We start from the raw sequence: 69,494 nt of genomic DNA on the forward strand, positions 1-69,494 counted from the left end.
CCTGCCCTGGTCCCCTAGAGGTGGGCCAGAGCTCTGAATTTGACAGGTCACTCAGAGGTAGGCTACCCCTACCCCTAATGGTCATGATCAGACCCTACCCGAAGAAAGTAGAACCCTCTTCAGCATTTACAAGGTAAGTCGTCCTTATTAGCACCCCGTCTCCACAGATGGCCGGGGCTCAAACCCATTCTCTGGGCCTGGGCTGCCCAGGTGCTGTCTCCTTCCTCAGCTCTTGCTGGGTGGCCGAGGTGCCAGCTCCGCTCTCAGAGTCTGTATCGCCTGCAGAGTCTGGCGACACTCGTTTACAATCTCACACATCATTTTTCTTGGAAGCAATCTCATGCCTTTAAATATGTCATCGCTCGGGGTCTCCAGTCTCCTGCCTCTTCCCACGAGCAGGAGCCAGGCCTCCAGGTGGAAGTCTCCCCGATGCGAGGCCTCCAAAGCTGGGGTGGCTGGGGCTGCCTGCAGGGTTCACTTGGCTGCAGCAGCACCACGGGATGGCTAAGTGGGGTGGAGAAGGGTTCCCGGGAATAGGAGCGACGTGAGTCCGCCACACCCAATAGGAAGGCGGATCCTAGGCTACAACACGATATCTCACACGTTAAAGACACTGCTCGCTGGAGTTAAGTGGGCCTTCGATGGGGAAACCAAGGCTCAGAGAGGAAGTGATGGGCTGGCCCCACCCCTCACCCAGCCACACACCCACCACATCTGGAAGCTCTTCTGTCAGGACACGGCATATTCACTTGGGTGGTCCACGCCCACAGGAGTAACCTGCTTGGCTCTGACCACTCTGAAGGATGATGTGATTTTTTTTTTCCCCTCTCTCTCTCTCATTTCCTCGTTTGCTTTCCTTTGGAGCAACCTTCTCGTGACAGGTGGCCCAGCAGTTGCTGTGCCCAGCTAGACAGCCCAGCCTCCCAGAGGAGCTCCAATCCTTAGACTTGGAAGTCTCTGATCTGGAATCAGCCCCCTTTAAGTTCAGAAGGTCCTAGCCTGTAAGGAGGTTTGCCTTCCTCCAGAGTGGAGCTTGCCCCTGCAAGAGCCCAGGCCAGGCAGGCTCCTAGTGTTAGTGGCCCCTGAGTTTTGTCAGCCTGACTCTGGTGTGTGTGGGGTCACTGTCTTGCACAGAAGTGCATCTCTAGCATGGGAGGCAGACACATGGTAGGCACCTGCAGGACCCAACCCTTCAGTCCTGTGCTCCAGCATTTTGTATGTCCCCGCATAAGCCCCACCATGCCCTTCCAGGGAACTTGTAAGCAGTCTCCTGGGTGCCCTGGGCACTTGTGTTTCCCTGCATCTTAGTTCAGGTCTCATTTATCAGACAATGCAGTCCATGAAGATGACTCACAGCTCTGGGCTTTCACACACACCAGTCACCATCCTGGCCAGCAGTCCCTCATCTTCCACCCTGTTTGGGGGATGAAGTCCCTAGGTGTCAGTGATATCTGCAGCTGGCATTCAGAGGGGCCCTAAGGACCCTATCGCCCCATTCTCTGGTCCAAGTTATTCACAGCGCCCGCTCTGCAGAAATGCCTTTTTGGTCTCCCTGCGAGGGATCGCTTTTCCATCCCTCCAGCCACAGCACCCCAGCTTTTAACAGTGGCTCCCTCTTGGCAACATCTCCAGCAAGCGGATTCACGCCCCAACGCTGTAATCCGGTGGCTAACGTCGCCCCCAAGACATCCAGTCACCACCCCTCAAGTACAGTCGTCCAAGTTTCCCCGGCTCTCGGATGCCTTTCCCGGCGGCCAACAGCCAGCTCCAACTGTCGGGAGACTCCCGGGAGCTCGCACTTGGGTCCCGGCTGCAGACGCTTAGCCCCGGGGGTCTACCCTTGCTCGGTCTCCCGGTCCCCTCCCCGCCGCTCCTTCTGGCCCCGTTACTCGGCCCGGGTTCCCACCGCGCCACGTGCCCAGTCCTCCCCACGGCGCGCCCCAGACCCGCCCCGCGAGCCGAGCCGCTCGGCGGCGGCGGCGGCGGCGGCGGCGGGCGCGCGGCTCGGGTTTCGGCCCGCCCCCGGCGCCGGCGTGACCCCTCCTCCGGGGCGCGGGCGGGCCGGGCCCAGCTGGCCGGCGCCCCGCCCCGCGGCCGCGGCTGCGGACGGTATAAGAGGGCGGCGGTCGCGGCGCGCCCTGCGCGGAGCTCGGAGCGCGATGGTCAGCCGCCGCGGCGCGGCAAGATGCTGGATGGGTCCCTTCTGGCGCGCTGGCTGGCCGCGGCCTTCGGGCTGACGCTGCTGCTCGCCGCGCTGCGCCCTTCGGCCGCCTACTTCGGGTAGGTGCCCGCGGCGGGCGGCCGCGCGAGGGCGGGCGAGGGCGGCGGGGCCGGACGGGGGCATCGAGCCCGGGGCAGCACCCGCCAGGTGCTCGGCGGGGTACACGGGTGGCTTGGAGTTGTTGGTTGGCAGCGAGCGCGCCTCTCGGTCCGCAGGTCGTTGCCCGCCGTGCGCCCTAGAGGTAGAGGGGCCGGTGTCCCCGACGGGCTTGTGCGGGGCCGCGGTCCACGGTGACTCCCGAGTCGCCGCCGCCGCCTTAGGCCGCTGTGTTCCTGCCAAAAGGCTGGAGCCTCCCTGGCCCCTGCCCACTACCCCCCTTCTCTCCTGGAAAAGTTAATTTAACAACAACAAAAAAACACGTACAAAATCCAGATGTTCCTTGCACTGAGCCCCAAAGGGGAGAAAAAAAAACCCTCCAAGCTGGAGAAATTTATTTTTCTTGCACTTTCTTCTGGCGCCCGCCCGAGCCCGGCCCCGACCTCGGCCCTCGGGAACACGTCTGGGAGACCTGGCCCGGGGGGTGAACGCCGCCGCTGTCCCGCGGGGTCGCCGCCCGCACTCGCTTGTCTCTGCGCTAGCAGTTTTGCCGCGTTGTTGGGCGCGTTTCTTCGCCTTTAGTTCCCTTCGTCCTCCCTTTCTACTCCTTTTCCCAGGTCTGGGATGCCTGAACCCAGCGATCTTGAGAGGGACACCCTCTGCACTTTGAGTTCGCCGAGGTCCTGGGTGGCACCATGAGAGGCAGCGTCCCAGCTTTCCCCGCTCTCCCTACTTCTCACCCCCGCATTGACCCCCTGGGAGCCCTGGTTGGCCCCTCGGGTCGCAGTCCTGGTCTTGGGTGCCCTGGACTGCTCTTGGGCCGCCGCCCTTCGCCGGTCACCTGTTCCCTCGCCCCTGGCTGCGGTGTCCGCTCGGAGCGGTGTGGCCGGCAGAGGGCCCCGTTGGTCCAGGAATCTGGCACCCGCCAGGGCAGGGAGAGGCGGCTGGGCCGAGGAGCCCTGCAGGTGTATCCTGTTCTCAAAGAAAATAAAATATTTTCATGGGAAAATTTTCCCTTTGTGTTTTTCTTTCTCCTCCTTTCTCCTCATCTGTCCATTTCTTCTGGGTTGTCTTCCAGGGTCAGTTCCATGTCTCGGTTCCCAGGGTCTCCCCCGCCCTGGCTCCCCTGGCTTCCACTGTGGGTCCAGCCCCTGGGCCTTGGCCTGGCACGCCCCTGCACGCCATCTGTGCAGCCCTAAGCCTCACCCGCGGGCAAGAGGGAGGGCTGAGGATGGCCGTCTGGCCACAGGTCCGCGGTGAGTCACAGCAGCCCATCAGCCAGCTGTGCCTTCCTCTCTTCTGGCTCAGTCGGGCTTCTGACACGCCCTGGGCTAGCATGGGCGGCCACTTTGCTCCTTCTGGGATCTCTGCTGCTGTCCTTGTGGCCCCAGGATTCAGAACTTACAGATGATGGGGTTAGGATACTAGCTGCACTGTCCTTCATCCGTCTCTCATTCTCACCCTCTCTTTGCTGTCTCTGTACCTTGCGTCTTGGGAAAGTCCTCTAGCTTGGCTACTGTAGGGGTGTTGACACCCTTTGATTCCAAGGCAGGGTTTAAGCACAGGACAGCGGGCTCCCAAGCAGGTACGGAAGACGTCAGGATTGCTATGACTTGGGTCAACTTCTTCTAGCTCTCTGCCCTTAAGAGCCCTTCGAGGAAAGCTGAGCTTGCCTGTGAGTGCTCCCTTCCTGCAGCTGCCCTGGAGACCCACTTTCTTGGTGTGGAGGAAGAACTCTAATAGCCCAAAGATAGGCAGAGTGGATACCTGTTGAACCCAGAGCCAGGGAGAAACTGGGAGGACGGGCTAGCTGACTTGGGTCTCTCTCGAGTTGATTTCTGAGGAGTAGGCATGTTGTTGCTGGATGTATGTGTATTGGGGGCACAAGATGTGTCCTAGGCTGTTCTGTGTCCAGAGGTCCCACCCCTGCCTCAACCAAGGGAGGAGATGAGTCTGGAAACCCTGAAAGGCCTAGCAGGCCTGGAGCTGGAGGGGGAGCCTGAGGGTGCGCCCGTGAGAATGTGGTGTGCTTCCCAACTGGAGAGGGAGTGGAGAGTCGGGAGAAGGAGTTGGAATCTGGGGCTCTCCTCTCCCTTCCCCCTCTCCAAAGCTCTGCCTGGCACGGAGGCTCCCAGGCAGGAACACGGCTCCAGTTACAGCCCAGGAACCCAGAGCGGAGAGGCTGGCCCGGGGGAGGGTCACGTGGCTACAGGAGCCCTCCCCACCCCCTCCCTGAGCTGCAACCCAACCCTACAGCTCTGGCTGCCCTTCCCTTCTAGAGGCCTCTGGCCACCCTGCTGCTGGACCCCTCCAGGCTGGCCACCAGCCATGGGCAAGGGGCTCCCTTCTCTTCTTCCCTTGGCTCGGCTTCGGCTTCGCATCCCAGTCCTGGTCAGCAGATCAGCAGGTGGCAATTCCATTAGTTTCTTCTGGAGCTGCTGCCTGCTGCTCCCGAGGCCAGTCGGAGGTCACACGTGGGTTGGGGACACAGACACAGACCCTCTGGAGGGAGGCTTTGCTTCCCTCACCCACTCCCCCTCTCTGGGCATTGGCAGGTGAGAGGATTGGGTGTGAGCCGCGGAAGTCTGGCACAGACCTGTGACTCTGTTTCCCTGCTGGGTTGCAGGGGCATCTGGAAAGGAGGCCCCAGACTAAGTGGAGATGGGGATTAAGAACTGCAGCAGTGAGCTAGCTCTCCAGCAGAGGCCTGTGGGAGCTCGGAGACTTTCACCCTCTTGTCTTTTAAAGAACTAGGAAGGTGCATTATAAACCTTACGACCGGCTTTCAGTTCTCTATTCTGGCCATAGGCATCAGATGTCTCCCAGGGAATGCCTCTGTGTCCCCATCTGAAAGGCACCCTCACTTGAGACCACTGTGGACTGTTTGGGGCTGAGTGGTATCAGGACCTACCAAGGCCCTCTTTTTGTTATTGAATCTAACTCACATCCAGAGAAACTTCCCCCAGCTCCGCGGTTTGGGGTATATTCACAAAACTGTCAGCCATCACCACCGTCTAATTCCAGAACATTTTCCTCACCCCAGAAACCTCATAGCCACTCAGCAGTCGCCCCCCTCCCTCCAGCCCCTGGCAACCACTAATCTTTCTGTCTCTATGGATTTTCCTATTCTGGACTCCTTGTCCAAGTGGGACCATCCGCTCTGTGGCCTTTTGTGTCTGGCTTCTCTCATTCGGTGTGTCATGTGTTTGGAGTCTTCTCTGTGTTGTAGCATGAATCAGTGTTTCACTCCTTTTTATGACCGAATTGATTATACAACAGTTTTAACAAAAAAAACCCCGCTTGTCGGTTGATGGCTGGTTATTTCTAGCAATGCCGTTGTGAATGTCGGTCCCCGCCCCCATATCTGTGTTTTCGGTTCTTGGGGAGTGCCTATCGGGAAGTGGCCCTCAGGCAATTCTACTTTACACTTCTTGAGGAACTGCCAAAATGTTTTCCCAAGTAGTTACAATATTTTATATCCCTCCCATAAAAGTACAGGGGTCCAATTTCTCCATGTCATCACCAAACGCATTCTGTTTTTTTCATTGTTGTTTTTAATTCTAGCCATCCTAGTGGGTGTGAAGCATGTCTCCTCGTGGGTTTGGAGGCTGATGGCATTGGTCGCCTTTCGCAGGTTCTTGTTAGGTTGGTTGGGTTTTGTTGTGATTTTTTTTTTTCCTTTGAGACAGGGTCTCTTCGTTATGTAGCCCTGGCTGTCTTGGAACTCACTAATGTAAACCAGGCTGGCTTTCAACGCAGAGAGATCTGCCTGACCACATCTCTGGAGTGCTGAGATGAAAGGGATTACAGGCCATGGCTTTTGCAGGCTTCTTGACCATTTTGCACACTTCTTTGGAGAACCGTCTGTTCAGTTCTTTTGGCCTTTTACAAGTTGGGTTATTTGGTTTGTTGTTGTTGTATGAGAGCTCTTTACATATTCTGGATCTCTCCTAGAGAGAGAAGTTTTATTTCTTGACTGGAGAACATACCCAGAGGTGGTGGCAATCCTTAGCTGCCTTTCTTGTGCTGCCCCAGCCTGACTGTAAGAGTGGAGGGGACATCCTTTATTTATGAGAATTCTGGGTATTCAGGAAACTAGAGGAGGAACCCCTCAGGTCAAAAGGGAGGAGACTGTTCCATCCTTCATTCTTACTCTGGAGCCTGGATGGGAATACCCTGTGGCCAGTTGCCCAAGTCCGATGGCTGTTTGAACAAGGGGCACCCAGGTAGCTCCTAGAGTCAGAGAAGGCTGGGAAGGGTTACAGGCAGGATGCTGGGTCTGAGAGCACAGACTCTTCAAGCTATATGGAGCCTTCACTGTGTGTGTTGGGACGCAAAGAGAGACTACAAAGAAGTCAGGGGGCCGGGCCGTGGTGGCGCACACCTTTAATCCCAGCACTCGGGAGGCAGGGGCAGGCGTATCTCTGTGTGTTCGAGACCAGCCTGGGGTACCAAGTGAGTTCCAGGAAAGGCGCAAAGCTACACAGAGAAACCCTGTCTCGGAAAAAAAAAAAAAAAAAAAGTCAGGGATCTGAGTCCAGCCAGGAGCTGAGCTGGGGAATCCGTGGAGGCTTAGGGACAGATTGGAAGGTCAGGCCTAGGTCAGGAGTGGCGGTTGCAGTTGGGGTCAGGTGTATCCACAGAGCTGCTGGGCTCAGAACACCCCAGGATGTTCGCAGGCCTTTGGAAGGTCAGCAAAGTATGGCACCCAGGCAGTGGGGCTTTGCAGAGCCGCAATGGGAGCAGACAGGCTGGCCTTGGAGGCCTCCGCCCAGGGGCTCTGTGAGACCTTTTGGCAGAGGATTAGGAGAAACCAAGAGGTGGGTGAGGGGAGGAGAGCTCCCTGGGGCCTGCTGAGATGGAGGTGGAGCCAGCATTCCATTGCAGCGCCCCGAACAACCCCCACCCCACCCCCAAGTGACCAGCTGAAGTTGGAGTTGCCTGGCTTCCCAGCTAGGCTGTGTGGCAGGTGTGGCATTAGCCCAGGTAGGAGCTGCTTGCCTTCACTCTGCATTAGCAACCCCTGGCCCCTCAGACCCTCCACTCCAGCTGCCCTTCAGTCTCCATCTCCTGGAATTGGGGGGGGGCTTTTCCCTGGACCCCCACACGCACCCTGGTCAAGCCCAGACCCCCAGACTAGGGTGCACAGTGTCCCTCATGTGCCTTGAGGGAATGGGAAGTGGTGTTTAGCAGCAGTGTGGTGGGATTTAAGGTGAGGCCAGCCCGGGGCCACCTGGCCCCTCAGCTGTGTGAGCAGATGTCCTCCTCACAGCCGACAGCCGTCTGGATGGGGAGACAGCTGGCCTAATCTTGCTCCTGTCCTCACCATCCGCTCTGCCTCCTGCCCTTGTGGCTCAGGGTGCCTGTCCTGGGCAGGACCTGGTAAGTGCCAGGCAGCATCTAGGTGGCCTAAGGCCCCAGGCACCTTGTGCCTCTGCCTCTCTGCCAACTCCCAAGCTTGGCCATCGTCGGTAAGGTGTGCAGGTAATTTGTACCCTAGGAAGGAATGTACAAGGATAGATTCCTCCTAGGGAGGCCCTGAACCCTGGAGGGTGATGAGCTGATAAGGGGTAGGTGGAGGGGGGCAGCCAGGCCTGCCTGGCTCCTTGCTGGAAAGACGACACCTGTTGACAAGCTTCCTGCACTTGCCCTCCAGTCCAGCCTGCCGGGCACCCGCTGCCTGCCTTTGTGTATTGTGCCGTGTGGCGGGTGCCCTGCTGGTGCCCGGCTGGCTGCAGCAGGCTCTGGACAAGGCACAGTTGTCTGTGTAGTCTGGGAACCTTCTGGTACGAGCCTTAGGTGCCTGTGGATGGAGCCAGGCCCCCTGGCTGCATAACTGGGCTGTCTTGGGGGCATTCTTGCTGGGAAGTGGGGGTGAAATCAGCATCTGCCTGGCTGACTGCCTCCATAACAGCCCAGCTGTGCCCATCTTTCCCTAATTCAATTCTGAGGCATACAGGAGGGTCTTCTGTGAGTCTCTTCTTAGCTGTGCACCGTGTCCCCTAGTTCAAGGTTGCTACCAGCCATTGGAGGACCCTCTGTTCCCTTGGGGGGTGGTGTCTGCATTTCTTATTGATCTCATTGTCTAGCCTGGTCTACTACCCTGCTTGGAGTCCTGACTTCACCTACTAGACACATCTTAGAAGAGGTGTGGGTGCCTGCTCCAAGCTCATGGCTCCCTAGCTGGCATGCCCTCCTACCTTCTGGCATGTCTGAGATCATTATGAGGAAGGGGCCTGTGCATGAGGATGGGCACTCATGGGCAGCCATGCAGTGTGAGCCCAGCTGGGTCAATCAGAAAGTCCACTTATGGCTGACTGCCCCCATGGCAGGTGCCTGGGGACGGGCTCGCCATACTTGCCGATCTGGGTGGCTCCAGACTGCCCTGCCCCTGTGACCCACAGGCCTGGCCCCTCTGGCAAGGTCCCTGCTGGCCCCATGCCCCTACCCACAGGAGGAAACCCAGCTGCCCAGCTGGCAGCCTAAGTACCTTGGGTCAGGCAGCCGGACGAGGCGATGGAAAAGGCAAGCCGCAAGCTGCGTTTGTTTTTCATCTCAATACCTGAGGTCGGAGCAGCTAGGGGAAGTGGGCTGGAGGTCTGGCCCAGGACAAGATGCTTGCAAGGAGCTCCGGGAGCCTGAGGACATTGGGGCCATCTGCATCTTGGCAGATGGGGATATGGAAATGGGAGCCCCCTTGTCAGAATAGGGGTAGAGTCCTCTAGGGAGGACTGCTGTGCAAGGTCATGCTGGAGGCTGCTGAGAGTCCCCCAGATCTGCCTGCTTCTAGTGTCAAAGACCTATGGCTGGCCTTTTGTAAAGACTGTTGCTGGACACAGAGGTGGCGGTTCTGGGAAGTTCTGCTCCCATCTTCTTCCCAGGGGTCCAGTACAGCACTGTGGCACCACAGCATGCTTGCCTGTGATGGATGGGGTCTGCTGGACAGCACCTTGGATCCTGGGGTGGTGGCTGGATGGTGCTTGTCTATCCCACAGTCCCCAGGAGCTTGGCTCCTCTGGGGCAGTGGGCAGTGAGAGAGGGAGACTGGATGGCTGCCCATTTGCAGCCTTTGACCAGTGTCTCTGTGGAAAACATCCCTGGCCTTGTCCTGGGCGCATTGCCACCCCCAGGGACACGGAGGTACTCAGGCTGGAAGCTGGACTGCGGGAAGGTGGAGGGTTAATCTCAGTTCCGTCTCTCAGTGCTGGAATTTGTTTTGATTTTGTTTCACACAGAAATTAAATGCTGTCTGGTGGAGCTGAGGTTTCCTCGGCTGGGCTCTGTGGCTTCTGGAACTGCACCCTTGGCTCCCTCCACCCTGGCCCAGGGGAGAGCTGGTTCCCTGGCAGGGTGGCCGGGGTGGGGTGTGGGGTGTGGGGGGGTGGCCTAACTTACTGGTGGGATGGAGGATTGTGGGAGCAATTCTGGGGGCTTGCTGTCATAAGGGCTGTCCATCTGCCTGCCCTTTGTGGGACAACGTGGGCTGCAGGATTGGGGTACACTTCAGTCTTGAGCTATCCTCAGCTCTTGATCACCTAGCTAGTACACCAGGGAGGTGCCTGGGTCCTTTAGCAGTCACAGTCTGAGGCCTGTCCAGGATTCAGGCGCAGTCACCAGCTCTAATCTCTCTAAAGGGCTAAAAGGGTCTCTGCTAAGTTTCTGCAGATCAGTGAGGGGCTGGGGTTCTCGGTGGACCCTCTCTCAGCATCCTAGGGGGTCAGCAGTCTCAAGTCAGTTCTACTCCGTGGGACTTTGAGGGTTGGAACAGCATTTCTGTCACATGTGGTTCCGTGTGCCACAGATTTCTTCCTTCTTTCCAGCTGGTCTTACATCTTCTGGAGTGGTTGCTGCTTGAATGATGGAGAAGGTGTGAGAGCCAGCTTGGGATGGCTTGGGTTACTGGGGGTGTGTGGGCATCCCCTGGAGACTATGTTGGGCTTCTTGTCAAGGAAGCAATCTTAAGTCAGGCTTGCTTGTGGGCTGGGTTGGGGCTGCTATTGGTTTCTGGTCTTATCTGGCTTCTCCTTCTAGACAGTGCAGTCTTGGCCACGTTACGTTAGCCTCTGCCCTTTAGAGTCCTGCTTATGTGGGTGGCAAAAACACCCACCAATCCATCAAAATGAGAACATCTGTGGTGTAAGGACCTTAGTTACAGTAACGATGACCTATGTCATCATCGTCGAGCCGGAAACAGTTGAAGCTGTGTGTGTGTGTGTGTGTGTGTGTGTGTGTGTGCTCATGCACATACATGCACATCTGTGGGCATGTGTGAAAGTTTGCGAGTGTGTGTGTCTGTGTCTGTGTAAATGTGTTTGTGTTGTATGTGTCTTGGCATGTGTGTGAATGCACCTGTGTGCATGTTTCTGTAGGGGTTACCCGTGTATATGAGGTGTATGAGGATAGTTAACGTTGAAACTGTCCAAGGCCAATCAAGTGAAGCCCATAGCTCTAGACCCGTAGAGATGACAGCGTTGGCTTGGAGCCTCTCCCAGGAGAAAGGACAGCAGAGGCCGGCGCCTGCTATAGCAAGGAACTCTCGGTGGAGACTTTCCAACAGCCATCAGGGCCCCAAAGCTTGTAGGACACCTGATGGTGGCCTGAGTCTCCTGCACAGTCCCAGGTCCAGCCTTGCTTGGACTTAACTTCTTCTGAGTTTGGGACTACCATGGCTACAGCAGCCTGGCTACTTGACATGGGAACATTTTCTGTGGGCTAGGTAGGGGGCTGTTGTGGGATCCTGGTCTGTACAAGTGACTACACACCTGTGTGGTATGTTAATGAAGCAAGAACTTGTTCTCTGTCAGTTCTGGAGACTGGAAGTCTGAATTCAAGTATTAGCTCTTTCTGAAGGCTCCTGTGCAAATCCTTCCTGTCTCCTCCAACTCCTGGGACCCTCACTGCTTTCTTTCTCATGGTGTGTCTTTGCACGTGTGCACACATAAGTGCATGTATATGTGTGAATGTGCATGTAGAGGCCAGATGTCCACAGCAGACGTCTTCCTTCACATTGTTTTGAGACAGCCTCTTGTTGAGCCTAAAACTCACCAGTTAAGCTAAATTGGCCATCAGGACTAGGGATCCACCTATCTCGGCCTCACCTGCTCAGCACTGGCATTGAAGATGCACACCACCATGCCAGGCCTTTACATGGGTGCTGGAGTTCTGAACTTAGGTCCTCATGCTTGTTCAGTCAGCTTTTGACCCACTGAGTCTCCAACGCTTCCTCGTTTTTTTTTTTTTTTGTTGTTGTTGTTGTTGTGTTTTTGTTTTTTGTTTTTTTCTTACAAGGACACCCTCTGCTGGTTTCAGGGGCCTGGACTTCAAGACTTTGATCTTCATGTTACCTGCAAAGATTCCAGATGACTCCTTGAGGCTCTGGGTCGATGTCTATCTAGTGGGGTCACCATGTACCCCCATCTCCATGTTTTATACTTTATTTCAACTTGTTCATGTCAAAGACAGCAACCAGCACACAGTCCGGGGTGAGCAGGCGTGCATAGCACACAGGCGTGCATGGAAAAGAGCCCCAGCCCCAGCAGGCTCTAGAGCAGCACACTCACGCTCACTGCGCTTTAAGTAGAGGGTGGGGGAGTTCCGATGAAAGCAGATAGGCTAGGAATCTCTGTACAGAGAGAACCCACAAAAAAACTGACCCAGCAGTTTGGAAACACCAAACAACCAGGGGGGAAAAGTGCCAGTGACAGATGGGTTGAGAAGCAGATTCAAAACAGCTGAAGGGAATTAGCACATTGGGAGCCGGTCAGAAGAAATTACCCAGAGCTGGTGGAGAGGCAGACAGATGTGGGACAGGGGCGCTGCCTCCCTACTGGGAAGGTCCAGAGCAGGGGAGGAACGGACAGGGCTGATGTTCTGAAAGGGCAAGGACTTTCCAAAACAGCTCTACAGAAGAGTCAAGAACCAGTGGATGGGTAAAGCCCAGACGGAGGATGAGTGGATTTCACAGGAATTTATTCAATTATGGTACATCTGTGAATACTGAAGACAGTTGCGAGAGGAGCCAGAGAGAACAAGACACAGATGACATGATGTTCATGGGAGCCAAGGGGCTGACACTCACTCTGGCAGCTTGCCTGCCCATCCCTAGAAGTACAGAGAGAATGGCCTCTGTGGAGTGACAGGTGAGACAATGCTGACTGTGACATGATGCTTCCTTGGCCCTGAGCTGGACCTAAAGTACATGAGAGCATGTCATTGGTGGCAAGAATGTGAACAGGTGACCTACACTTGCATTGGACTTCAGTGAGTGACAGCCTCCTGTCAAGGAGAGCTGAGAAAATGGGAGGGGGTGTTATTAACTACTAAACTGTAAATGAGTAGAGGGGAATTTGGGGGAGGATCTCTAAAATGAAATAAAGAGAAGGTTTAAAATGGGCAGGTATGGTCCACAGACTGGATGAAAAAAAAAACAAAACAAGAAAACAAAACAAAACAACAACAACAAAAAACCCCAGCAAGCCAAGGCCTTTGCCCTTATAGGGTCAACACTTGATGGCAAGGCTGAGCAAAGAGCCAGCAATCCAGTGCAGTGTGATGAAGGCGCCTGGTGAGACACCCATCAAAACATGTGCATGTGAGAGATGAGAGCATGAGAGAAAACATACCAAGTCAGGCACAGACAGTGGAGGAATGCGGAGAGACAGTGAGGACGGGGTTCTGACGTAAGCTCAGCCTGTTGATGAAGTTGGAGATCAGATTCTATATGAAAACCCGAGACGGAGACTCGGGCTCTGTATGGTTTTCTGAAGTCATGACTTGGGCTCTGTAGGATGGACTCAGGTTGTGAGTTGGATTCTGTGTTGATCTATGTATGCTTCTGACTCAGACCCTTTGTGATACTCTAAGCCTGTGTGTGACTCAGGCTCTGTGCGGCCGCCTGGGGCTGGGGATGAAGCTGCAGGTTAGTGGTGACTGGGATGATGGTGGTTGATGCCTTCTGTGCCTAAGTTTGAGGTGGAGCGAGGCTTGGAAGCACTGAGCAGAATCCCCTCAGAAGGAATGAAAGCCTTTTAAGCCCAAAACAAAGGCGGTCACGGGGAGACAGGCCACCGTAGCAATGTCGTATACCTAGCCGGTACACTGCACCTTGATGGGCGGCCAGGAAAACTCAGAAACCCTGTCTGATGATGTAAGGTGGGGCAGCTGCTTTGGAGAACACGCTGACAGTTCCTGGAAGGTCCTTGACCCGGCAGTTCCCATCCCAGGGGCACACCCACAAGAAACAAAACAGGTCCACATGATCTCTGGAAGGCAGAAACAATCCAAGTACCCATCCATCAATGAGTAAACAAGCAAAATGTCCTTCCGCACCGGGGAATGTTTCCAGCTAAAGGAAAGGGCTCTTCATATTCTTTATGTGGATGAGCCAGGAGCGTGTGACCTAGGGAAATAAACAGTCACAATGGACAGCTGTCGCCCGGCTCCATTCATAGGAAGCACGCAGAGTGGTTCAAAGTGCTTACTGTGCAGTCACAGGAGCCTGGACCCCCTGGGACCCATGGAAAAATACAGGTGTGAAGGTGTGATGGTGTGATGTATGCCTGTAACCCCAGGGTTGGGGACACAGGGACTGGGAGGTCCCTAGGGCTTGCTGGCTAGGCAGTGTCCTCATTGGCAAGCTCTAGATTCAGTGAGAGGCCCTGTCTCAAAACGTAAGGCGGAGGAGGGCTGTTAAGATGGCTCTCGTCAGGTAAGGGCGCTTGCTGCCAAGGCTGAGTTTGAAGCCCAAGATCCCCCGCGTAGTGGAAAGGGAAAAATCGACTTCTGCATGTTGTCCTCTGACTTCTACATATGCACCATGGCACACAGACATCACCACTGCCTCCACACACACCCAAAGAAATTAAAATTTTTTTTTTTTTTGTATTTTTTTAAGACAGGGTTTCTCTGTGTAGCTTTGAGTCTTTCTTGGAACTCACTCTGTAGCCCAAGCTGGCCTCAAACTCACAGAGATCTGCCTGGCTCTGCCTCCCGAGTGCTGGGATTAAAGGCGTGCGCCACCATCGCCCGGCAAAATTAAAAATTAATTTATTTTCATTTTATGTGTATTACTGTTTTGCCTGCATGCATATATGTGTACCACATACATAAAAGTGCCCATGGAGGCCAGAAGAGGGTGTCCCAAAACTGGAGTTACAGACAGTTGTGAGCTGCCATACAGGTGCTGGGAACTGAACCCGGGTTATGTGTAAGAACAATAAATGCTTTTAACAACTGAGCCATCTCTCCAGCCCCTAGATAAGTGTTTCTGTCTGTCTATCAGTTTGTCTGTTTTGAGACGGGGTTTCACTGTGTAACCCTGTCTGTCCCGGCTCTAGCTCTATATAGATCAGGTTGGTCTTGAACTCAGAAATCTGCCTACCCCTGGCTCCCAAACCCTGGTGTGCACCCCACACCCAGTTATGGAGGAAGTCCTGAATTTGATGCTGATGATTGTTACATATGTCTCCGAATAATACATCGACAGTCTTTAAATGTGTGAGCTTAACGGTAGTTGATTGATACCCCAGTCAGTGTTACAGTGATGAGAGGCGGCAGAGTTGGGTGAGAACTGTCCCGAAGACTTGGTTCAGGACGATCTTAAATTCTGATGTTAGCTCTTCCAGGGAAGACCAGCAGAAGATTCACTCCACACTGAGACTCCATAGGAGGAGCAAGGGGCACACAGTTGAGACCCCCAGTCAGAGCCCAGCCACGCAGAAGGCAGAGCCACCCTGACCAAGGCCAAAGCTGTGGGCTGCTGTGTCTCCCCTCTGCAGGCGGATGCTCACTCCCCCAGAGAGGCAAGCAACATTTGATTATGGGTGGCTTCCACTGAGAGTCTGAAAGGAGACCCAGAGAGCTGTTCTACCCTGTCCGTGCGTCTGGCTCTCATCATGAATGGTGTGATATCAAGAGTTGGCCTTTGATGTGCCAGAGAGGCACAGAATGCCTGGCTCACCCCATATACACTGAGATGATGCCAGCTGCCCCTGGTTTCCCTCATGTAGTCGTCCAAAGTCTGGAACATGTGTGGGTACCTGTCTCAGCTCTTGCCTCTCTGTCCTCTATTGTCTTTGGGGGGCATCCTTGTGCCAGGCTGGCTGCAGCTGGATGAGAAAGTTGTGACGTTGATTTGACTGTATTTCTGACAGCTATTAGGAGGCTTGGCTTTGTGTTTTCATACCTGCTGCAGGGCTCCAGGTCAGCTCTTTGCTAGCCAAAGGCCACAGTAATGTGGGCCAGGGACGCTGAGTGTGGGATACAGTCAGCGGATGCCACGACACTGTGCTGAGCGTTCTCACTGCTATTTGGAGGCAAAGAAAAGAAATGGCATTGGGGTGGAAAAGGGATTCTTGCACCATTAGTGGGAGCATAAAATAGGCCATTCCTGAGGAAGTTAAAAGTAGAGCCAGCCATCCCCTTCTGGATGTTTCAAAGGAAGTGAACTCAATGTGTTCAAGAGCCTGTATTCCCACACACTCTCTGAGGGTGGGCGCTGTCCAGCTCTCTGTCCTGTGCTGACCTCACTGGCTATGCGCAGGCTGCTCAAATGGTCACCATGCAGTAGATAGACCTCTGGAGCTTCCTCCTCCTGTTTCATGGAGATTTTGTATCTTTTTACCAACTTTTTCCCTAGCACACCTGGTGACAGCCATCCACTGCTTCTGAGTTGAGCTTTCTCACCTTGCTCTTATGAGTGAACTTGTCTTTCTGTGCTTGACTAACTCACCTGACATAATAATCTCTAGTTCCTCATGAATAACCCATAAACGATGTGAACTCCTTCATAATGTGGGTGTGCTGTGATGTCGTTGTCTATATATAAGTTGATGGACACCAAGGATGCTTCCCTTTGTCTGTTCTTGTGACAGTGCAGTAGACACAGATGCAGGCGTCTCTGACAAAGTGACTTCATTTCCTTTAGATATATGCCCAGGAATACGGTCGCCAGAGCGGTGCTTTGAATGAGAATGGCCCCTTAGGCTCATTTGTCTGAATAGCCAGTCCCCAACTGGACCTGTTTGGGAAGGATTAGGAGGTGTGGTCTTGTTGGAAGTGTAGGTGTGTTACTGGGGGTGGGCTTTGCGGTTCAAAACCCCACACCATTTCCAGTTAGCTCTCTATCTCATGGTTGTGTCTCAGGATGTAAGTCCTCAGCTACTGCTCCAACACCATGCCTGCCTGCCTGCCTGCTGCCATGCTCCCTGCCATTAATGATCATGGAGTCACCCTCTGGAACTGAGAGCCTTCAATACACTCGTCTATAAATTGCCTTGGTCATGGTTTTTTTTTTTTTTTTTTTTTTTTTTTTTTTTTTACCACAGCAATAGAAAAGTATTAAGATGGTGGATCTCTGATAGTTCTAGTTTTATTTTTGTCTTTGGGATCCCCCCAACTTTCTTCCACAATAACTGTACTAATTTCCATCCCTTCCAGTGGTGATCAGAGCTCCACATGCTGTGGTGAGGTGATACCTTATTGAGTTTTTGATTGGCATTTCCCTAGTGATTCAGAGTCATCTTCTTGGTTAGTTGCTGTTGTGTTTTGTTTATTCATTTTGGTTTTTTTTTTTTTTGGTGGGGGGGTTTAACAAATGTTGTTTTGCCTGCAAGTATGTTAGGGGACCATGTGCATGCAGTGCCCACAGAGGCCAGAAGAGATCATTGGATCCCCTGAGATGAGTTACAGACTGCTGTGAGCTGCCATGTGGGTGCTGAGAATTGAACCTGGGTCCTCTGGACGAGCAGAATGCTCTTAATCACGGAGCCATCTCTCCAGCCCGCCTTGGCTGGTTTTCAAGGGGTTATTTCTTGCCACTGAATTGGACACTAACCCCTTCTCAGAGTGCTTTCTCCTCCTCTGCAAGGGTCTCTCTCTGCTGATTGCTTCCCTGCCCTGGAGAAGCATCTTACCTCGGTACAGCCCTGTTCTCTGTTTTTCACTTCCATTCGGTGTGCTTTTAGGGCCATGTGAAAAACGACAAACAAAACTACCAAGATCAGTCATTTCCCCTGTGTTTTTAGTAGTTAGTTTAGGCTAAGGTTTAGGTCATTGTAATCCACTTTTGGTCATCTTCATTTATTTATTTTATCTTATATGGATGAGTGTTTTGTCTGATGAGGGTATGTGTACCACACACACGTCTAATGCCCATGGAGGTCAGAAGAGGGTGTCAGATTCCCACGATTTATGGATGGTTGTAAGTCACCATGTACATTCTGGGATTGAATCCCAGTCCCCTGCAAGAGCAACAAGTGCTCTAAACCCTTGAACCATCTTTTGAGACGGGGTCTCGTGTCATTCAGACTGGCCTCAGTCTCACTCTGTAGCCAAGGGTGACCTTGAGTTCTGATCCTCCTGCCTCTACTGCCCATGTGCTGGAATTACAGGTGTGTGCAATCATGCCCGGTTTATAGAACCCAGGGTTTTGAGCATGCCCGACAGGTACTCTGTCAATGGAACTGCATCCTTGGCCCCTTGTTTAATCCATTGTAGTGTGTGTGTGTGTGTGTGTGTGTGTGTGTGTGTGTGTGTGTGTGTGAAGATGAGGGGCCTATGTGTAGATAGATACAGAATCAGAGAAATAGATATGGTATGTGATTGAGTTACGGACTTTGGTTGCCCAGAAGATCATGTAGAGTGCATGAGGCCCCTGGCCTCAAGAGAAACCCACACCCCTGCCTGGAAAGATGTGTGTGCCCAGCTGGGTGGCTGTACTGAACTGTGCAGCTGGCTCTGTCTGCCATGTTAGGCCAGACACCACCAGGGCCGGGCGGCAGCTGCGTTGAGCCTGGCAGCAGGTGCTCTGTGTGTGGCAGGCAGCTGGTCCAGTGGGCAGGGCCTGTGCCATGCCAGGACAGGATACAGGGGATGCTGTCTGGGCTGCAGGGCCACAACCTCTGGGTAGAGAGTCATATAGGCAGGCACTTGCCACGTGTTTGTGAAGAAGCCATCTGTGCCCAGGGATGCACACAGCTGTGAAGAAAAGAATGTGCTCCCCCTCCCCAGGTGGCCTGTCCTGAGTGTTTTCCTCTGTCTCCAAGTCTGTCTGCAAGCTTCTGGGCATGCCATCTGTGGGATGTTGGGTGGGCTCCGTGTTGGCACAGGGCTGCTGCTCACTCCAGGGCACAGGAGATAGGGCAGATCCAGCCCTTCTCTACTTCTTTCTTGAACACTCACCAGCACTGCATTCTCCCACAAGGGAGGGCCGTGTGGCACAATGCACCTTGACTTAAGATAGGTTATGTCCTGAGAAACCTATGGCATATTAAAAGCCCAAAATGCATGGACTATTCCCCCCCTTCCAACGTCCCAGCTCAGGCCAGGCCAGTGCACACACTCAGAACACGGAGCCTGGCGTAGAGTGGGGTAGAATCAACGCCAAGCCTGTTTCATTGTAAGCTGACGGCCTGTGTCACTTCTGGGCATCGGTGTTCCTCTTAGGACCCTGTGGCCGGCTGCAAGGAGCTTTGTGCTGCATAATGCCAGCACAGGAAAGAGCAGACAGCAAGTCCACGGTGCCATCTCTCCTGGATCCCTGTCACTTTTGTGCCATTGACAAGTCACTTGTAAATGGGGACATTGTCATGGTCACGGCTACTGTTGCTGTGATGGCACACCATGACCAAAGCAACTTGGGGAGAAGAGGGCTTATTGGGGTCTCACTTCCTCACCACTGTTCATCAGGAAGTCAGGGCAGGAACCTGGAGGCAGGAGCTGATGCGGAGGTCATGGAGGGGTGCTGCTTACTGGCTTGCTCCTCATGACCTGCTCTGTTATAGATCCCAGGACCAGCAGCCCAGGGGTGGCACCGCCATAGGTTGGGCCCTTCCACATCAATAACTAATTAAGAAAACGCCCTACAGTTTTGCCTATAGGGATCTTACGGAGGCATTTTCTCAACTGAGGTCCGTCCTCTCCAGTGACCCTCGCTTGTGTCAGGCTCACCTAAAACTAGCCAGCTCAGACCTTCTGTAGCTCAAAACTCTCCTCACCTCTTCTCTCATTTTCTCCTTCCCCTCTTTCTGTTTTTCTGACTGGGTCTCGCTTTTTGGCCCAGGATGGCATATGGCATTAAACTCATAACCCTCCTTCCTGAGTGACTGGGATGACATGCCTGTGCCATCGTGTGTGTGTGTGTGTGTGTGTGTGTGTGTGTGTGTGTGTGTGTGTTCAGTGAAGATGAGCACCTGAGTTCTAAGAACAGTTGTATTTTCTTTTGTAAAAAGTGTCTGTGTGTCGGGGGGTTAGGGATGGGGAGTATGCATGTGTGTCACAGAATGCATGTGGATGTTGTCACATGACAGCTTTCAGGAATTGGTTCTCTCCTTCCTTGTGGGTTCTGGCTATCAGACTTAGATTGGCAGTCTTGGCTGCAACCCCCTAACCTGCTGAGCCATCTCGTTGACCCCTGCACTAGTCCTCTCCTGGGAATTGGTTTGTTTGTTTGTTTGTTTTTTTGACAGTGTTTCTCTATGTAGTCCTGGCTGCCCTGGAACTCACTCTGTAGACCAGGCTGGCCTTGAACTTACAGAGATCTGCCTGCCTCTGCCTCCTGTGTGCTGGGATTAAAGGCGTGCGCCACCACTCCCTGGTTATTTTCTTCATTTTTTTAACTGATACATAAAAAAATGTGCATACTAAGGGGGAGTCAGCGATGTTTTCATACGTGCAGGTTTTTTTGGTTTTGAAGTTAGAGTAAACACGGTCTTCTAAAATACTTCAGTTCTTCAATTTTCAAAGTCTTTCTAGCTATTTGGGACGCATAGCACATTGCTGTCATCTATTATGTTAGTGACTTTTACATCCCAATAACTAAAATACCCAACACAAACAACTTAATGGAGGCTGTGTTCCGGCTCAGGATTTCAGAGGGTTTCAGTCCGGCATGGTGGGGAGGCATGGTGGGGTGTGTGGCAGAGGCTGTTTGCCTCACTCTGGGCCAGGAAGCCAAGGATGTGACGAGAACCAAGGGCTGAGCAGAGCCATCTAAGGCGCCCCCCCCCCCAATGACCTACCTCTCCCAGCCATGCCACACTTCCTGGGGAAGGCTCCCAAAATAATGCCGCCGCTGGAGAGCAAAGCATGAGCCCAGGGAAGACCTTTGAGGTAGGAAGCACAGCATTAGGCGTCACTCTCAGACAACACCACACCAGGACCTCTTACTCCCATCTACTTCCTGTGGCCATTCGTTTATAGAAAGGTATATATGTCCACAGTCACACATGCACACGCGTGTGCACGCACACACGCGCACACACACATGCACACACACATGCACATTCTCTCTCTCACACACACACATGCACATGCGCATACACATGTGCACATTCTCTCTTCCTCTCTCTCTCATACACACACACACACACACACACACACACACACACACACACTCATACTGTTGGGTTTATTGTGGGAAATAAGTTGCAAACAGCTTCCAAGATGGTCTACTGCCTTACTTCTGTGCCCTCTGCAACGCCCCAAAGGCTTGTAGTCTTTTAGCTATTCAGATGCATTCACCCCTAACACCCGCACTCAGTCACGAGGAAGGACACACTTCTTCCTAGAGTGATCTTAGGACCCTTCACCCTTTCTTCCACACTTCCGTGGACTATTTTTACACTTGATGCTGGTCTCCTGGGAACTTTGACTAGGTGATCCCCAGCCCCTTCCAAGTCCGCTCAATCAGGCACTCAAACCCCCAAATCCTAGTCCTGTTTCTGTGACCCTGAATGTTGTCATTCTGATGACATGCCTTCCAGATATCTGCACTGCATCCATCCAGAGTCAAAAAAGGGCTCTGAGACAAAGTCAGCCCCAGAGGACAGTAGAGGGGCAGGCTGGCCCAGACAGGGACCCTGATCTCTTCAAGTCCCTGTTTACATGGTGATACGTGTTTGCCCAAGAATTCAGGGGCACCCTGCCTTCCGTCCCCTCGGGCAGGGTGTGAACTGATGTTGTCTGGACATGTCCAAGCATCAGGGGATGCCGCACAGTCTCTTTCAACATTCCCGTTTCTACCCTTTTCCTCCTTCCTTTTTTCCTGCTCATTCCTTGATCCCCTCTACCTGTCCAGATCTCCAGTTGCATGTCACACGTAGTCCCCAGTCCCCTCCTTGGGGCCTTGACGTTGTTATCTTGGATGGAGTACCCTGGTGATGTAAAGACTGGCAGCTGAGGCCTTTCTGTGTTCCGTTCTGAGCAATAGTGATGGCATTCCTGTCCGAGGTCAGAGGTCACCACTCGGAGCTTTCTTGGTTTTTGCAGCGTTGGGCATCACTGGCTCTTCCCCTGACCCTGTGTTTTTGGTGGAAGCACCTGAGGCATCTGGTGTCTGAGATGTTGGAGCTGTCTGTGTAAGCAGAGTTGGTGGGAAGGCTTGCATTTTATCATAAAGCTCCCTGAGAGATGCTCTGCCCAGCTCCTTTGGAGGACCCCAAAGGTTTTGTGTTCAACATCTAGCCCTTGATGATTCAAGGCTTCTGTGACTGGGCCTTCTTGCCTCTTAGCTTCCTCCTAACCCAGGAGGTCTCTCTCCAACCTCTGGAGACGACAACTTCTTTTTCTCTAAGGCCCTGCCCCTCCCTTATGTACCCCCCAGGGTCTGCCCCCCTTACGTACCCCCAGGCCTTGTCCCTCCTCTCTACTCCTAGAGTAGACCCTATGCAGTAGGGTAGACACTATCCTGGCCTGTGAATGGGAATGTGGTGAACAGAGCTTGCTTCTCCAGGGGCCAGTGTGCCCACAGTTCTGAGGCTGAGAGACTATCACAGCCAGACCACATGGCATCCAGACAGGCTTCAGGGGGTCGGGGAGAAGAAGCGAGCCCAGGACACTCCTGGCTGGTCATAGCACAGGGATGGGTCTCCAGGCTGGGGAGGAGGACCGTGTGGACATCGCCTGGGTCCTGGTCCTGGCCCTTTGCCCACTGTAGGCCTACATTTCCTGCTGTATTCCTACAGCGCTGTGCTCTTGAGAGTGTGACTGGGGACTGGTGTTTATCCATCAGTGCTGGTAAGTGTGAGAGATCTTTATTATGTACTGCCTGATTCTTTCTGGGGTCTTCCCACTCCTGTCCTCTAACATGGCTTAGTGCGCTGGTTCCTCTGTCCCCAGGGAGACCCTCAGACACTTCGGTGCAGACGGTTCTCCCCACCCTGTGGCAGGGGCTCACTCTCTCCTCTCTGTCCTCAGGCTAACTGGCAGTGAACCCCTGACGATCCTCCCCCTGACCCTGGAGACGGAGGCTGCAGCCCAAGCCCACTACAAGGCCTGTGACAGGCTGAAGCTGGAGCGCAAGCAGCGACGCATGTGCCGCAGGGACCCGGGTGTGGCCGAGACACTGGTGGAGGCTGTGAGCATGAGTGCCCTGGAGTGCCAGTACCAGTTCCGCTTTGAGCGCTGGAACTGCACCCTGGAGGGCCGCTACCGAGCCAGCCTGCTCAAGCGAGGTGAGCTCTCGCTTGCTTCCCTGCAGCCAGCCGTACCCTCCGGTCTCCTCTCCCTGTCATGTGAGCATGTGTGCGCAGGTGGCGGCATACCATCAACTTTCACTGAAAGCCTCAGGCCCAGGCCCAATCCTCCTTGCCCCTCCTTCCGCTGGGCACAGGAGCTCATGGGAGTCTCTTCATAACCTTAAAAACTGAAGACCTGAGGGAATAGTGGTTAATTCAGTGGTAGAGTACTTGCCAATATAGGTGCATAGATAGATGATAGATGATTGATAATAAATAGATGATATATAGACGTGGATCGATAATAGGAAATATACAAGTAAATGATTGATAGGTAGATGATGATGGAGACAGATAGATGATTGATAGATAGATAGATAGATAGATAGATAGATAGATAGATAGATAATACACAAGTTAGTAGAGGACCTGAGGTCTAAGGCTGGATTTGTCAAGGACCCCAGGGACAGGCCAAGACATTGGGGACCTGGATGAGATCTGTGACTACCAGGCTAGAGGTACCACAGTAGGCTCTGAAGCCTTAGCCACTCCCCAGCCTGTCCTACACAACTGAAACCTTGGCATCTCTCTCCAGGTGCCTGCCAAAGGCCCTCAAAGGCCCGGTACCCCACCCCCTACCCAGCTAGCACACATGTGAAATTGGTAGGTGGCTTGTGAGGTTACAGTGCCTGGCTGTCCACTGGGCCGCGCTAACTCTGCTGCCGTCCCCAGGTTTCAAGGAGACTGCCTTCCTCTACGCCATCTCTTCCGCGGGTCTGACACACGCACTGGCCAAGGCGTGCAGCGCAGGACGCATGGAGCGCTGTACCTGTGATGAGGCGCCTGACCTGGAGAACCGTGAGGCCTGGCAGTGGGGTGGCTGTGGAGACAACCTCAAGTACAGCAGCAAGTTTGTCAAGGAGTTCCTGGGCCGGCGGTCTAGCAAGGATCTGCGAGCCCGAGTGGACTTCCACAACAACCTCGTGGGTGTGAAGGCAAGCTGGCTGGGGCACAGGGCGGGATGAGGGAGGTTGTCCTGTCTGAGAGGAGCTGGGCCTCAGTGAGTACTTTAGGGTTGGGCACTAAGTAGACCTATACAGGGCAGGTGGGAGAGGCTGGGTACAAGGAGGCTGGGGCCGGGCACGGAGTGGATGAAGGAAGAGTGAATAACTGGAGGAGGGCGGTGTGTGTGGTTGGGACCCAAGAAGAAAAGGGGCTGGGAGGAGTCAGGAGCTGCCTGTTCCAGCCATGCAGTTCCAGCCAGGCCCTGGAATCCTGCTTAGATATGAAACAGATGGGGTCCCTAGTCATGAAGGTGCCTCATGGTAGTCTAGGGAAGGGTCTTCTTCCTTTCTGCACCTGTTCCTGGCAAGTCAAGGACCTGGGGATTAGTCTCTCTGCACAGTCACCCCAGAGGCTGGCGGTTTTGTATCCTCCGTGCCAAAGCGACCCTCGGAGTCACCACAGAAGTAGAGAGCAGCCACAGTAGAGCAGACGGGAGGTTCCAAGGAAGAGCACAAGGTCCAGGACCAGTTTGCCCAGGCTGCCCAGTGTTGTCTCTGGCTAAGACTGTTCTGGAAGACAGAGACCGACTCTACAAACAAGCGAAAAGGGGATGTATTAGCTCTCTAGTAGGCCTTTGGGGAGCTGTGAGCTGCAGGCATGACCAAGCTCTGGAGTTGCCTGACCTCTTGCATGTCTTGGATGTCACTTATAACTCTGAAGCTCCTGGTTTACCTGTTGCCGAATGGGATCACAGAACCCTGTGCACATACACCCCACCACCCCCCACCTCACCCCCCACCCCCCGCCACCACATCATCTTTGAATGACCCAAATTCCAAACTCTAGCCTGGGGCTTGGGAAAGCAGGGTCCATACCTCCCTCAGGAGCTGGGGGCCTTTCCTCCTCCCCTTGCCTGGCTCTGCATCTCCAGTCTGGGGAGGACAGCAAGGTAATTAGAGCCCGTCCTGCCCTGAGCTCCTTGTTATTGAGTAATCGGAGTTCTGAATCCCCCACTTATTAAAGGATTGGTCTGCCTTCTTTCCAACCAGTGCCTTCCCAGGCCTAGGCTAATGGGGAGGGACGCCCGGGAGGGCAGATTCAATCTTCAAGGCCAGGCTGTTCTTTTCTTTCCTGCTGGACCCTCCCTCCCCACCTTACCCTTTTGAGCTATTAATGAAAAGTCAGAATGTGTGAACGTGCTCCACCAGCTTACTGCTCCCAGGCAGCCGCGCTTTAATTAAATCTGTCCTGGTTTCTCAGGAAAGCGTGGTTAAGTGGGACTCTGGTTGCTTGGCAGGAGAGTGAGGAAGTAGCTACACTTCTTAATCCCTCTCCAGTGGACGCTCCTGGGGGCCAGCTTGGGAGCTCAGCAGTGGCTTAAGGCCCACCTGGGACGAGGTGCCCCCCTCCCTGACATTCTTCCCTCCCACAACTCTCTAAGGTTTGAAACAACATTTGGAGGGATCCTGGGCATGAGAGGTCAGGCGGAAGGTCCCTCAGGCGGAACCCTAAGTCCCGAGAAGAGAAAGGCCTTGGCCAGGGTTCCCTGGAGGCTTACCAGACTTGGAATTTTGGTGCTGGGCCATGCCTGCTCCGACCTGTGGCCATGGGCCGAGGGGTGCAGCTCTCCTAGGCACAGCATTTGCTGAAGAAGTTACCTTTCCTGAAGCTTATTTCCCGCCTTTCTCTGCATCTGCAGCTACTCCCTCACAGGCCGACCCTTAAGTGGGCAGGGCTTGAGTTTGCCATGTCCACATGGAGCTCGGTGCTCAGGAGGGGTGTGGTCAGCCTGGGCAGAGAGCACCAGGGGATCCTTGTCTTCATCCGCCCAGTGAGCAGTGCGCTGAGATCAGTAGGAGAGACCCTGGCAATCCTGTCATTGTTGATGACAGGGACAGGGATGGTTATGAGGTTAGGCAGGAAGTGTCTCAGAGCGGGTGTGGGCTCAGCCAGTGTCACAGAGGTGCAGAGGTCTGTCCTGGAAGTCAAGGTGCTGGCCTTAGGGCCTCTGTCCCCTGGCAGTCCTGACTCGGAGGGGCAAGAGCCAGACTATGATCCTGGTTGCTGGGCTTCCTGTGCGCTGCACAGTGCTGACCCCTGCTGGCCAGGCTCTGGTCTTGGGCTCTGTGAGGGCTGCACCGTGGGCAAGAAGGGTGGGCTGAGGTGCCAGCCTCTGATGTTTCTGGGCCTTCCTGGCATGCTCCTCACGCTCCCTCTCCCCGCTGCAGGTGATAAAGGCCGGAGTGGAGACCACCTGCAAATGCCATGGCGTGTCTGGTTCCTGCACGGTGCGGACCTGTTGGCGGCAGCTAGCACCCTTCCACGAGGTGGGCAAACACCTGAAACACAAATACGAGACCGCGCTCAAGGTGGGCAGCACCACCAATGAAGCCACCGGCGAGGCTGGTGCCATCTCCCCACCGAGGGGCCGGGCCTCTGGCTCCGGAGGTGGTGACCCACTGCCCCGAACACCAGAGCTGGTGCACCTGGACGACTCTCCCAGCTTCTGCCTAGCTGGCCGCTTTTCCCCTGGCACTGCAGGCCGCAGGTGCCACCGTGAGAAGAACTGTGAGAGTATCTGCTGTGGCCGTGGCCACAACACACAGAGCCGGGTGGTGACCAGGCCCTGCCAATGCCAGGTACGCTGGTGCTGCTACGTGGAGTGCAGGCAGTGTACACAGCGAGAGGAGGTCTACACCTGCAAGGGCTGACCCGAGGCCCCCGTGGCCCTGCCGCGAAGGATGTGTGTGGGCTTTGCACACAGTACCCGAAGAATGCTACACCCGCGGGAGCTGACCCCTGGGCTCTGCCGGGATGCGGGCGTCGCACATCGTGCAAGGGGTCTTAACCTGCATAGAGTGAGCCCTGCAGGTCCAGCCCGTCCTGCTGTGGGGGGTGCAGGTGTCACAAACAACACGAAAGGTCTGCAAGGAAGGAGAGGTGCCCCTAGCACACTGGGGCCCTGGTATGTGGACAGCTGGTTGGCTGTCTCCCTTCTCAAAGGCCCAGAGGGCGGGGCTGGCCCCTGTCTGGCCTCCTCAACCCTTTCGCTTATGCCCTGGGCCCCAAGCTTCCTCCCCCGACCCGAGAGCGTTACAGTAATGCTTTCTCAGTTGCCTCCGTCCCTGGTCCCTGACACATCAGTCCCTAGAGTGTAGCCCTCGTCAGGGACCAGTGTGTTGACTGGTCCTCCCTGCCTCTTGGCTTCCTCTGAGGCTTGGAGGACAGGTGCACCTTCGTAATCACATGGCTGCCCTTCTGGCCCAGCAGCCTGATGCCAGCACTGTCTTCAGAGAGCCAAACCACTAGGAGAGAGCAGCCACTCCATCTCCAGGGCCCAGCCTCTGGCCCTCTGACCCCGAGCACTTCCTTGGAGTATCAGTGACTTTTAAATTATTATTATTTAACTAATATAGTAATTATTATTTTCTCTATCCCCTTGCCTCCTGATCTGTGACTTTTTTTTCCCCCTCTGACCTGCCCCAGGCCCAGCCAAGCCAGTCTGGGAGGCCCCACCTTCCTGTTCCTTTCCTGTCTCTTTCCCTGCTTGCTCTAGTTTGAAACCACTAAGTCAAGGCCATGGATGGAAAGAAATGAAGCAATGGGGCCTAGCCATGGCCCCCAGGACTTCTGGGAACCCACCTCTCATTCTATCCTACCTGGGGGTCAGAGGCCTTGGTGTGGCCCCTGCTCTGTGCCCTGCAGGTGTAGTGACCAGGTTGCTGGATATGGATTGTGGGGTGCTGGAGGCATGGGCGTGGTGACAGGCAGGACTAGCTTCTTGAATGTCCATCTCAGGAAGCCATGCTTGCTCTGTGTCACCAAGGGAGGGAATGGGGGGGGGGCAGACACACTTGCTGTCACCAGGTCTCGCTGATGTCTTTGCAGGGGAAAGGTGGCTACACTGAGCTGGTGTTGTGTGTGTGTGTGCATGGGTTGTGTGAGTGTGTGAGTGTATGGACTCTGAGCTGTCACGGTCAGCATCCTATGCCCCTCTGCAGTATGGTGACTCTTCGGCTCCCAGAAAGCACAGCCTTAGGTTTTCGTGGGAATCCTGTGGCTGCGTGGGCTCGAGTGTGGGCAGGTGGCAGGCATGGAGGGAGGAACTACTGAGGAGGGAGTGGCCCTTGGAGCTCCCGGAGTCCCGAATGCCCAAGCCTGGGGTGGTGGCAAGACTGTGTCTTAAAAGGAAACCTATTTATGTGGAGGAGGGCCTCTGGTCCCTCTTGGATGTGTAAATAGCAAAGTTTATTCTCCTGTGGTTCATGATCGCCCACCAACGAATGCCACGTTCCCAGGATGAGAGTGTGAGTGGCAGTGCGCAGTGGCTGGTGGGTGGGGGGTGCACCCCACACTTCTCACATGTCTGTACCCAGTCCCACTGTCACCACAGACTGGAGCTTCATCTCTGTCAGACCTGGGGAAGGGAGCCTGCCAGTTCAGAGGAAGAATATTTTTATCGAATACCACATTTAGCTCTATGTCCTCAATATTCAGAAAAGTATTTTTTAAAACAAGGCAGAATGAAAATGTCTGCCGGCTGGTTTGTTTCTGTATAAATATATCCTAGAATGTCTTTCTGGATGAAGCAACTCCCACAGGCCAGGGCCTCTTTGATCTTCTTCTCTTCTATGGGCAGTCGAGTGAGCGGCTGCCCTGCTCCAGCCGGCCACCCAGGGGATGCTGGCTCTGAGGCTCACTGCTGGCCCGTCTGGCAGGGCAGTGGACACACACACAGGGAGCGCTGTCTTTGTGTGGAGTCTTGTGCAGCCTGTGATTTCTCTACCTCATCTGTGTGGCGAGTAGGTGTGAACCTGAGTGACTGCAGAGAATGTATTTATTTAACAGCTTTGTGTAACAAAACCAGAAACAAATGGAAACACTAAATAAATGTATTTTAAATTATAGACAACCCAAGTCCGCTGCTTTCATAGAGGTTGTGGGGGAACCTGAAAGGATGGGGAGGGAGAAGATGTGGGAAAGGCCTGGGGTGGAGGAGGAGGAGGAGGAGGAGGAGGAGGAGGAGGAGGAGGAGGGAAAGGAAGACCTGGAGATGGGGAGGAGGGTTCAGGCTGAAAGAGAACATGGGAGGGAGGGAGAAAGAAGGAGGAAAAGGTATCTGGGGGATGGGGAGAACAGGAGTCTCCTTTCTGAGGGCCAGGGGTGAAGAGACTTGCTAACCCTGGAGGACTGATGACCCTAGGCTGTGTGGCCGTCCCAGACCCCTGGTCTCTCTCTGCCTTGGTGTTGAGCCTGGGTGGGAGTTGACGCACTTCAAAGAAGCCTTCTCTGATCATGTGACCTAGGAAGGGAACCGTCCTGTCAAAACCTCCATCTGAGTTCCTACCACTCCTCCCCCAGCGGGTTCCTGCAGCCTTTTCTATCTGTTCTATGGCAGGGGACCTCCTGCCCTGTGTTTGGGGTGCCTTCGAAGTGGTGCCCCCCACTTCAGCCCTCCCCCACCTCTCCCCAGCTACTGTGACCTGCCTTGCCTGGATCCCTAGTGGCTCCCTTAGCATCTGTCTGTGTTCTGCTCCCCACCCTGCCCCAGGGTTTATACCAATAAACACCAGGGGAGGGGCTGCCCACTGAGGACTGTGGAGCATCTGCTCCACTGATCGAGATGTCCAGATCTATAACCCTGCCTCCAAGAAGATGCCCATGCTGGACTTTCACTGAGCCTCTGATCACAGACCGAAGCCCACCAGCTGTATTCCCCTTCAGCTCTTCAGGACCCTGTGACTGACAAATGGCAGGGTGTGGTGTGGGGGGGCATCATGGTTCCTTCCTGGGGTTATGGGGGGCTTCGTGGGGCCATTCTCCTGGATGAGTACTATGAGTACTGGCTTAATCCCATCTGTACAAAGTCGCTGGACAGGCAGGATTGGCCAATGTGTCAATCTGATCTGTGTCCACCTGGGTGCATAGACTGTCATCGTTGTCCCCGCCCCCGCTCCAGGAAGGTGGTCCTGGTCATTCTCCTAGGGTCTTGGCTAACATCTCTAAAGGCCATATCCTTTTTTTTTTTTAATTTTATTTATTTTTTTATTTTTTTGGTTTTTTGAGACAGGGTTTCTCTGTGTAGCTTTGCGCCTTTCCTGGATCTCGCTCTGTAGACCAGGCTGGCCTCGAACTCACAAAGATCCATATAGCATGATGTCTTTTAGGATCTATGAGTATGACCCAGTGAGTAAGAGTATGTTTATGTCTGTATGCCTAAGTCTGTGTGCCCACAGATGTCTATACATGTTCAGAGGGGCTCTCTCCATAGGTCTGTCTGTGTTTGTGCATGTACACATGTCAGCCGTGTCCTGCGTCTGTGTCCACATATCGCTCTATCTTGTGACTGTACATGGCTGCATCCCTAGGTTTGTCTCTTCATGCATGCTTGTGTGGTACATTGTGTCTGCATGCATGTCTGTCTGTGTGCATGTCTGTGTGTGTATGGGGACAGTAGGGCACCGTGCTGGCTGTAGCTCACCCTCTAGCTCCTACACGGTCTTTGCCTTGCACAGCCGTCCACCCTGGTGAGGTCTAGATCCACCTCCGTCTGATTTTCTCAGTGGATGGGCTCCCACTGGCCACTGAGGCAGGAAGAAAGACCTCCCACTGAGTTACTTCCTCCAGTGGACAAAACACCCTTGATCCAGAAAGGTGCTTCCTACTCTTGGTTGGAGAAGAGGTTCCCCAACAGTTCTTAGAGGGCAGGGTATCCAACCGTGAGGGCTGGCAGGTGAGCACAGACAAGGGGTGGGTCCCGCGAGACAGGGATTCTTCAATGGTGTGGCCCCGGGGTCCTTCACAGGTAGGGGCACAGGCCCAGAACATGCAGGTGCTAGGGGCCAGCCAGAGAGCAACCAGGCAACTCGCTGAGCGAGGGCTGGGGCCGGGGCAGGCATCTGGCTCTCCTCCCAGCGGGGCTGGCTGGTGTGGGAGATGGCTGGGGGATTAGGTAAGAAGGCACTTAGGTAATGTCTCAGAAAGGCTTGAATGTGCGGCAGCGGGAAGGTATTGGGTTGGATCCCGCCTTGCCTGTAAGGCTGACTTCAGACACCAAGGATGAAGGTAGAGAGGAGGAGGGAGTGAGGGGAAGAAATGGCGGAGGAGAGGAGAGAGAAAGGGAAGATGTGAGGAGGGGGAGGGAGGAGGGGGGAAAGGGAGGAGGGGAAGGGGAGGACGTAGGACAGACTGGGAGAAGGGGAAGGAGAAGGCTGGACCCCGGAACCGTATAACCTGCAGCAAGCCCTCGGCTACCCTGCATGTGTTGAGGAGCATGAGGACCCCAGGAGGTGTCCTGAGTGTCCCCGGTTCCTGGGCCAGGTTGCTCATGGTAAGCTCCCACGGGGTGTCAGGGTGGGGGAGGCTGGGGTGGGGGGTACTGACAGTAGGAAGTTGTGAACAGGTTGGGTTGGGGCCCGGGTCTAGCCTGCTTGCATATGCACACACACAAGCCGTGTGCCCCCCTGAGCTTCTCCTGGAAACTGAGTTGACCTAGTCCGACCTGGGAGAACCCCTCTCTCCGTGGGGCTCTCCATGATCCCTCGGCACACAAGAGAATCTCGAAGGGACTTGCTGCTGACTTTGAGGGACCGGGGCACACATACAGGGGTTCACATACAGGGGTTCAGAGGGGCCTGCTGGTGCCCTGGACCCTGGAGCTGCTTGGACACTAGCCACACCGGGGCACAGTTCTGCCCCGTCCTGCCACATCCCTGCCAGGGATGGCTGGGCTCTGTTCCTGGAAGGTTGGAGCTGACCCCAACCTGTTGCCCCAGGGAGGTGCTGTCGGCCCGGCCGGCCCGGGGAACAGCAGGTGGAGCTTCAGGCCGGTCCTCAGCCCAGGACAGGGCTTACGTCCATCTTCCGAACTCTACCTCCAGAAGTGGGGTTAAGGGTCACGGGCCCTTGCTAGCAGCTCAGAATTATGGCCTGGGGTCTCAGCACCGCAAGGTCTGGCCTGGAAAAGGGCAGTGGTCCTATCAGCAGCCTTGCTGGACTGCTCAGGGATGGGAGTGGGGGAGGGGGGTCCAGCAAGTTGCCAGGGAAACAAGAGCAAACAAACACTTCCTCCCCTCACAGGCCGGCTGGCCTGCTGGGGGGCCTGTGGCGATGACCTCATCTGCCCACCCAACCCTACTCCCAAGGCCAGGCTGAAGGTGGGGGGTCCTGGGCTGTTTGTATTGGGCCCAGATCCATGGAAACGGCTGGGACTAGGGGTGCAGGGCTGTCCCTGCGGCAGTCTGTCAGTAGGTGGCAGGAATACGGACAAGAGAGGGGAGGAAAATGAGAGGGTAAAGAGGAGAGGAAGAGAGGGAGAGAGGGGAGGGAAGCAGGGGGAGGAGGGTGTCCCAGGGAGGAGCGGAGAAGAGGCACAGAGCGCAGAGAGGTCAGGCCTGGGGTGTGGAGAGCCCCTGAGCTTGGAGCGGGGTGCAGAGAGAGCCCCTGGAAGACATGTCCTGGGGTATAAGAAGAGCCCTGCAGGGAGCTGAGGGTAGGTGGGTTGGGGTGAGGCAAGAGTGTGGGGGCAGGACCTTGGGGCATGTGACTGGCACAGGGAGGCAACCCTCTCAGGAGAGCCTCCCCCAACTTCCTTTTGTTTTTTTATTATAATTTTAATTTTTATTTTTCGAGACAGGGTTTCTCTGTGTAGTTTTGGCGCCTTTCCTGGAACTCACTCTGTAGCCCAGGCTAGCCTCACAGAGATCCGCCTGCCTCTGCCTCCCGAGTGCTGGGATCAAAGACGTGCGCCACCACAGCCCAGCTCGCTCCTCCAACTTCGTCATCCAAGATCCTCCCTGGGGGAGAAGACAGCCAAAGGATCGCAGCACCCAGGGGAGGACCTACCTTTCCAGGAGCAAATCCTCCACGCTGGGCCCAGGGCGGGCTCTTCTCTGCTCTCGGAACACACACGGATCTATTGTCTTCCTGTCCATCTAAAAGAAGCTGGCGGTCTAGGCACCATGCCCCTGCTTGCTCCTCTCCCCATGTGCCAGAAGCACACTGACAGGATGCTCACTGGCCTGCTCCCTGTGTTCTTCTCGGGCTGTGTGACGGAGGACCTGATACGGAAGCCCCTCTCCTCTGGGGCCTCCTGCTCTGGTAAAGGTTGTGTCATACCTTAGTAGGCCCAATTCCGCCATCTCCAGGACCAGATGCTGTGTTCCAGGACTCCGTGTGTTTGTGTTTTGTAGTGTCATTAATGGTCGGTTCCTTCATTGTGCTGCACAGACTGAGCACTCCTCACTTGGAGAGCTTGGGACCAAAGGTGTATTCAGAGGTTCGACATGTTTTGGACTAGAAGACATTTGACAGATGCGGTAAACATCCCTATTCTGAAAATTTCAGACCCTGAGATCCTGAGGTGCTCCCATAGCTGGAACTTTTGAACATCCTATAGCCTTCTAGAAAGTTCCGGACCCCAAGACATCTCAGCAAGTAGCGCTTGTCACTGAGCATGGTCTGAATGTAATCCCTAGAGCCCCCAGGTAGACAGGGGAGAGCCAATTTTCCCAAGTTGTCCTTTGGCATCTATGAATCTCTCTCTCTCTCTCTCTCTCCTCTCTCCTCTCTCCCCTCTCCTCTCTCTCTCTCTCTCTCTCTCTCTCTCTCTCACACACACACACACACACACACACACACACACACACACACAGATAAAAGCCTAAGAAACCAAATAAAAAACAACTAGGTCAGCTCCTCTTGGCTACCTGCCATCCTCAGTGACCACGGGACACCTTTGTGACCGAGGGATGACAAGTCCCTCCTCTAATGCACAGACAAAGACCAGATGCGGAGAGGTCGCTCTTCTGCTGAGCACTTCACCCTTCACCCACTTTCTGTCTGGAACACGAGATCTGGTGGCAAAGTCACAGCAGCTGTCTTGAGCTCACGAGTAGGGAAGCCACACACGGAAGCCGACGGAGGAAGACTCGAGAAAGCTTGGGCTCCAGCGCTACCCTTTGCTTCTGTTGCATGTGTGACAAGTGAACACTGGCCGGGGGTGTGGCTAGTGATATAACATGTGTTTAGCATGGGCGAGACTATCTCCTACCCCAAAATAAACAAACAGACATTTAAAATTTAAAAAGATTATCTGTTTGAGTAGATTTAGTTGAGGGAAAAAAAAACACACACACATTTTTTCTGGGATGGCCACATGAAGCTCTGGGCATCAGGCAGGTTGTATAAATTAAATCGTAGCTGCAGCTAAGCCTGAAGCCGGATTGATGGCGCAGACCTGTGGTCCCAGCTACTACAGAGGCAGGAAGATCAAGAGTTCAAGGCTAACCTGGGCAATTTAGTGAGACCTTGTCTCAAAATAAAAAAATAAAAAAAATTTTTTAAAGAAGGAGGGCTGAGATGTAGCTCAGTCATACAGTGCTGGTCTAGCATGTGTGAGGCTTTGGATTCAATCCCCCACACCAAAACACCACCAAACCTAGATAACTCAAGGGACAGCCATTTCCACCCCAGATGTCCATACCTACAAAGACAGCTTTTTTAAAAAAAATTTTTTTATTTAAATTTATTTTATGTACATTGGTGTGAAGGTGTCAGATCCCCTGGCACTGGAGTTACAGACAGTTGTGAGCTGCCATGTGGGTGCTGGGAATTGAACCCAGGTCCTCTGGAAGAGCAGTCAGTGCTCTTAACTGCTGAGCCATCTCTCCAGCCCTGCAAGATAGCTTTTTATAAAACAGAAAACAACATACATTTTCTATTGATGGTACAAAGTATGCATACTCATAGGGTACTGTGCGATGCTCTTTCTGTACAAGCATTGCATAATACTCAAGTCAGGGTGAGCAAAGTTGCTTCCTCCAGTGTCAATCTCTGGCTTCCTCGTGGACATGCACACACATGTATGAGCACTATCACACTTGTGTACTCCTGTATGTGAGAACACACACACACACACATACACACACACACACACACACACACACACACACACACACACACACGTAACATATACACATACATGGAAAAATAGCTGTGAGTTGTGAACAGAAGGCAGGTGGAGTTGGGAGCCTGAGGCCATCTAAGTGCAGAGAGGACCCATCTGAGGTTGGGGAGCCGGGGCAGATGGTGGCTGTGTTCTTGCTGATCCTCTTCCTAGAGATGTCTGGAGCTCAGCAACTGAAATCGCTGTACCCAGGAGACACTCTCACATCTCGCTCCTCCATCTCACTCTCCTTCCTCTCTCCTTGTCTTTTCCCCTCTGTTCCATTTTCCCCTCTTTCTCCTTTTCCTTGTTTAAGATTTATTTTTATTTTATACGTACGAGTACTTTGCCGGCATGGATGCGTATGTGCCATGTGTGTGCCCGTGGAGGGCAGATGAGAGCGTCTGGAGTTACAGTCGTGAAACACTATGTGAATGCTGGGAAGTGAAATGGAATCCTCTGCAAGAGCAGCAAGTGTCGTTGGGCATTTAGCAACCTCTCTACCCCCTTCTCCTTTTAAATATGCTTTTATTTTATGTGAACGAATGTTTGTGTGCACTATCTGTGTGCCTGGTGCTTGCAGAAGCGGAAGAAGGAATCGGATCCCCCAGGACCGGAGTTACAGCTGGTTGTGAGTTACCATGTGGGTGCTGGGAATCAAACCTGGATGCTCTGCAAGAGCAACTAGTGCCCTTAAACACTGAGCCATCTCTCCACCCCTTCTCCCTCTTTTTCATTTGAGGGACAGACCCCTCCAAAGTGTATGTGTGTGCTGCATATCTGTGCACAGATGTGGTTGTCCATGCACAGTGTGTGGAGACCGGAGGTCAGTGTCCAGTGTCCTTTTCCATTGCTTTCCACTCCCACTTTTTTGAGACAGGGTCTCTCGGTGAACTGGAGCTCTGATTCAGCTAGGCTGACTGGGCAGTCAGCAAGCACTGTGGACTTGAATCATCCCCCCAGCCGCCTTTCTCTCTTCCTTCCTTTTCTACTTTTTAAAAATATACCTCTTTTTCTTCTTTCTCTAATTTTTCTTACTTTTCCCTCTTCTTTTCAATTTACTTTTCTTTCTCTTTGTATTTTTCCTTCTTTTCTCTCCATCTACCCACCAACCCTTCCAATCAGTAAGTACTTAGCAAGAGCCTTCCACATTATCCTCCTGCAAATCCCGAGATTAAGGATATCAGTATCAGCACCGAGAATGCACTTCATGGAGGGAAGAGTGTTCCACAGGAGGAACACTGGTCCCTAAACCCCTTCACACAAGCCACTTGGTAAAGGAGGCTTACTGACCTAGAGCTCATCAGCGCATTGACGTGAAGAGCAGAGATTCCGGGAGCCTGACACATGGGGCCCCTGCCATGGCAGGGAGACACACTGAGTCATGGGCATGTCAGAGCGACAGATCATGGGTCAGCTAAGAATGGCACAGGCCTGGAAAGCTGCTGATAGAGAAAGTAGATACTAGATATGAACTGCCGTATTGGTCAAGCTTGGCAAGCATGAGGTCCCGAGTGGTTATAGAGTAACTAGTATGAGAAGGGTCATAACTCCATCCCAACACAGTGTTTGGCTTCGACAAACTGAGGTCCCATGAAAACATCCCTAATTCATTCCAAGGGCAGTACCCCAGTGACTCAATCACTTCCCACAGGATCATCAAGGTCCTACCTCTTAACATCAGGATCCTGAGGAATCGACTTCTTGGTAGACAAGTCATAATAAAGCACAGTAAACCAAAGATGCTACCCACTGCAGAGTCCCCCACGGGGAAACAAGAAAGCAACAATGAGATGCTTCCACTGCTTATAAACCAGATCCAGGCAGGTGGTGGAGGCACACACCTGTAATCCCAGCACTCGGATTTCTGAGTTCGAGGCCAACCTGATCTCCAGAGTGAGTTCCAGGACAGCCAGGGCTACATGGAGAAACCCTGTCTTGAAAAACAAAACAAACCCAGAAAAATAAACCATGTCCAAGGTAAGTAAGAAAAAGAGAGTAAGAGACGACAAGTGACGGCCTAAGCCGTCTACCTGGCGGAGAGCCATCTGGGGCCACAAGGGCAGAGAAAAGGAGGCCAATCTTGCTGCAGGGGGTTCCTGGTGTGGAGGCAGTGGGGCTGAGAGGCCTGATAAGGATGGGGAAGAGGCTGGCAGAAGACAAGGATCTGTTATGGGGAAGTATGGTCTCCTGATGCAGTGACAGGATTTCCTAGCTAAGCCCAGTCGTGGTGAGGTTTGGCTGGGGAGCTCCGGCCAGAACATTTAAGATTGCGGCCATGTGCATAATACAGCTGAGGAGCCACTGGCTGGCCAAGGAGAAGGAAGATGTGGTGCTGGTTGGCTGTGGGAGGCCAAAGCCTCGTGTTAAGAGGGGTTCGTCCCAGGGTGGAGCCAGGGAGGACTCCCAGAGGTTCCTGTCCCTCCCACTGGTGGGGTCCGTATCTGGAGGCAAGCTCAGCCCCAGACGCACACCCCTGCATCTAAGAGACAAACTGGGGAACGGGGATTTACAAGCATTGCTCTGCAGGGAAGCTGGCTGGGATATGGCCTCTGGACTCGCGTGGAAGCGTGTCTGAGCACATGTTAGCCTCCTGTCTACTGACAGCAATGTGACCATCACATGGCCTGTGCAATTGGCCAGGTGTCCTTCAAACCCCACCAATGGCTCAAAGGGAGGACCATGTGTCTGTTATGCCTGCAACAAGCCTCTGGCCCTGTAAGTGCCACCTGCTTCTCAATCAAGGGGCTGGAGCCATGCAGTTGGGAGTGTGAGCTGCTAAGATGCACAGTCTGGGCCCCGGCAGGGAGATAGGCAGGAGTGATGTGGAAGGAGCTGGGCAGAGACATACAGCTGCTTACTGAGGAGAGATGGGGAGCCCAGGCAGGCCAAGAATGTAGCTCCCAGGAGGAAGTGAAGGCTGGTAGAGTGTGTGCTGAATGTCTCAAGTTTATCCAGAGGCCTCCTGAGGTGTGCTGCTGCCTAGAGGAGGGCCCAGGAGCTTCTGGGATTTGGACTGAGAACGCCCTAGGTGCCCCAGGGGTGGGACTATGAGGGCTGGTCTGTGGCCAGTAGGAGACTTTGCTCCACGGGGAAGGAACTGTGGTTCTGGTGAGGAACTAGAGCTTTGTGGTTGTCTGGGACTCATTTCTGCAGAGCCCAGGTCCTTAGTGACCCAGCATCCACATAGATCTGTATTCCTCTGTGGTGTCTGGGCTCAGGCCAAGGTGGCTGAAACCCCATGTGGGGGTGAAGGGGGTTGGCAAGGCCAGCCCAGAGAGGGTTAGAACTTCATGAAGGTTCACAGCAAGAGGGGCGGAGTGGTGAGTTGTCCCCACCCAGCCCCCAGTTGGCCCCAGTACAGAGCTGTGGACCGGGTGGCCAGCTCTGGATGTTGGTAACTGTCATTGATAGCATCTACTGCTGATGACATTTATGGTGCCCTTGGGGACATTTTCTATGCCAAATAACTCAGCAGGGCTCACACATGGAGAGTGAATGTGTGAAATCCAGGAAGGCAGAGGGGGTTGTAAAGGGGGTTTATTGTGGGGCCCTGGCCACATGGTCCATGGGACAGGGAGCTCCTCAGGCCTCCTCATCAGTTACCTATACCCACTGCAGCCAAGTGTGTGACTCCCTGTTTGCTGTGCTGAGGACAGCGGGGCAGACTTGGCATCTCCCTGTGTTTGCCCACTGGGACACAGTGGTGCCCAGTGCATTCTTTTATGTCAAATAGACACAAGGAAGACAGGGGGCCCTGTCCATCCTGTTGACAGTAGCTGTGGAAACTGACTCATTCTGAGACCTGCGAGACGTGGCCCACCTGGGGTCTGGGTAGACACTACCTTGCCAAGTGCCTTGGACACGTAACCTTAGAACCTGGAGGCCCAGCCGCCTTATCCTCCCTTCTAAGGATGAGGATTCTTACTCACCCTGACAGACATTTCTCCTTGAGTCCAGAATGAAACTAGAGCCAGGGGCTCGCCGCTCCACCTAAGCTACCCCTGAGGCGTGGGAGAGGGTCACTTCAGGCAGCCAGGGTCAGGTGAGGCCAGTTGGGAGTTCAATAGATATCAGCCAGGTGACTCAGGGGTCAACCAGACTTTCAAGTTAGAGAGGCAGCCAGAGAATCAGCTATGTGACCCAGGGGTCAGCCAGGAACATAGCCCGTGTGACAGCGAGGGGCCAGCCCAAAGAAGACATAGGTTTCCTGGCTCCTCTGGGCGACCACTGTTCTTAGCCAAGCTGAGCAGAGGACAGGAGGGGCTGAACAGGCCTGCTAGAGAGCCACCTGGGCACATGGATAGGGTCTAAATAGATGGGCAGCTTGCTGCTGGGTAAAGCCACACCCAGGGAGGGTCGGAGGGTGACAGGTCTTGGCTCTGGAAGCCTCGGGTCCAGGAGTCCAGTTTAGAGCTGCCTCTCTCAGGAGCGCTCGGGGCCCAAAGCTGAAATCCTTCAGGATGGTGGTAGTGGGGATTCAAGCCACCTCCTTCACTGGAGGGTCGTGCCTACCCCTTCCTGATTGCCGCAGCCTTGTCTCAGTGTCGTGGCACAGACCTATGAGCCACAAGACAGACCCCTCCTGTGGGGGGAGGGGGGCTCAACTCAGCTGCTGCTGCTGCTGCTGCACCACTTTTCAAGATGAGTCTGCGCTCTCCTCACCTCATCCCCACCTGCCCTACTCTAGGGCCTTGGGCTGGGGCTGTGCCCATCTCAGGTCATAGCGGGAGAGCGGAGCACCGTGGAGCAACGGTCCCCCGGCCTGCAGGACCAGTGTTCTCAAAGACCACACTTACTTCATGTATTGGGAGTGGGAGTGAGGCCTGGGGACCACAGCCGGCCTCTTCCTAGCCCCAGGCCGGCCAGCCTCCCTTTATCCTCACACTCTGCCTCCCCAGACACTTCTTATTTAAGCCTGCAGGCTGACCCAGAGACAGAGAAATGGAGAGAGAGAGCGAGAGTCAGGGATAGTCATGACAGATGGGGAGCTGGAGATGGAGAAATAGCTAGGCAGAGATGGAGATGCAGAAACACAGCGAGACAGACAGACAGACAATGAGATTCAGAGAGATGGAGAAACAGTAAAAGTCAGAAAGAGAGACAGAGATGAGGAGAGAGAGGTTAAACAAAGACAGAAACAGCTGGAGAACAGAGACAGCCAGAAAGAGAGACAGAGATAAAGATGGACAGTGAAAGACAGACAGAGAGATGGAGATAAGGGGGGGAGGGGAGTTGGAGAGGGGGAGAGAGAGAAGGCAGAGACATAGAGAGACACACACACAGAGAGAGAGATGGAGGTAAGCAGAGAAACAGAGAGAAGGGTAAGAGGGAGGGGGTAGGGAAGAGGGACGGGGGAGATCCTGGGGATAGAGACTCAGAAGTGAACTGGCCCTGCCCCATCCAGTGGCTTCTCTTCCCCCACAGCCTCTCATTTCTAGGAAGGAGCAGGGATTCAGCCTGCTCAGCCTGGAAGATGGGGTGGCACTGTGCACCTGTTGCTGGAGGCTCACCCCATCTTCCCGCCCCTATCATGCCTTCTCCCTGAAGCCCCAGTCCAGAAACGTGGGGCTTCAGCCTCTCAATGGCTCCGCCTATGCTCTGTTCCTCTGGGCAGCCGCTGGACCTTCCTGAGGCCCAAGAACCATGTCCTAGCCCTCCAGGCCTTCCTGTATTCCTGCCCAATTCCCCAGACTCCAGACTGCCACCTACAGGTAGCCTCAGTCAGGACTGAGGGGTGGGATTCTGTCTTGGGTGTTCTAGAGGAGGCTGCTTGCAGGAAAAGGGTCCCTGGACACAGAGGGAAGCTTCATGCATCCTTTTTGCAGGCTGAGAGAGACAATGGAAAGGGCTGGCTGCCAAGAGCCGGAGAGGAACCCAGGAGCCAGCAGAGGGAGGCCTGGCCTCACAGGGCTCAGGCCTTTCTTTTTGCCTGGTTATGGGGGCAGGGCACACGAGAGGACTATTTATGTAAATGCCATACGCTGTTGGATTCTCCCAAGATGAAATCACACTGCTTGGCTCAGGGTCTGGGGAGCTGGCCAGGAGGGCTGAGTTGGCCTGGGGCTGCACCAGGGCCTCAATGAGCGAACTAAGCAAGGAGAGGCATCATCGGAGCCCCGCAGCTGCAGGGACTGCAGGGGTACAAACATCTCTGGAGCTGCAGAAGGAACAGCTGGGGGGTTCCCTGTTAGGGCTCGGAGAGCTTAGGGCACATTTAGACTTCTTGTTCCAGGGCCCGTAGAAAGAAGGGTCAGGGTCTTACTGTCCAGGGACCATCCTGAACCAATCTGGATTCACTCCAATGGACTGAGATGTGGAAGAGACAGAGTGCTTCAACTGTGCCAGGACCCAGGGCAACTCTATGGCTGACTTAGTTTTCAGAATGTCAACTCCTGGAAACCAGGGAGCTAGTGAGAGACCTTGAAGGCAGCAAAGACACTGGCATTATATAACCCACTCTCTGGCGGCTGTGTGCAGACCAGGCTTACCCAGATGTCCAGGCTCTTGAAGGTTTACCTTGCATGGATATGTATGGAAGTATGGGCACTTAGAGAGTATGTAGGGTCACCTCAGAGCGTGAAGGACAGGGCACCAAGAGGACATGTGGGGTCACAGAGCACGTGATACAGGGCATTAAGAAGACATGTGGGGTCACCTCCGAGAATAAGTGTATTAGTTACTTCTTTGTTCTGTGATAAAATTCTATGACCAAGGCAATTTATAGAGAGAGGCACTTATTTTGGCGTGTAGTTCCAGAGGGATAGGAGTCTATCATGAAGGGTTAGAGGACTCACATCTTGACTCATAAGCAGGAAGCAGAGAAAACGAACCGGAAATTGCTTTAAATTCCCAAGTGTGCCTCCAGGGACACCTTCTCCAACAAGGCTGCACCTCCTAACCGTCCCCAAGCAGTGCCACCAACTGGAGACAAGTGTTCAAACATCTGAGCCTATGAGGGACTTCCCATTCAAACCACTACAGTGAGGGATGGGACATCAAGAGGACATTGAGTCACCTCAAAGAAGGAGGAATGGGGCACTAAAGGACATGCAGGGTCACCTCGGATCCTGAGGGACAGGGCCCTGAGAGGGGCACATGGGGTCACCAAAGAGGACAAGGAGGAAAGGATGGGGACGGGATACGGTCTGGGCTGAGTTTCTGGTGAGTGCTGAGGCTAGCCGGTCTGCATCAGCTGGCACTAGGCAGTCCTCTGCACTGGTTGCTGTGTCTGTGGTAGAACAGGCATATTATTGGCAGACTGCTCCCCGTGGCTGTGCTCCAACCTTAGCTCTCAGTCTCTCTCTGGGCAGGGATGGCCTACCTGTGCAGTAAGAGGAGGGTGTGCGGTCACTGAGGCTACATCCTAGACGGGGGCCATGTTCTCTCTCACAGGTACTGCGGGATTGGGTACCTCTTGCCACCTACCTGAAGGTCATCTCCTCCTGGTAGGGCAGCACAGGTGTGACCTCCCCTCTGCCCTGCAATCTCGGATTCCTGGTCAGAGATGAAAGCAGCTGCTCCACAACAGCGCTGCTGGTGAGCGCCCCCTCCCCCCACCTCAGCCCAGAGGACATCTGGGAAACCAGCAGGGAGGGAAGTGTGGGGCGACAGAGACAGGAGACATGCACAGAGACAGAGATGAGAAATGGGGACAAACAGGGAGGGGGGGATACCAAGAAACGAGAGGGAGACAGAGGAAGGTCCAGATGAGTGCGGGGGTTTGGGGGGGGGTGGACACAAAGGGAGGCAAAGGGAGAGGGAGACAGAGAGACAGGGACAGAGAGGGTGGGAGATGGCCAGCAAGACGCTGGGAGGCTGGGAGAGGAGAGTGAGTTACAGTCAGGGTCAGGAGCACAGAGAGATGCTGCAGGGATAGACAGAGAGACAGAGTGAAGAAGGAGTCGGGACAGAGGGACAGATGGCTCACACCTGCGATTCCGGCACTGGAGAGGCTGGGGAGAAGAAGCCTGGCATACCCTGATGTGAGGACCAGAGGAAGATGGGGGGGGGACGGGGCGGGAACAGAGGAGACACCGGGTGACAGGGCAGGGGAGTCAGAGGGAGACAGACACAGTAGGAAAGTCACAGAGACGGGCTGTGAGGACTGTGAGGACAAGCAAAAGGGAGGAGAGTGAAGCAGAAACAGAGGACAGTGGATCCTGATCTTGCCGAGAGCAGCAGCCTGGGCCCAAGGATGTGACAGGGAGAGTCCCCCCCCCCACACACACACACAGCTGGTGGTCAGGGACAGGGCTGCTGCTGGGGTAGCTAAAGGACTTCCTGTGCCCTTTAGGTTCTGCTTGCCTCAAGTCCCCAGGCTCCTCACTGTCCTGGGACCAGGGAAGAGAGAGTCCTCCTTTCTTCCATTAGCGACTGTGGGTCCCTGGGTTAGCCCCTCTTTCCCCAGCTTAGGCCATGCCAGCTGCCACACATGTTAGTGGCACCCCATGACCTTGACGTTCGCTGGGTGGAGGCAGCAAAGCTATATAGCAAGGTGACAAATGCCATATGTCACAACTCTTGGTGTGTGGAGGGGCGTGCACCTTGGACATGGAGTGAGGGGATTCAAGGGTTCAAGTTCGGATCCTAAGCTCTGGGGTGGGGAATTTGAGGTCTGACATTCTGGTCAGTGTTCTGGTGAGGAGACTGGGGTCTCTCACGTGTGCCCCATGAAGGCCCTGCCCTCAGTCAAGGGACAGTTTGATCCACCAGGCCTGGTGGGTGTTCCTCTAGAACAGCGTAGAACATTCTGCCTAGCCCGCGGCACACTCGAGGAAGCTCGGGTGGGCGTGTCCACGTCTGCTCTTCAGTGGTCACTGTTTCTATACACAGGTGTATACTCCAGGCCCCACGTACATAAGAGGAGGCCAGAAACGGTGTTTAGATCACTTGGAACTGGAGTTCCAGTTGTTTGTGGATCCTGGGCTCTTAACTGCTAAGCCGTCGTCTCTTCTGCCCCAGCCCAGGGAGCTTGCCCAAGATCAAATGGCCACTCCGTAAAAAGGAAGATGAAAAAAAGTGGCAAGAGGACAGAGAAGGAAAACTGAGGCCTGGGAGGGAGCTGGCCACAGCTGTATCGGACCCAGAAGCCCAGAGGGGCCAGGTAGTCAAAGTCTGCCCCTTCTCTACCTTCCTCATCTCTGCCCACCTGAGAACAAGCAGCCCTCTGTCCCCTGGCTTACTCTGGTGGGCAGCCAAGATCTAGCTCCTGGGAGATAGTCCCTGACCAAGGGGGTTCCCAGAGGGGCCTCATATAGGCAGTCCTGAGGAACTGGCCCTGAATAGATGTCCCCAGCCATCCCAGCCACCTCTGGGCAGTTGCCCTCTGTTCTGTACTCCTGGGCTGACAACCACAGGGCCATGAGACTGGCAGCCTCCATGGTCTCTCCACAAGCTGGGGGCCCCTCCTGGGTCAGTGCCTCCTGGGAAAGAGGAGTGGAGCCTGGGAACGTTTGGACTTAGGAGTCCGGGCCAATTGCTGCTCAGCCCAGGATACCCAGCCTGTGGGATCTGGCCGTGAAGAGGCATGCTGAGGTGGCCATGATACCCAGGTCCTTTGAGAACTCTGGAGCTCCAGCTTTGTGTCCCTACATATCCCTTTGCATATCTGGTTTATTGAGAGCCTACTGAGGCAGCTCGGAGGGAAGCCCTGCCCTGGATATCTGGTGTCCTGGATGTATGACTGGCTTCTTGAATCCTGGCCCCAGATGTTGTCTGTTCACCAAGCTGGTTCTTAGTAGGACCCTGTTAGATGAGCTGGGCCAGGATCCCTTACCTGACATTTCCTCCTGGTCATTCTACAGCCAGTCACCTCCCCTGCTCCTGAATGTCATTGCTACTTAACCATGTTCAGGGTACACAGCTTGATCTTTTCTCCTACTGTGAGGCTATGTTGGGAAGCCCTATACCCACTAGGATGCACATGCCCTCTAAGTCTGTTTTTCACAAGTGTCAAGAGTATATTTTCATCACCACAGAGCATGGTAGCAAGTCCAGGCAGTGTTCCTGATCCCCATGGGCCCATCAGATGGAAATGAGGACCCTGTTGTCTATATGGACACCATGCCACACCTGTAGCACTAGACAGCCACTAGGCTTTGGGATTCCAGGAGAGATGACTCCCACTCTGGGGAGAAGGTCATCCCTGAAAATACCCAAGTCTTTCCTGCTCTAAGCTTCCAGATCCTTCTCTGAAGTTGTTGTGTATACCAGCTGCGGCATGTGAGAGTAGGCATTGCTCCTGGCTTGGGACAGAGCCATGAGAAGGCGCTCGTGGGCAGTTGCTGGTGATCAGGGTCAGGGCCAGGGTCAGATGTTTTCAGTTCTTGGCCTTTTCTCTAAATAATTAAAAATTAGGGTTCACAGAGGCTTGCAAGACAGCTATTCAAAAGCAAAGCAATAGTACAGATTTGAAAAGGGTACGCTGTGAGTACGGCAAGGCCCATGAATGAGGATGGTCAAGTCCTCAATCAGTGTTTGGTGAGTCCTTGCATGGGATTCAAGGCAAGGGGAGTTCGGCTGGCTGCTAGGGGCCATAGTGAGGGTGGTTCTCTATTTTGACCGATAGATTAGGTCATATAATCATTTTTCTATTGCATACATCCCTTCTCATAATGCATCTAATTTTAATCATATGCATACATACTTATGCATAAGCAGAAAATGTTAACTAGGAAATTCTCCTTAAAAGCATACTTTTGTTTTTATTCCTTTTTTTTTTTCTCTTTGAGATAGGGTCTCACTTTGTAGTCCTGGTCTAGATAGAACTTGCCCTCAGAGATCTGCCTGCCTCTACCTTCTGATTTAAAGGCACGTGGCACCACACCTGGCTGACTTTGTTGTTGATTTTGTTGCTTAATTTTATTAACTTGATGTGTGTGTGTGTGTGTGTGTGTGTGTGTACACACATAATCAAAAATAAATATAAAAACCAGAGGACAACTCATGGTGTCTGTTTTTCCTTCCACCGCTGTGGGTCCTGCAGATCTGAACTCAGCACAGTGAGTTCAATGCTGATGAGCCATGTTGCCAGTCCTGAAAATTCACTTTAGAGGACCCAGTTTGCCTTATTTTTCATGCACTCCAAGCCAGTGCAGGCCAGATCAGCTTTTCCATTCTTAGTACCTGGATACACTGGGAATACATTTGAATAGAAACTCTAAATTTGATGGTTATTAGGGGCAAGAAACTTACACTATTGTGAGGGAGGGATGTACATGTAGCCTGATGGAAGTGAGGGTTGCTAGACGCATTGTTCAGAGGGAGAGATGTGTGTACATAGTACACGCAGGTAAAGGAACCGGGCTGTCAAGTGTGTTGTTAGAAGGAAGGTGTGCACAGCCCAAAGCAAATAGAGTCTTGAGCTCCTAAACTATCTATTTCCCATGTTTGCCTGCCTCGTCCACCCAGCTTCAGACTCTGCCAGCAATTCAAGAAGGGACTGAAAGTAGGCGACCTGGGCACTGTGAAAGCCAGGATCATACATGGACACCTTGTGTACTGGGTACATCTGCAGACACTGGGCGTGATGGTGCAGGCTTGTGTGTAGAAATCAAACCTCATAAACACCTCACAGTAAGGGCCGATGCATGAGATTTTCATACGTCATGTAAGTACTACGCACCTGGGACACCACATGCCCTGGGTGCAAGCTTGTGGGTCTGATGTATTCAGTATGGGATGGACACTCACTCTGTGTGCAGAATCATGAGCTGTGGATGCCCCATCTACATACATGTGTGCATCTGTGTGTGCACACCCTCTGCCACACCCCAGGGCTGTGGCTTCCCTACCTGGTTTATTCTCCTTCTCCAGAGGAAAAAAAAAATCTGTTATAATCCAAGAAATCACACCCAACTATTTCTCACTCCCCAGATCATGTGTGGCCCCTCAGCTGTCTGGAAGCCTGACAGGTTCAGGGTGGCACAAGGGTGGTGTGTGGGTGAACCCAAAGACTGAAATGGGGGTGGTATGTGGTTCCCAGACAGGGTGGTGGTAGGTTGTCATGGCATCTCTCTAGGTCTCCTGATTCTACTGGAGCCCATCAGAAGAAACAATTGTTTCTGAAGCTGGCTTACCCTGAGCCTCAGTTTCTCCTTCTGCACCTGGGGCTGTGTGTAGGTTTCCTGAAAAGGCCTGTGGAGCCCCATCTCTAAGAATTTTTCCCCACTCACCTCCTGGTCCTTCACCCATCAGTAGCCTCTTCAGCCTCAATGGCACCTCAGGCTCATTTTCATCAGGCCACATTCCTGGCCTATGGAATCAAAGCCAAGATGCCATCCTTGCAGATGCCTTTGGGATGTGTGAGGGTGGGGGAATGGGGGGGATGGGGGATGGAAGAGGTGGGGATGGAAGGAGTGGGGGATGGCGAGCACCTTTAGGTGGTGTCTCAAAGAGGCAGATTGAACTCTCTAAGGTTCTGAGGGCAATGGATGCTGGAGAAGATGTGACATTCTTCTCACTCCTGTCTCATCTTTGCTGTTTCCAAGAGAAACTGAATGTTGAGAGGGATGAGGAGAGGCGACTGGAGCAGATCCACTTCAACCCTCACTGGGATGGGATCTTATCGCCCTTTGGGTACCTGGCCCATTGGATATCTGAGCCCCATACCTCCCCCTGGGAGGGGAACCTCCCATTTACCTTTGATACTCTAGGACCAGAGGCGGAGCTGGGACTGTGTCCATGAGCCCAGGCTTGGGCTGTGACCCAGAGAGCAGAGGACAAGGCCTGAAGCCAGCCTGAGGTGGCTGCAGTTGTGAGGGTCTAGAGTGTGCCCAGCATGGAGAAAATGACCTTTTGGGGGACCATTAGCCATTATGGTCTCTGCTGGTCTGAGCTATACCAGGTCTGTCAACCTTAGAAAGCTGGAGGAAGAGAGAGATGTGGGCCCCTCCTGCAGGCATCTGTTGCCTGCCTTGGCAACCCTCCCTCTCCCTCCCAGCGAATTCCCGGAATTCCTTCCCAATCCCCTTGCTGGGCTGGGTGAGATGCAGGCGGCTGCATTTCTCCCAGCATCTGTTGGCCTATAGCCTCCAGGTTGGATCCAGGCCTGGCCTCTCAGGGCTTCCCAGCCCTCAGAACTCCACCAGGGCTATAAGATCCCAGCCCACACTCCTGGGTCTTGATGGGAAAAGAACTGATGGAAGACTGCTTTGGAAGGCAAACTGGAAACCTGATGCTCTCCACCTACTCACAGGAGGACCCATTAGGCTGGCCAAACTTCCGGGTGTCTAATCCTGAGCACCAGGGTTCCTGAGAAAACTGCTCTGGACCGGGTGGGGGGGGGCGGGGAGGGACACACAAGGACATTGGATGGGGGACAATGGGATGGGTACAGAACCACAGACATGGAGCTAAGGAAGACAGAAATAAAGAGACACAGAAAAAAGTAAAGATAGAGAGGAATAAGGACAAAAGACAAAGATAAAAAGCCAGGAAAAGAGACAGTGAGGGAGAGATGAAAGAGACGAGGAGAGACCCAAGGAAACAGAAGCAGAGAGACAGACTAAGTGAGATATGGAAAAACAGAGAGATTAGAGAAGACAGAGAAACAGACCCCGAGACAAAGGGGCGAAATAAAAGGAGAGAGACAGAGACACACAAGACAGAGACAGAGAGGGGGGGAGGGGAGAGAGAGAGAGAACATAAGAGATTGGGAGCCAGGCGAGGAAAAGGAGGCGAGGAAGACAGAGACAGAGGTATATCAGGAGGAGTGGAGTGAGTGGAGCCCTGTGCCTACTACGGGACCCAGAAGTATCGAAGCCCCACCCAGCCCACTACGTCCCGAGGTTGTGAGGTGTTCTGGAACAGCTGGTGACACTGTCTGGAACAGTAGCTGTGAGAGCAGATCCCACAGGGCCCCAAATCTGTCTTGTCTTGTCCTGCCCTGCTGGTTCCACAGGGCTCAGAGTGGCAACAGTGTGGACCTCGCTCAACTATTTCTCACTCCCCAGATCATGTGTGGCCCCTCAGCTGTCTGGAAGCCTGACAGGTTCAGGGTGGCACAAGGGTGGTGTGTGGGTGAACCCAAAGACTGAAATGGGGGTGGTATGTGGTTCCCAGCCAGGGGGGTGGTAGGTTGTCATGGCATCTCTCTAGGTCTCCTGATTCTACTGGAGCCCATCAGAAGAAACAATTGTTTCTGAAGCTGGCTTACCCTGAGCCTCAGTTTCTCCTTCTGCACCTGGGGCTGTGTGTAGGTTTCCTGAAAAGGCCTGTGGAGCCCCATCTCTAAGAATTTTTCCCCACTCACCTCCTGGTCCTTCACCCATCAGTAGCCTCTTCAGCCTCAATGGCACCTCAGGCTCATTTTCATCAGGCCACATTCCTGGCCTATGGAATCAAAGCCAAGATGCCATCCTTGCAGATGTCTTTGTGATGTGCGGGGGTGGGGGAATGGGAGGGATGGGGGATGGAAGGGGTGGGAATAGGAGGGGTGGGGGATGGCGAGCAGAAGACATAGCCCAGAGCTGCTGCTGGCAGCCTGAGGAATTCCCATATCCTTCAGGGAACTCCACTCTGGTAACGACAAATTCTTTTTGCAATTTCAAGTTTTGTATTTGCATATATTAATTATACAGAATAACAGATTTCATTAGGACATTTTCATACATGTATATAAAGTATTTTGATTATATTCACCCTTTGTGCTGGCTAGTTTTATGTCAACTTGACACAAGCTAGAGTCATCAGAGAGGAGAGGACCTCAGTTGAGAAAATGCCTCCATAAGATTAGGCTGTCGGCAACCTGTAGGGCATTTTCTTAATTAGTGATTGATGTGGGAGAGCTAGCCCATTGTGGGTGGTACCATCCCTGGGCTGGCTAAGCAAGCCTTGGGGAGCAAGCCAGCAAGCAGCACCCCTCCATGGCCTCTGCATCCGCTCCTGCCTATGGTTCCTGCCCTGTTTGAGTTCCTGTCCTGACTTCCATGATGAACAGTGATGTGGAAGTGTGAGCCAAACAAACCCTTTCCTCCCCAAGTTGCTTTGGTCATGGTGTTTCCCCACAGCAATAGAAACCATAACTAAGACACCCTCTTTTGTCCCCCTTCCATTCTCCCCGATCTCTTCCCTCTTCCCTTCTACTTTCTGTGGCTTTTATTTTTATTTTATTTTATTTTATTTTAACCCACTTAGTTCAATTAGAGTTGCTTACATGCTCATGGGTAAGGGATTATTTCCAGGAACATGGGTAACTTACCAGTGGCTACACAGCACTGGAAAAAATAACCTTTCCCCATCAACTGGGAATGGTTTAGACCTCATGAGCTAATAATCCCTTTTCTGTGACAGGGTTAATGCGCCCAATCTTGCGTAAGCAATTACAGTTGCTGTGAATACAAGAGTGTGATGGCCACATCATGCTCAGAAGACACCGTCCACAGACGGCCACATCATGCTCAGCAGATACCATCCACAGTTCCACAGCACTCCACCCTCCCTTTGGCTCTTACATTCTTTCCATCTCTTCTTCCATGATGTTCCCGAAGCCTTGGAGTAGGTGGCAGAGCTGGATTACTGACCTTGCCACAAAAAATAATTTCAGGATGAGGCAATATGAAATAGAGTTGGAGTTTATTGAGGAGAAAGTTCAAAGTGGATTTTATGCACTGGGATTAATAAAAAGACAGGCACTCAGGAGAATGACAAGACATATGCAGGGGCATGGGTATGGCTCTCTCAAAGAGAATTTTAATTTTCTTCACCATAGCCTCTTCCAGAGGACCAGGGTTCAATTCCCAGTGTTCATATGGCAAATCACAAATGTCTCTAATCCCAGTTCCAAGGGATCCGAGGTACACGCATACATGTAGCCCAAACATACATACCAAAAAAAATCATTAAAGATTTTAAAATAAATAAATAGTAAATTTTCAAGCCAGGTGTAGTGGCACATGCCTTTAATTCCAGCATTCGAGAGGCAGAGGCAGGTGGACCTCTGAGTTTGAGGCCAGCCTGATCTACAGAGTGAGTTCCAGGTAAGATCCTTCCCCAAAACAAAACAACAACAACAAAAAGCTTCCCCAGAAAATATGTGGGAAAGAGTAAGGTTATATTTGAAGGTCCTACAACTTAGGCCTCAGCATGGAGTCATTGCTATTTAACATAAAACATCTCTATATAAAAGGAATGCCATTTCTGTGGCACCAACCTTCATAGCAAACGACCGCGCTGGAATTCTCGATTCTCAGCTGCTGAAAAGCTTCAGCCAGACTCCTTTCCCTTCCTTTTCCCTCTGTGCTGCCCGTAGGAGAACCATGTGGGCAGCATGTGGCTCCACTGCCTGAGAGAAGGTGTTTCCAGAACCTGCCCAAGCTGACCTGGATCCCCTGCTTCCCGTTTCTCCCTGTGGGCTTCTGAGGACAAGAGGTTAGGACTGTTCCTCTGGTTTCTTGCTATTCCGGGCCAGTTGGCCAACTCTCTGAGCTGCAGGTAGGAAGGGGGCTGCAGGCCTCGGTGAGTGACATCCTGCCCTGCCTCTCAGATGGGGAAACCAAAGCTGGAGATGGAGCACCTGCTTTGGAGAGAGGTAAGTTCTGGGTGGGGCTGATGCCTCAGGCCTCCCTCTCACTGGGATGTTCTATGGTCCTGTCTGGATGAGAGGTCACCACACTGCTGAGGAACCCAGGCCGGCTTCCTCCCACCCCACCCATGCATCCCTAGCTTCACCCTGTGAGGACAACCAGCCACACCCAGTGGAGGGGAGCCTGCCTCCTTCCTTCCTGGGTCAGCAAGGCTGCTTCCACTAAAGTTCTCTGCCTGGGACACAAGGTGACTGCCCCTTACTGCTGGGACAGCCCTGGTAATAGGCCCAACATCATACTCCCTTCGTGAAATAGGAAAGCCACCCAGGAGGTCTCTGTGGAGGGGCCTTACAGGAACGTAAAAGAGGAGCTTGTGGCAATGATTCAGTCAGTAATCCAGGAACCTTGGGGTACCCCACAGTAGGCTTAATGGACAGGGAAATAGAGGAGACCAAAGCCTGTGCTTAGCCAGAAGCCCCCAAGGTTCCACCTGGACTGAGGGTAGAGATGTCTTCTTGTCAAGCAAATGAGCCTGAGCTGCCTCTTTGTGTCCCTGCACACCAAGTCCCCAGCCACAGCAGACTCTAGCTATTGCTGACTATTCTTCTGGCTCCAGATTCATCCAGTCTGTATGGCTCGGGGTGGGGGGCAGTCAACTGAGAAAGCCGAATCGCACCTATTTTTCAGCATTCCAAAGGGTGGTGCTTGGGTTGGTTTTTTTTGTTTGTTTGTGTTTGTTTGTTTGTTTGTTTGTTTGAGACAGGGTCTTAATAGGTAGCCTTGGCTAGCTTGGAACTTGGTATCTAGACTAGCCTGGCCTCAAACTTTCAAACTCAGATTCTTGTCTCTGCCTCCCAGTGTTGGTATAGATGTATATCACCATACCGGGTTTGCATCCTCAAGATGTCCCTCCAACAGGGGCCTTTGTCTTGTAGAAGATTCCAGTTTCCCTGTGGTCATTTGAATGTAATTGCCTCCGTAAGCTCATAGGCAGTGGCACTATTAGGAGGTGTGGCTCTGCTGGAGTGGGTGTGGCCTTGTTGGAGGAAGTGTGTTACTGTGGAGGTGGACTTTGAGATCTCATATATGCTCAAGCCAGTGTCTCGGACTACTTCCTGTTGCCTGCCAGTCAACATGTATGAATCTCAGCTCCTTCTCCAGTACTGTGTCTGCCTGCATGCTGCCATGTCCCACCGTGTTGATAACGGACTAAACCTCTGAAAATGGAAGCCACCCCAATTAAATGTTTTTCCTTTATTAGTGTTTCCATGGTCATGATGTCTCTTCACAGCAATAGAAACCCTAACTAAGACATTCCCCATCTGCAGAAAGAAGAGATCCTGTTTCCCACTGTGAAGACAGAAGTGAGAACACACTCTGCGTGATGGAGCTGGGCATGAGGGCAATAGTCAGTGATGTGTCCTCATGGGCGTCACATGCAGGGGACATCTGTCGATTCTCCATGACCACCCTCACCTGCCTTCCATATTGTAGCCTGAGGCTGTCACCAATTCCTCCTTTGCATCCTCTGTGACCTAACACCTGCAGAGACTCGGTCTCCTGCCGCCTGCCCCAGGACAGATATTGAGCAAGTGCACCATGAACAAGAAAGGATATGCAGAGACCTCATGGGCATCCTCTTTCAGGACAGCGTTCCCTCTAAACTTCAGAAGCTCTCTCCACAGCCTCCAGGAGTCTGCTTCCTCATGGTGCTGCAGCATCCAACTGACTGGGCTTCTACAAGAGCCCGGCCCAGATGAAGTCTTCTCCGCTGCCCAGGCTCCGTGCCTGCGCCCGGTGCGGCTGCAACCACTGAAACGTGTGTTATTTCACCTGCTAGATTCCGGCATTCCAGGGCAGGGCTGGGGAAGGTCATAAAAACGTTGTGGTAACCTATATATTATTTTTATGCCAGTGCTTAACACAGCATGTTTGACACATGTGCAGGAGCCCATCATAAATCAAGCCTGGGGTCCACCCTTGCGTCCATGCAGGGGGTCGCCTGGCCTCTCACTCATATACACAGGCCCCAGCGGCTGCCTCCTGGGAGTCAAGCTTCAGGCTGCTCTGAGGTCCAGCTGCTGGCTGCTGCCCCTCGCCTCCTGCAAAGCTTCCCCGAGCCAGGGAAAGGGAGGGAGGCCAGACTGGGAAGGCTTGGGCCAGAAATGCTAAGGCAAAATCCGTTTTGGAGTGAGAAACCCTGCCTGATGCATGTTTGTGCCTACATGAGTGTGCCCACCCATGCATGTGTGAGAGTACATGTGTGTGCACAAGAATATGTTCATTTGTGCATTGTGCATGTGTATGTTTGTATATGAGAGAGCACACTCTGTGTTTAAGTGTGTGCTTTCATATGTGTGCCCAAGTAGGTTCTTGTGTCTAGGTATGTGCTCATGTGTTGTATGTGTGTGTTTATATGTACACAAGCAGGCGTGTGTGTGTGTGTGTGTGTGTGTGCTTGTGTGTATTATCATGAGTGGTTTTATATGTGTGCATGAGGGGACCCCTGTGTGTAGGTATGTGCTTGTGTTCATATGTGTGCATATGTTTGCTTATGTACGGAAAAAACAGGCTTGTGTGTATAGATATGTGCTTATGTGTGTGTGCATGAGTATGCTCATTGAAGTGTACTCATATCTGTGACTGGGGAGGATCCTGTGTGTAGATGTATGCTTATGTGCATATATGTGTATGCTTATGTGCACAAGCAGGTTTGTGTGTGCACACATGTACTGTTTACATGCATGAATATGAGCTTGTACTCTCAGACACACTTGCGTAGGTCAGTGTGCTCATGGATGCACTGTTCCCTGTGGCGCACTCTCCCTGCCTGGTGCCTGCTGAGTCAGGACTTTCCTTCACCTGCCTTACCTGTCCCTGCCCTTTTGTCCTCCTGGGAGCGGAGGTCTTTCTCCCTGGTCAGACAAGTAGGTGGCATCATTCAAAGTTCCAGGAATGTCTTAGTTACTTTCCTACTGCTGTAAAGAGACGCCATGACCAAGGCAACTTACAAAAGAAAGCATTTAATTGAGGGCTTGTTCACAGTTTCAGAGGGTCGGTCCACGACCGCCATGCCCAGGAACAAGGCAGCAGCAGTAGCTGAGAGTTTACATCTGACCCACAAGTTGGAGGCAGAGAGAGAGACTGGGTCTGAGTGATCTTTTGAAACCTCAAGGCCCATTCCCAGGGACTCACCTCCTCCAACAAGACCACACCTCCTAAACAGTCCTCTACTAGGGACCAAGCATTCAAATATACGAGCCTATGGGGGCCATTCTCAAACAGCCACAAGGAGCATCTCTGCTCTACCCATGAACTGAGGGAGCAAATGGAGCTGGGCTCTCCTCGCTGGCTCTCGGTGCCCATGGGCACACAGGGGCCATCTCTGCTGTTTGGTGGGCTCAGTCACAGATAAGCTGGAGGTTGGGGGAGAGCAATGGCTGGTGACTATCTATGGAGGCAGGGTGCGTCTGTCTGGGTGTCTTTCTGCATGGGGTCTCTCCACACTACGATAGTTGGTTATTCGCAAGAAGAAGCTGAGTGCAAGAGCCATACGTCAATTCTGCCTCACTCTGTGGATTCCACAGGCCACCCCTGCCTCCAGGCAAGTCAAAGTCTCCAAGATAAAACTTCTTGGCTTCTAAGCCTGGTGCTGATCTCAGGCAGGACACAGTGGCGAGGAGGATGGGGACCTCTCCTGCCGAGGACATCTTGCATAGCCTGGAAGCCGACCTCGGGGCCTGTCGCAAGGATAGCCTAGGCCAATACTGTGGGGAGCATTAGTGACTGCACCTGCTTGGAGAACCCCCCAGCTGTAGAGTGGGACACGGGTGGCCTCCCCCCTAACGTCCCCTCTCTTGTCCCCTGCTCCCTCGTCCCTTCCGCCTCCAAGTCACTGACCTCCAGGATTCCAGCTCGCCACACCTGCCTTCCCAGATGCTGCCGCCGCTGAAGATGTCACTAGGGAAGTAGCCCTAGCCCCAGTCCCCCTGCCTCTGCTTCCTCGTGTGTGTGTGTGTGTGTGTGTGTGTGTGTGTGTGTGTGTGTGTGTGTGTGTAAAACAGCCTCTTCAGAGCTGCTAGAGGAGGGGCCTACAGGAGGGGAGGGATGAAGTGTGGAAGGTGCTTCATAGGCGACCATTCCCAGAATGCTCTGCTTCCCAACCTGTATGCTGCTTACATAGAGCCCAGTCCCGGGAAAGGGCACAAGTCTGTGAGTGAGTGAGGAAAGGATCTCACGGATAGCAACACCACATCTCCGTGTGGGGTGTGTGAAGGGGATTGGGAGGGGAAGCCAGCTGGAAGCTTACGCTAGGCAGGCGCCATCTTGGGCCTAGGACATCTAGGCCCTGTGCTGATGTCTGCCAAGTTTGGTGCCACCTGGCCTTGGTGGCAGGGAGTAGGGAACAGTGAGGAGAGGGTACCCAAGGGCCTGGGGAGAGGCTAGGCAGGGCCTGCTCACAGGGGTTTTGTAGAGGTTGTGTCTGTGTGGTCAGTGTGGGGCGTGTGGCAGAGATAAACTCTTTAAGGAAAGCAAAATAACGTGAGGGAACACAGAGCAAAGGTGCAGGGTTCCGGCAAGCTGTGGCTGGGAGTTGCACACTGCGAGCCTTCTGGGGGAGCTGAGGAGGGGCAGAGTCTTCTAGAGCCCATAGTAGGACAACAGGGAGAACTCAAACCTGAAGCTGTCCACCGTCCTCAAGGTTGAGCTTGTTTGGGCTCTGGGTCTGGGCCCCGTCTCTACTCCGTCCTCAGGGAGATAGTTACACAGGGACGTGGGGTTGTAGTGTAGTGTGGTGGATACTGGTGTAGGTGGACACTGGCGTAGGTGGACACTGGCATAGGTGGACACTGGTGTAGGTGAACTACCTGTTATTGCCTGAAGCAAGCCATGAACACATGCACTTGCATGCACATGCATACACACACACACACATACACACACACACACACACACACACACACACACACACACACAGAGGCACACACATTTTATAAGGACACTGGATGGAGGTGGTGTCTGGCTTCTGCTCCGACGCATTTTATTAAAAAGGAAGGGGGGGGGAGAAAAAAAGAAAGAAAAATAAATGAGAGTCTCCCACAAGGACCACACACGGTGGCCTGGTGTAGCCGCAGGGCAGGCTGAGCCCCAGCTGGCACACTGTACCGTTGCTGCCACCTCCAAACCGGACCCCCGTGGCAGTAGAAGCCTTAGAACCTGGCTAGATAGACACAACCATGAGTTCTGCACACGGTTGCTCTCTGAGGCTGCCCTAGGATCGGGAACCAGCGGTCTGGGGTGCTTTGGGGGACTTAGCAAGGCCTTGTCCTCCTGGTGTACCTCTGGTAGGATGGCATTTGCTGTCTCTTTCCTCTAGAAGTCCCGGCATATGGTGCTTAATACAGTTGGGGACCCCTGCTTGGCTCCCATTCTTCCAGTCCAAATACCGCCCCAGACATTCACTGTGCACACACATGTTGGTGTGTTCTTACCCTCCCAGTGAGACTACCAATCCAGGCTGAGCAGGGGTTGGCGGGGGTGGGTGGTTGGTCCCATTCACAGTGGGAAAAGGCCACAGTCCAATTCCCACTCCATGGGAAAGGTAGGGGCCCTCTCTGATGCTCCATACAAGCAGCTCCTGCAAGGCTGTGCACCTGTGGACCATGCATCAGGAAGCCCCCTCTCTGTGGAGATGGAGGCATTTGAAACCTTTGTGAGGAAGGGACGATGAATGAGAAGAATCTGGCCTAAGGCTCCCACTGTGGGGAAGGGCTTGGCTTCTACTTCTGGGGAGGGATCAGACTGTCACCATTCGAGGGGGTGGGCCTGGGCAGTAGCAGCAACCCAGAGTCCCACTCCAAGTGTGTCTGTCCCCCAAGCTGGTTCTGAAGGAGACAATCACTGTGGACCTCACTGGAAAAAATGTTCTCATTGTGAACATAAACAGGCGGCTTGGCCTCTGCCAGACATGCCTGGAAAATGTTTAGGACCCTGGTCAACATATGAAATTTCCATCAAACTTTTATTAATCAGGAGGCGTTTGTTGTAAACCAACCCCTGTCTGATCCCCCGGATGTCCAGGGAAAGGTCTGGGCCTGCTGGGGCCTGTCCAGTGCCTGGTCTCCTGCCTACTCACTCTGCCCCAGCAGAGGAAGGCTCGGGGCCCAGAGACCAATGGGGAATAAGACAAGGCCAAACAGGCCCCTCAGTAGCCAGGGCCACCGGAGTCTGAAGGAGGAGTATCCCTTTCCCACTCCGAGACAGCCTCTTCTTCCACTATGCCCTCCCTAGGCCCGGCTTGCAAGGCTGTGGTTGGCTCGGCTGCTTCCAGAGGTTCTGGGCTGCTCAGCTGTGATCTCTTTTATGGGGTGGGAGACTCATAAAGGACCAAGAGCCCCACTTAGGAGCTGAGAGGCTTGGCGGCCCCACAGCCTAGGGAGGAGGGGTTGAGGCTTGGGAGGGGAGTGCTAGGGAGGGCTGCAGGGGTGGTTGGCTGGGGAGGGAGGGACCGGGAGGGAAATGCTGAGGAGCGAAGATGTGGGGGGAGGTTATGTAGGAGAAAGCCGGGGGTGGGGTGGGGGGGAGGGGGGCTGGAGAGGGAGCCTCAGCCCACTTAGAAGTATATAATTTGTTCCAGTGACTGGGGCGACTTTCTATGACATAGGGGTGATCCTGCCCTGCCCAGCCACCTCCTGGGCTTTTCTTCACTCCTATCCAGTGTCCTCGTCAGTGACTGTGTGGATTGGTCACACAGAAGGTCAGGTACCTGTCCATCCCTGGCACTTCCCATATGAGTCTTCTGCTTTCCTTTTCTGGATTGTAGGCTACCCCGGCTCATGTACTCAGTCTCCCCTTCCGGCTAGAGGAGAGTGGAGGAAAAACTCATCCTGCCGAGAGGCCAGCTTGGGACTAGGCTGTTTGGATTTTCCAAGCATAGCCTCCACCCATCCCTGGGGCCGTAAGTCCCAACCCCCCCTCCCCCGCCGTGCCCCCCCCCTTTTACCCCACGCCAGCCCACCTCCTCCTATCAGAATTCCTCAGTCAGTGGGACCTCCGTTGAAGACCAAGCCAGTCTTGCTTGGCAATAAGGCCCCTTTCTTAGAGGGCGGGCAGGGCACAAGGCGTGTGATGAGGGGTGCTACATATTTCTTCATCTCTCCGAAGCTAGGGATCTTCTCTGGCCATTCTGAAGGTCCCAGTAACCTTCATCCCCAGAGAGCACTAAGGACCAACGGTATACAGTGCTGACTGGAAGTAGAACGCAGACTTGGAGCCGCAGACTTGACTGAGCCTAGCTCACTATCCTCCTGCGTGCTTTCCTGGCTGCTCAAGACCTTCCAGACTCTGCCCGTGGTTGCTCAGCCATGTGTACCAGGAAGCAGGCCAGAAATGTGGGCTTGACTCTGTGGCCTTGACACCATGGCTTTGATTCTGTGGGTGGGCCCTGGGCACTTGTCCTGGACCTCTATCTGGTGTTCTTTATTTCCTTTTGGGGCTGTTGAAGGCTGGTGTTTATAAGTGTGATTGATTTTGTATCTTTTTGAGGCGTGTGTGTGTGTGTGTGTGTGTGTGTGTGTGTGTGTGTGTGTGTGTGTGTCTTAGAAATGTCCGCAGCACAGAACCATGCCATACAGAAAGCGCTCCTTCTCCTGTTGCAATTGGGCTACCATTCCTTTTTCTTGCCGGCTTGCTCTGGCTAGGACTCTCGGTAGGATGCTGAGTGCTGTGGGGAAATCTCACATTCCTGTATTGTTGATCTCAGGGAAAAGTTGTCTGTTTTCCCATTATGCATGGAACCAGCTGTGGGCTTTTCAAACATACCCTTTATTGTGGTGAGTATGTTCTATTTTACTCCCAGTCTATTACATGCTTTTTTCTTTTAATCAGAAAAGGATGTTGGCTTTTGTCCAATGCTTCTTTTGCTGTTTTAATAATTGAGACGCTGCCGGGTCGTGGTGTACGCCTTTAATCCCAACACTCAGGTAGCAGAGGCAGGTGGATCTCTGTGAGTTCGAGGCCAGTCTGGTCTCCAAAGCAAGTTCCAGGACAGGCAGGGCTACACAGAGAAATGCTGTCTCGAAACTCCCCCCCCCCCCAAAGATGTCATGCCCCCCTTAATTCTAATAATATGGCATTTCATGGTACTTACACTTTATTTCTTGAATCACTCTTGGATTCCTGAGGGGTTGGAGCTGGGGGGGTTTCAAAGGCAGTGGGATTGGGGAAGATGGGCCCTTCTGGCTCTTGAACCTTCACTCCATGATTCATGCACCAGGATCCACCCCAACTTCCCACTACCAATCTCAACACCCCAAGTCAGACATCACAACTACTTCTCCCAAGATTAGGTCCATGATCTACACGCACCCTTCTGGACAGTGGAGGAGAGAAAGCAGAACACAAGCTAGGCTGGTGTGTGAAGCGGCTCATGGCATCCCCAGTATGGACGATCCTGTGACCTTGGGGTCTGGGCCTTTGGGACACCAGTTCTCACTCTGCAGTGCTCAGAACAAATGAGATGCTGATGAGTGTCCGGTTACGATCTGCCATCTCCACCAGCAACCTCAGCACCCCAAGGGAGGCATCACAACTGTGCCTCTTCCTGAGTAGGTCCCTGCTCCGAACACTCTGGGGTGGGGTTGGAGGAGCCCTCACAGGAGCCAGTTCACGTGGCCTAGGGTCCAGGGAAGTCTCACTCTTGGGTGCCAGAGAACTGCCCCCTTGTGGCAGGAGATGTCAGGATGCCAGGAAGCAGCAGGCTCTGGTGTCTTAGGAGGAAAACCACAAATTGGGAGCTACAAATGAGGAGGCATGTTCAGTAGCTTGGAAAATGCATGCATCAGCAGCCCTAATGTGCCATGAGCGTTTTCATGTACAAACACAACAGGCTGAGGGATAGGAGAAGAAAGGTGGGGGCCCACCCAGCTTGAGGGGGAGGAGATACATGCTCAGTTTGCTCAGGGTCTGCATGACAGAAGCAGCCCATCGTATTATGACAACTGGGAAATTTAAAAAATACATAGAATAATTGGATCTCTAAAACAGTAAATAAACTGGAAGGCAATTTAATGAACTAAAAAAAAAAAAGTGCTTGCAATGTAAGCCTGAGGAGCTGTGTTCGATCTCCAGGACCATGTAAAATAAGACAGCATGATGGCATGTGCTTGAATCCCAGCTCTGGGGAGACAGAAACAGAAGGATCCCTGGAGATGGCCGGCAAGCTAGACTAGCTGACTGGGTGAGTTCCAGGCCAGTGAAAGACCCTGTGACGCGGAGCTGAAGGGATGGCTCCTTGGCTGAAAGCACTGGCTGCTCTTTCAGAGGGCCTGGGCTCCATCCCCACTACTCACAGCCGGCTTTGACTCCAGTCACAGAGGCTCTGACGCCCTCTTCTGGCCTCTGCAGTTACGAGGCATGCACGTGGTGCGCACACATACATGCAGACAACACACTCATACGCATTAAAAACTAATGAACAAAAGCAAAAGGACAAAGGGTTTAGTTCCCATGGTGTGACACTTGAGGTTGTCTTGTGCCCTGCACATGCATGTGCGCATACGAACACCTCCTCACAAACACGTACACATGCACACACATACACCAAAATGATTGTTCGTAATACGCATTTTAAACATTCCCTCCATTATCCTACATGATGGTCACAGACTTGGTGTGGGAACCCTCTTTGCCCCTTAAATATTACCATTTCAGGCAAGCCGGTATGAAAGACTGCAGAAACTCCGTGTGTGGTTTCAGTAGAAACTACGAACTTAGGGACGACAGCAGAGTCCTAACTGGATTGCTTAGAGCATGCATCTGCCTCAGCCCTTCATCTCCTGGAGAGGCCTGGTACATACAGGGACTGGAAAGAGTTCTGGCTCTGTCATTACATCCAGACATGGGGGGGGGTGGGGGAGTGTCCACCCTGCACACACTACATGGTCAGCACCATACTGGGCAGGCTCTCAGTGTGACTGCTGAACACTCCCATAGTCCCTCTCCTGAGTTGGAACCTGTGTGGTTCCTGCTGGACCTGAAATTTGAAGGACAGGCTGGGAAAAGAAACCCAACGTGCTCACGGTTGGTCTTAAACAATCGCTGCCAGAATGGATGTAAATTTTATAGACTGAAATGATGTGAACACCGCTGAGACCACCGTGAAACCTCCTTGCAGTTTTATGCCAGGATGTGAGACCTAGGACGACAGAAGCCAGCCACCCTAGTTAATTCTTATCTTTCCAGTGTGACTACCTGGCATGTGTACTTTGATTTATGATTTTTGTTTTCTCTTAAAGGATATTATAATATAACCCAAATTTACCTCAAACTCATGATGCTTCTGCCTCAGCCTTCCGAGTGATGGGAGTACAAGCTTATACCACCATGCTCACTTTTTTTGGGGGGGGGTTGTCGAGACAGGGTTTCTCTGTAGCTTTGGAGCCTGTCCTGGACTAGCTCTGTAGACCAAGCTGGCCTTGAACTCACAGAGATCCACCTACCTCTGCCTCCCGAGTACTGGGATTACAGGCATGTGCCACCACTGCCTGGCCCATGCTCACTTTTATTTACATACTGAAGTACTGCTCTCCAGGCTCCATCCACTCAGGCTTTGGTCTGTTCTTGGACAGACATGAATTATCCACCTTTTGTGGCTTGTTGATTGCAGGGTGTGTCTGCCTACCACTGCACCACTACCATAGACCTACATCACTGGCTTTCACGTTGAATTTATTTTGAGCACATTTGCTTACTTGTGATTTGATGTAAACATTGAAATCAACTTGTCTAGGTCCAAAAACACAAAAGAAATCCCACTTTACTTCATGTTGCCCTAGCTGAGAATATAAACTATATTATCATCTATTAAAACCTACATTTTTTCCAGAAAATTTTAACAGGTTTATTTATAATTGTTATAAAGTTGAACTGTTGAAATGTGTTCACTGAAACATTTTGCTTGCATTAATGCTTTACATCTTGCATTTATATTAAAAATTCACACACAAATGAAAATGGAAAAACTGCCAATGCCTTATTTCTGTCCCCTATTTTTCCACTCGCAATCATATACTTAGGTACCTTTTGACCCCATGGAAAAAATATCTAACATTCAGAACTACTGATAACAGGAAGAAGAGGAAAAAAAATTTTGAGAATGAAATGTTTCCCCTCATAGTGGACTCTTAAGCACGTTCTCCGCGTATGCGGCGTGCTAGCTGGATATCTTTTGGCATAATTGTTACACGTTTGGCATGGATAGCACACAGGTTGGTATCTTCAAAAAGGCCAACCAGATAGGCCTCATTTGCCTCCTGCAAAGCACCAATAGCTGCACTCTGGAAGCGCAGATCTGTTTTGAAGTCCTGAGCAATTTCTCGCACCAGACGCTGGAAGGGGAGCTTGCGAATCGGAAGTTCAGTGGACTTCTGATAAGGTCTGATTTCACCGAGTGCCACAGTACCAGGCCTGTAACGATGAGGTTTCTTCACCCCTCCAGTATAGGGCGCACTCTTGCGAGCGGCTTTAGTAGCCAGTTGTTTCCTGGGCGCTTTACCACCGGTGGATTCGCGGGCAGTCTGCTTTGTACGAGCCATGGTATGGGCACCTCCTTACTTATCCCCTTCTCCTTCAGCCGGAGCTCTGCAAGCGAGAGGCGGTGCTGGAGTTAGGGAGCGGCGGCGGCGCGGCGACCTAAAACCTACTTTTTTTTTTTTTTTTTCGAGACAGGGTTTCTCTGTTTTGCTTTTGGTGCCTGTCCTGGAACTCGCTCTGTAGCCCAGGCTGGCCTTGAACTCACAGAGATTCGCCTGTCTGCCTTCCGAGTGCTGGGATTAAAGGTGCGTGCCACCACTGCCCGGCAGAACCTACTTTTTTTTTTTTTTTGAGACAATACCTGTGTCAAAAAAATTTAAGCCACAGGTGACCTTGAACTCCTGACCCTTCTGTCTCCATCTTCCAAGTACTGAGATCCCAGGTGTATGGCACCACACCTGATTTATATGGTGCTGGGGATCCAGCCCTAAGCTTCATTCATGTTAGGCAAGTATATAGGCATCTACACCCATAGCCTCAAGTCTACTTTTTCTTTGATTCTTTGCTGTTTTAGGGGTGCTGGGGCTTAGCTATACCTCCATACCCACACATGTCAGACAGTGAATTCCTAAGCCATATGTCAGTTACATGTAGAGGTGCCTGGATGCTGAGGAACAGGTCTCATGGTGGATTAATCACTCGCGAACTTCTAGATTTGTGGGTTAAGGGGGGGGTGACTGGTGGGCAGCACTGTCTGGAATGCTGCTGTGCCGTGATAGGGTGTCATCCACCACGGTATGGTAACTAACACCGTGCTCTAGACTGTGAGCCGAAGAAACACATATTCTTTGTGAGACACTCCATCTGTAGCGGCGTTTAAGAGATTCCTCTCTGTTTCCACGTGCTGTGCTGGGACTCCAGGCGTGGAGTCTTGTTCCAGTCTTCCCTGCCAGCCTGCGCTTCCTACCGAGGCACAGCCACTTCTGAAGTGTTTCTCTTCACAAGCGGCTGGTGCCCATGGTAAACTCTCACTTTCCTACAAAGGATGACTCAAACCGTTCCTTCTGTTTCCTGGGATGAGTCCTCTGTGTGGCTGTGGTGACGGACTTGGGAGCAGAGTGGGGATGCTCCAGCCTCCCTGTATTTCAGGCCTTAGGGTGTGTCTAATGCCACTCTGCCAGGTTGAGACTGAGGGATCCAAGCACACATCTTCCTATCCATATAATCCTGCCTGTTTTTAAAACTGGAAATGGCTTTTGAATTTGTCAAAAGCTTTCTCACTGGAAGTCTCCACAGCAGAACAATTGATATGGTGAATTTTAGCTATGTGTATGTGTTTCCTAACATTTTATTTTTTCAAGACAGGGTTTCTCTGTGTAGCCCTGGCTGTCCTAGAACTAGCTCTGTAGACCAGGCTGGCCTTGAACTCACAAAGATCCTCCTGCCTCAGCCTCCTGAGTGCTGGAATTAAAGGCATGTGCTACCACTGCCCGGCCTAACATTTAATCAATCTCACATGATAGATTAGGTCCTATTTGACTGTAGCACACTGTTTTGAAAAGTAAAGTAGGGGTCTATTTGTTAATCTTGCCATAGGGCTTTTATTTATTTTTCATTACATTTATTGTTTACTTGTGTGTGTGTGTGTGTGTGTGTGTGTGTGTGTGCTCCTGTGCTAAATGGCACACGTAGAGGCTAAAGGAGACTTTGTGGGAGTCAGTTGCCTCCACCCTGAAGGTCCCTGGGATTGAACTCAGGTCTTTAGGCTTGGTGGCAAGCACCTTTCCTCACGGAACCATCTCACCTGCCCCTCATTAGGGTTTTTTTTGTCTGTACACTGGGTTATGTTCGTGCATCTTCATCCAAAGCTGCTCCTGGCAGCAAGTGGGATGCTGCTCTTACCTGAGCTCCCAGCAGTCCAAGCAGTGCTGGACCATCTCCGTACTGAAGGTTAGGACATCTCCTAAGGAAATCTGTCCCCAGGGACTTCTACTAAGCGGGGGTTGGTGTCACTTTCTAAAACATCTCCATTTGTTTATGGAATCTGGTCTGTTTTAACCTTCTTTCTCTGCTGGGGCTAGTTTTTTTTTTTTTTTAATAAAAGTACATTTTTATTATTTATTTGCATAGAATTACATGTAATACCTTCTTTGAGTTCTTACACATCCTCTATTTCAGCAGGTATTCTCCATGTCTTTTTTTTTGTGGACTTTGGTTTTCAGGTTCTATCTTAAGTTAATAATTGCTCTCCTCCTACTTTTTGACCTTTTTTTTTTTTTCTCCAAAAAGCAACATTTTGTTGGGAGGTGGTGGGGTATGCCTTTAACCCCAGCACTCAGGAGACAGAAGCAGGCAGATCTTTGTGAGTTCGAGGCCAGCCTGGTCTACAAAGCAAGTTCAAGGACAGCCAGAGCTGTTACACAGAGAAACCCTGTCCCTCGAAACAAACAAATAAAAAGCCACATTTTGAAAGTCAGTGGTCGCTTGGCATCTCTGCAGGGTCGGTAGCAGAACTCTGCCACATGCTCATAAAAGAATGTGCTTTCCGTAGAACCTACAAATACCTTTCCACTTTAGACAGGGTCTTTCTATGTAGGCCAGGCTGGCCTCAAGCTTGTCACCCTCCTGTTTCAGCATCCCGAGTGCCAGACTTATAGGCATGTGCCACTATCGTTCCTCCATGTTTACAAACCATCTCTAGGTGACTTAGGACCCCTGACACAGTGGAGCTGCTATGCCAATCATTGTGAAGCTGCATTGCTTGGGGAGTCTGTCCACGTTCAGCAGAGATGAAATTCGGGGGGATATTTTCTATCTGAGGCTGACAGAATCTGGGGGCCCAGGTCCTGCAGACATCAGACTTGGTACTGTAGGGCTTTCTGCTCATTCATTTCTATACATTGCCTTTTGGCCTCTTCCCTGTTATCTGCTCATTCTCAGCTCATGTTTTCTGCTTTTCCACTTAGGATATTTCCATGTTCCAAAACTCTTTTTTGACAATCTTTAAACGGAATCAACTAAATCCTCTTCCATGGGCTGTGACCACAGGCCTGCCCAGGTCCGTGTCTAGAAAAGCTCAGTTTGTTTTGTACCTTTCTCTCCCCACTCCCCTAAACTCCATTATATTTTATGTGTATGGATGTTTCATCCACATGTATACCTGTGTAACTCATGCGTGCCTTGGGTCTGGTGCCTGTGGAGACCAGAAATGGGCATTGGATCCCTGAAACTGGAGTTACAGATGGTTGTGGAGCTGCCATGTGAATGCTGGGAATTGAACCTGGGTCGTCTACAAGAGCAGCCCCATGCTCTTAACCACTGAGCCATCTCTCCAGCCCCTCTCTTTTCACACGGTGGGAGACTGCCTGATAGTGTCTGAGCGGCCTCCTTTCTATGTGTGGACTCCTACCCATTGCACAGTGAAGGGTCTGTAATGAGGCTGGAGAGGAAGGCGAGGTTAGCAGTTCTGAGGCACTTGTTTCACAAATGTTTAATAAGTTTGACTGGGTAGAGCCCAAGATCTTGGCTCACCCTAGCTGTCCCCCAACTCTCCCTCCTGGCCCATCTCTGACCCTCTCCATTTCTTTTGCTCAGCCTTTTACAGACTTAGAGTCTGGGACAAGTGTCCTGGCTTCAAGGCACAAGGTGGCTAGGGGAGGGTTGGAGAGCTACAGAGGATAGGAACAGGCTGCCCCAGCGGGTGGGTGTCTCTGTCCTCACAACACCAACAGGCTAGCCAGCATGTTCACAAAAATGCTGAGGATGGCTCTTGGGGATGAAGAGAAGGAGGGATGCAGCTGAGGAGGAGTGGGTGTGTTCTCCACATGATAACGGATCCAGTTCAAAAAGTAGGAGACATTGGCATACACCCCTGGGTACAGGGGATGGATGCATCCACGGCCCCAGCTCACTATTCCAATCTGCAGCCAGGTCTGGTTCAGCTTACATACCAGTGGGCCGCCGGAGTCACCCTGTGAAGGAAGAGAGGCTTTCTGTGATCTAATTAGTCCAGGTATGGCCCTCAGGTGCAGAGTGAGTGGCTCGTGACACCCCCCCCCCGAAAAACACACACACACACACACACACACACACACACACACACACACACACACACACACATATAGTCCCCTCTCTGGCTGCTACAGAGCCCAGAGCCTCAGCACGGAGGTCTGACACAAGTGTGTGAGTGTGTGTGGTGGTCACACACTGTCTGCCTGGATCCAGCCACCCCAGCAGTCCCCCTACCCACACCAGAGCCCAGCTCGGATCCAGAAGAGACATACCTCACACACATTCTTCACATTCTTGATGTCCCCAGCACAGAACATTTCTGGCAGGAAGTAAGATGTAAATCCATAGAGCAGCTGGCACTGGAGCTTGGGGATCAGTGGCAACTGGATTTCCTGTAGCTGTTTCACACTGTCACCTGTGAGGAGAAGGCAGAGGAACTGCCAGGTGAGGGTGCCTGTCTGAGTCCGGCAAAGCCTTAGCTCCTGGAGGACAGGAGCCAGAGATAGTCTTGGGTTCTTGGTCAATGGAGGACAAATCAGAAAGGACCCCCCACCCCAAGAGGAGTCCTATCCACGTACAAGAGCCACCCAACACCAGGAGAGAGGCCTGGCCCACCCAGGGAAGCCCCATCCACAGAGGGAAGGCCAGTCCACACACTCCTGGGAGTTTCTTTTTCATAACATTCTGCTCCCCTTTCACACATATTTTGTTGCTGCTGTTTCAGTACAGATAATTTCTACTTATCTATCTCTGAGGTCACTGATTCTCCCCCAAGTCTGCCATAAACCCCATCACGGAATTTCCATCTCTGGTAGCTGGTTTTTTTTTTTTTTTTTTTTTTTTTTTTTATGTGCAGCGGATTATTTCCTTACAGTCTGCATCTTTTGATTCAAGTCGTTCTCCTCCGCGCCTTCCCCGATGTCAGGGACACCCAGTCTATGCTCGACTTCTAGGAGACCATGCTTAGCTCATACCTTCCTGGGTAGCCAGTCCCCATCCAGTGGTCCAGCAAGACAAATTGCTGAGGTTCAGGTTGGAAGGCGGCAAGCAAATTGGGAGCACGGCATCGGAGAAGACGATGGGGCTCTTCAGCTGCACGAGCGCCACGTCCCCTCCAGCAGGGTGAAACAGCGCATGCGTGGGGTGCATGATCACCTGGTTAAGCTCAAACCACTGCGTGTATCTGGTGGCCATGTCGAGGTTGCTGATGCCCACGTACACATCAAAGGTCTCAATCCTCTTCTCCCTGCCGACCAGGATAGAGGCCACCTGCCTGCAGCCCCCCTGTATCATCAGCCCACCGATGGGCGGCTGCCAGGTTGAAAAGCCCGGGCCTGCCTGCAGCCCAGTGCAGATCAATCTGTCTGACCTCAAAGAGGTCCTGACTTGGGCTGATGGAGACTTGGGGACCATCAGGTGTTTGTGCCTATTAGAGCCAGATAGCCACACACATGGGGCCCTCGCTTGCCTCTTCCTGAAAAACTGATGAGCCCCTATACACCACAGCTGTGGGCCTGGACAGGATGAGGCTCAGGAAACAGGGCCATCTGCCCAGAGAAAGCTCTGTGCTCACTGTGGAGAACTCTGCCTCTGGTGTGGGGGACCTTGTTGGATGAGGGTAAACCTGGGGTGGGGTCAGTAAATGGGGACCCGAGTCCCAGGGATGTAGGGATGTAGCCTAGTCTGTGGAGAAGGGCTATGCTGAAGAGGACAGGCCTAGGTACTGGCCTCATCACTAGCCAGGGTGGATACATCATGCTTGTCCATGGGAAGCAGCTCGGAGCTTGGGGTCAGGGGAATGAGTGTACCAGCCATGGTGGATAGGGCTTGATGCAGCCATCCACGCCCCGGGCACAAGGTCCAGGCTTCTCCTTCCCTGTGTCCCTGCGCTGTCACCCCTAAAGGCTCCAGCACCTCTCACCTGTTAAAGCAGTGTGCTGCTGTCAGCACCCAGTAGGCATTGAGGATGGAGCCACCGCAGACGTGTAGGCCAGAGTAATGCAGGCTGACCTGCCACGGCCATTTCTGAAAGGGGGCTGGCATTCCACCCACGATCTTGCCCTGCAGAACTGGCTGTCCACAGGCTGAGGAGAGGAACAAACGCAGAATGGTCGCCAAGGCCACACCACGGGAGGGGCGGGCCACGGATGGGGGAGGGGATAACGTGTAGGTGAGTGGGGAGGGGCCAGGCCGGGTCTTTGGGCCCAGGTTCCACCCGGGGAGAAAGGACCACCACCCAGACTCTGGGATGGGGACCTACCCACGTCACTGCTCAATGAATTTTCCTGGCTTTTAGCGTGTGGGTGACTGATCGATGCGACCCATGTTGGGGTAGCCAGCAGGAGTAGAAGCAGCAGCGATCCCAAGGGGCCTGGGCCGGAAGTGGGGGCGGCCATGAAGCCGCAGGCGCAGCCCAGCAGGAGAGGGTGGGGCAGCCGACTAGGAAATGTGACATTGCCCCTCCTCCCCGTGAGGCCACAAGCTGGACACGTGACGACTAGGTTCTGGATGCGTTGGTGGCGCCCCCAGCAGGTGACTTTGAGCTAGTGAGAGGTGGATGTAGACAGAGAGCCTGAGCCTGTGGACCCCACGCAGTTCAGGATGCCTGACCTCACCTCAGGCACAGGCAACAGTACCTTGGCCTGCATATTTGATGATGTCCTCAGCGGGTAACCGTCCTCAGCAGATGAAGGGACCTATCAACT

At 53.0% G+C, this 69,494-nt stretch overlaps 3 protein-coding genes and 1 long non-coding RNA gene across 4 annotated transcripts in view; 2 read left to right on the plus strand and 2 right to left on the minus strand.

Moving 5' to 3' along the window:
• The first annotated feature begins 2,099 nt into the window (after positions 1 to 2,099).
• Wnt9a (Wnt family member 9A) lies at positions 2,100 to 28,687 on the plus strand. The gene is made up of 4 exons (XM_076542421.1): positions 2,100 to 2,280; positions 22,511 to 22,767; positions 23,503 to 23,765; positions 26,004 to 28,687. The coding sequence occupies exons 1-4, from the start codon at positions 2,186 to 2,188 to the stop codon at positions 26,484 to 26,486; spliced, it is 1,098 nt and encodes a 365-aa protein (XP_076398536.1). The 5' UTR covers positions 2,100 to 2,185; the 3' UTR covers positions 26,487 to 28,687.
• Positions 28,688 to 32,139: 3,452 nt separating this feature from the next.
• On the plus strand, positions 32,140 to 33,862 carry LOC143274460 (uncharacterized). The gene is made up of 2 exons (XR_013053105.1): positions 32,140 to 33,092; positions 33,552 to 33,862. It is a non-coding gene; the product is annotated as an uncharacterized LOC143274460 (long non-coding RNA).
• Positions 33,863 to 62,121: 28,259 nt separating this feature from the next.
• On the minus strand, positions 62,122 to 62,856 carry LOC102928306 (histone H3.3A-like). Its single transcript, XM_006997224.4, has one exon. It carries the CDS (start codon positions 62,838 to 62,840, stop codon positions 62,430 to 62,432), a length of 411 nt encoding a protein of 136 aa, XP_006997286.1. The 5' UTR covers positions 62,841 to 62,856; the 3' UTR covers positions 62,122 to 62,429.
• A 3,396-nt stretch (positions 62,857 to 66,252) lies between these two features.
• The window catches only part of Prss38 (serine protease 38), a 3,280-nt gene continuing 38 nt past the window's right edge, over positions 66,253 to 69,494 (minus strand). The window contains exons 1-5 of the mRNA XM_006997225.4: positions 69,050 to 69,494; positions 68,711 to 68,873; positions 67,764 to 68,035; positions 67,062 to 67,204; positions 66,253 to 66,749 (exon numbers count right to left, since the gene is read on the minus strand). The exon at positions 69,050 to 69,494 is cut by the window's right edge and continues 38 nt beyond it. Of these exons, the coding sequence (XP_006997287.1) occupies positions 66,495 to 66,749; positions 67,062 to 67,204; positions 67,764 to 68,035; positions 68,711 to 68,873; positions 69,050 to 69,185 (969 nt within the window). The 5' untranslated portion in view covers positions 69,186 to 69,494 and the 3' untranslated portion in view covers positions 66,253 to 66,494. The remainder of the gene's footprint in view (positions 66,750 to 67,061; positions 67,205 to 67,763; positions 68,036 to 68,710; positions 68,874 to 69,049) is intronic.

This window comes from Peromyscus maniculatus, chromosome 8 (genome assembly GCF_049852395.1).
Source record: "Peromyscus maniculatus bairdii isolate BWxNUB_F1_BW_parent chromosome 8, HU_Pman_BW_mat_3.1, whole genome shotgun sequence".
Taxonomy (NCBI): Eukaryota; Metazoa; Chordata; class Mammalia; order Rodentia; family Cricetidae; genus Peromyscus; species Peromyscus maniculatus.

Coding starts and splice junctions, on each gene's coding strand:
- LOC102928306 (XM_006997224.4), bottom strand. CDS start 62,840: ATGGCTCGTACAAAGCAGACTGCCCGCGAATCCACCGGTGGTAAAGCG.
- Wnt9a (XM_076542421.1), top strand. CDS start 2,186: ATGCTGGATGGGTCCCTTCTGGCGCGCTGGCTGGCCGCGGCCTTCGGG. Junction 22,768..23,502: donor AGCCAGCCTGCTCAAGCGAG/GTGAGCTCTCGC, acceptor TGCCGTCCCCAG/GTTTCAAGGAGACTGCCTTC. Junction 23,766..26,003: donor ACAACCTCGTGGGTGTGAAG/GCAAGCTGGCTG, acceptor TCCCCGCTGCAG/GTGATAAAGGCCGGAGTGGA.